This window comes from Procambarus clarkii, chromosome 7 (genome assembly GCF_040958095.1).
Source record: "Procambarus clarkii isolate CNS0578487 chromosome 7, FALCON_Pclarkii_2.0, whole genome shotgun sequence".
NCBI lineage: Eukaryota > Metazoa > Arthropoda > Malacostraca > Decapoda > Cambaridae > Procambarus > Procambarus clarkii.
Genome location: NC_091156.1, coordinates 5,716,091 through 5,778,590, shown reverse-complemented (window position 1 = coordinate 5,778,590; position 62,500 = coordinate 5,716,091). Strand labels below are relative to the sequence as shown.

The 62,500-nt window shown below is 41.1% G+C and overlaps 1 protein-coding gene across 1 annotated transcript; it reads right to left on the bottom strand.

The window, feature by feature from the left end:
- Positions 1–19,627: 19,627 nt before the first annotated feature.
- Positions 19,628–33,794, bottom strand: LOC123761481 (uncharacterized). Its single transcript, XM_069314417.1, has 2 exons — positions 33,729–33,794; positions 19,628–20,281 (listed from the first exon to the last, which is right to left on the bottom strand). The coding sequence occupies exons 1-2, from the start codon at positions 33,792–33,794 to the stop codon at positions 19,628–19,630; spliced, it is 720 nt and encodes a 239-aa protein (XP_069170518.1).
- Positions 33,795–62,500: the final 28,706 nt, after the last annotated feature.

The following is a 62,500-nucleotide window of genomic DNA, read 5'->3' as shown; positions in this document are numbered from 1 at the left end:
CAACATATTTTTGGAGGCGTCACCCCTCCAGTGTAAACACACCTACAAAACACAGAAAACGGTGTCCAGGGAATCATTTTTCGGTACGGGGTTGAATAGCACTTCAACCACCATAGTATCGAATACTCTATATGACCGCCACTTAATTGTCACTACTCTAAACCTTTAGCGGAACACCTGTTCTTAATTGAAGCGCAAATGGCGTTCACCTGCGGAGGGAGGGAGGGAGGGAGGGGGAATTTGTCGAATGAGGAGAGAGCCACACTCCTGTGCCTGTATGGGCGGATGCAGCTTCTCTTCTCACAAAGATCAAGACCATGGCCGTTGATAGTCGTAGGTGGGCCATAGTCACTCGTAGAAGCCGCAGAATTCCGGCTTCGTAGACAAGCCAAGTTTACAAACAGTCTTGCTCACACTAATCACAGTTTTTCTACGAGACTCGTGACGTCACATAACTTACAACCAACATTCTGACACAGACAATCCTGACATCAAAAGTGGCCTAAGACGTGAATAATGTGCGGGATTAACGGTGGTTCATTTTTGTCACGAGATTATAGTTGGTAAATTTTTAAAATTTTGCTAACAAAAAAAAAGTGAGTTTATTTTTTCTGAATGCCCAGCAGGAGACACCCTTAAAGTAATGTGTACGTGCAAAGATCTAGAAGGAAGGTGATGACGTTTATTACGTGAACCCGTGTAAGGTGGACCTTGAAGGTGGACATTGAAGGTGAACCTTGATGGTGGACCGTGAGGGTGGACCATGAAGATGGATCATGAAGGTGGACCTAAAAGGTGGACCATAAACTGGTTCAGTGCACGGGTGTGAGGCGGACCCAGAACTGGTCTAATGACGCCAATGTCCAAAAAATAACACATTAGGTGCCCTACATCCTTGCCCTGTAGCACATGAGCTGGCCACATCCCTGCTCTGTACCGACATGAGCTGCCCGCATCCCTGCTCTGTAACACATTAGGTGGCCAGAACCATCCTCTATAACACATGAGGTACCCACAATGATACAAACCTGCAGAGGGATGTCTGTAGTGATGTCGAATCCTGTCTATAGTGTTCTTCAAAAATGGTGCCAGGACTCCACGTCGCGTAATGAATGAAAATGAATGGGAGATACGTGTCTGTGTTGCGTTGGGGGGGGGGGTTAGACCGTCTCCTAGCAACGGAGAGAAGATGCTGACATTCGCTCCCTGTGGCTGGACAGTGCTTGTTAACGCTGCTTGATCAAACACTGAGCATGCACTTATTTCCTTTAACTTCGTAGCTGCTGACATCACACAGAAAACGATGCACTGTTGACGGCACCTGTAGTTTAAGAACAAATGTTTCCTTCGCGTTCGCGCTGTTGAATGAAACTTGCTGATCTTTCAACCAATGATTGGTGAAGATTAAGCCACCCAAGAGGTGGCACGGGCATGAATAGCCCGTCAACCAATGATGTTTATACGCAGTGGATGTGGACAGACTGACCATAGCTACCTCCTGTGCCGCGAGCTATTGGCGTCGTACCGCAACTGATGCTGCCCTTGCAGGTGCCGCGCTGCTGAAAACACCAGCGAGATAACCGACAGTTTCTGACACTATACTGCTGACGACGCTGGCTGGCGGTGGACAAGGCAGCCCATCGCTGAGCGAGCACTGATGACATTGACCAGCCGTTAGACGCCAAGGGCCAGTTCGCTTATGCATTCATCAAGACGATCTCGCGGGGTCCCTAGTGTGTAATCTCGCAAGGTAAAGACAATGTGGATAACTAATACATCAAATTTATTATCTTTCGGATGAGTTATATGACCAGCAACCTTTTTTTTTTCCCCCGTGGAGTTTTCGGCCCGGCTCCCCCAAAAAAGTAAAATTGTTGATTAGTCTCTCGATTAGGTAACTCCTCGAGTGAGCATTGTTATCACCACGACCCTGGCTTTAACATTGCATCCATTTGGCAATAAATCTGATGACTCGGAAGAATAATACAGTTTGAAATAACATTTTCTTGGGAGCATTGAATGTGTGTGAATGTGTGAATGTGTGTGTGTGTGTGTGTTTACTAGTTGTGTTTTTGCGGGGGTTGAGCTTTGCTCTTTCGGCCCGCCTCTCAACTGTTTACTAACTACTATTTTTTTTTTTTTTTTTTTTCCACACCACACACACACACCCCAGGAAGCAGCCCGTGACAGCTGACTAACTTCCAGGTACCTATTTACTGCTAGGTAACAGGGGCACTTAGGGTGAAAGAAACTTTGCGCATTTGTTTCTGCCTCGTGCGGGAATCGAACCCGCACCACAGAATTACGAGTCCTGCGCGCTATCCACCAGGCTACGAGGCCCCTAGGGCCTCGTAGGGCCACACCCCTGTGTGTGTGTGTGTGTGTGTGTGTGTGTGTGTGTGTGTGTGTGTGTGTGTGTGTGTGTGTGTGTGTGTGTGTGTGTGTGTGTGTGTGTGTGTGTGGTGAGCAACACGCTGGAAGCCACGGCGTTGCGTCCATCCATCAGTACCTTTTCTTGCAGTTTCCCGTACATCATGATCAAGCGATGAATAAGAAGTAGCGAGAAATAAGACAATTAATTAACCGTTAAGGCAAGTGGATCTGGCCGGGAGGGTGGTAAGTAAGGACTTGACTCTTCATTATCGCGCTCCGATCAAATATATAGATCCGAAGGTGTTTCATTAGTTAGTCTCGCCGGGGAAAGATGTTTCGTTAGTGAAGACTTGTTCTGGCAGGTGTTTCGTTAGTGAAGTCTCGTTCTGGCAGGAGTTTCGTTAGTGAAGTCTCGTTCTGGCAGGGGTTTCGTTAGTGAAGTCTCGTTCTGGAAGGTGTTTCGTTAGTCAAGTCTCGTTCTGGAAGGTGTTTCGTTAGTCAAGTCTCGTTCTGGCAGGTGTTTCGTTAGTGAAGTCTCGTTCTGGCAGGGGTTTCGTTAGTGAAGTCTCGTTCTGGAAAGTGTTTCGTTAGTGAAGTCTCGTTCTGGCAGGGGTTTCGTTAGTGAAGTCTCGTTCTGGAAGGTGTTTCGTTAACGAAGTCTCGTTCTAGAAGATGTTTCATTAGTGAAGTCTCGTTCGGGAAAAATGTTTCGTTAGTTAGCTTCTCTATACAGTACAATATAAAAAAACAGGTAAAAACCCTAGCTTGTAGGCCTAACAAGTAAAGTGTACTCAGAGAGGCCACACATCTCACAGCAGTACCCCCCCATCACAGCAAACCAGTCAAGAGTAAAATATGCATATGAAGAAAGGTAGAACATACAGCACTATGTAAGAACACACTCATCTGTATTTTCTACACATCTGTAGCAAATACAGATGTGAACAAAAATACAGAATAAACAATCCGAATCGGTCGGACTGGGCTCATGCACCTTTAGTGTGTCTAGACCCTTGTCAGTGGACCACTGAGCCTTTGACATCAAAGAAAACGAAAGAAAACCCACGTCCCGTTAGGGGAGGCCTATTAAGATGGCAACACAGGCTTATTGGTCGCCTCGCGACCAATAACTAATTTATTTAATGAGATTCACTTGTGAAATGCTTTCTTGAGTTATAAATACTGACCATCAAACTATAAAATAATAATAATAATAATAATAATAATAATAATAATAATAGTAATAATAAAGGTGAAGGAAACACCCGAAATATGTGTAAGTGCATTCATAAACAAATTTTCTGATGTAACTTACATCCATTCTCAAGATGCTCTATACAATGTACATTGTATACATAACCTTGAGAAAGAATGTAAATTACATCCGGATTTATTTTTGGCTAATACATATATTGGGTCTTTCTTTTACCTTCATTCAAGTACTACTCCATTATAGTAAGTGTCTCAATAATAATAATAATAATAACGTTAGATAAAATTTCAGCGTGCAATAATATTAAAATGAGATATGATAATAATATATATATTACTAGTAACAAAACAAACAACAAGGAAAACGATGATTACAATAATTATAATAATATTATGAAAATAATAGTAATTACGATAATCGCAGAAATAATTATTTTTCATTATTATTTATGCATACTGCATATAATTGCAGTCACATAAGTAGGAACCACTTAAATCATACTAATAAACAATGCTTTAATATTACCGAATCAATGACAATTATACGGCAATTGCTTATACCGTCATATCAATGACGGAATAATGACCTGGAAGACATATCTTGGAAAGGAACTTAGTACCACCATTTTGAATGTAACAAGACCATTTTCTATGACACTAATTGATTATTCAGTATTTTTAATAGGCCAATTCAGTTTGAATCCTGTTTTTCTGCATCGTTATCCACACAATGCCTCTTATTGAGGTATTAGATGAGACAGATAACATATACATTTTGTTAAAGAGGTTTATCTGTAAGCCTAGTAAACAAGTAGGCCTACTGGCCATTAGAAAGCGTGGGTGGAAACACATTCACCAATCAGCGTCACGGCAGAGTCATGACTGGTCGACCAATCAGACTTTTCTTTCGTGTAAACACAGTATCAGACCAATGAAAAAAAAAACCTAACCACATAATAAGCGATGTTAAGGATTTATGAAGAACGAAAGTAGAACTATTATTAAAATAAATATAGACATATCTGATACATTGAATTAATAATTTACTTCAAATGTATACATATATTTTACCCATATACACGCGGACAGACAGTGAAGCACACCGACACATACACACACACTACATGTGTGTAAATCACGAAAATTAACACGTAATGAAAAATGTGACAGAGTGAGACCACGAAGGAAAAATTGAAACAGGAATTACCTTAAGTACTTTCGTATTAAACAATACATCTTGAGAAGGATCCTTCTGAAGATCTGTGACACTGCCACACTGTATTATATATACGTATATATATATATATATATATATATATATATATATATATATATATATATATATATATATATATTTATATATATATATATATATATATATATATATATATATATATATATATATATATAAATATATCTATACTGTATATAGATATAGATATATACATTAGATTATGAAAATATTTTCATAATCTAATGTGAAAATATTTCAGTATTTTTCACATATAAAAATATTTAGCCATGAAGGAAAATGAAACTAGTTAATGACATTCGCGATTTCGAGTTAACATTAACTGTCAACACATTAACAGAAGTACTTTTGTTTACTGCGTTGAATTTTCTTATAATTCGTGGAAACAAGCAATTAATATTTTCAGATTTACAAAACGAATTCGTTCAGTCTACAAATTTTTGTATGTCAACATATTATAATTGAATGCAAGGATGCAAGATCATTGACGGAGAACTTAAAATGCTTATATATGTCTGACATCTATATATGTTGTGAGTTATTTTCGCTAATTTGTATAAATTATCGTACTGGGCTCCAGTACGATGACCATAATAATATTGTAATAACTATAATGACGAATCATAGATGTGAGTTTTGGATCTTGTTACGACAGGGTAAATTATCAGGCGAAAGTGCCAAGCCAGTATAACTGCGGAGCACACTGAGAGACTTAAAGATAGTTTTGGAAATGATGACGGAGGGAAGAAAAAAATTAATTAGACCAACCACTTGGACCATCGGAGATCGAACGCAGACTCTTCGAGCAGCGAGGCCGTCGCTGTACCGACCAATCTAAGTGGCGTGGGCATTGATTGACGTTAAGAAAGCGGTCATTCATATGAGTTGTCATGATGATTCACGGTCGGTGAGTTCCTTGGGATGCGACGCAAATGGTTGGTCCATTTTGGAAAAGAAAGAGCTTGATGTGCAGCCGCACGCGGAGATTAAGGATGTTTCTATATATCACGCAATAATATATATATGTCACTGTATACCTCTGATTTACGGGCACTAAAATCCACGCTTTATTTTATTTTATTTCTAGCCAGTAAAATATGGTTTCATAAAAGTGTCCGCTTAAAAAAACAAAACAAAAAACACGGGAATTTACTTACTTAACAGAATACTCTAGGAACAACAGCTTCAATGGAAATATATATATATAAACAAAGTTTAAACACACTTCTTTCCTCTCTAACACAAAAGCAAAGAAAAATAGGAGAAAGTCCAGAAAGTATGCCAGCAGATCGATCCAATACAAAGAATAAATAAAGAAATTAATTTTTTTTATGACAAAAAATATCCATGCAAGTGAAATAGGACAGAAATCGCAATATTAGACAATCCAATCGTACCCACTACCCTCTGAACATCAATGCAAATTTAAGGAGAATTAGGGAAGACATGATTATCACATACAAAATACACTAATAGACCGTGCTAACTGCGATAGGCTATTTGGCAAGAATATGGACCAGAGTACTCAGCAGGAAGTTAAGTCCCCGAATGAAATATAGCTATTATGAGGTTTAGTTTAGGTCGGAGAAGTGAAGAAGTGTAATTCGATAAACAAGTGAATTGGTGGAAGCATAACTTCATATTCAGTCTCAAATATAAATACGACAGAGTCTGAAAATTTTGTGGAAGTGTTCACCAGTAGATTGAAGGTTAAAAACATGGGCCCCCAGAAGCTGAAACTTAACCTCCGCCAGCACAACTAGATGAGTTCATGTTGAGTACGAGCACACACATACAGAGAGGCATACCTTGGTTGCCTTACATTGATTCTGGGGATCAATGTTCCAGCGGCATAGACGAAATGCTGGTCTGTTTCAGTTAACAAGAAGAGGAAGAAGAGGCTATAGGTTGACACTGAAACTGGGTGATAAGGATATAAAGAGTCCTCGCTCAGTGTGCGACATGTCCTTACACTTAAAAAATACGCATACACACCTTGATAGGATAGATAAAGACAGACCATTCAGGACAAGTGGTACTCACACAAGAGTGACACAGGTGGAAACTGAGTACCCAAATGAGCCAAAGAGACGGCTCAAGATGCTATACACCAGTTGAGAGGCGGGACCAAATAACCGAAGCTTAACCTCCACATATATAGTTAAGTGAGTACACACACACACACACACACACACACATACACACACACACACACACACACACACACACACACACACACACACACACACACACACACACACACACACACACACACACCATCCACGTAATTAAGCCCCTTCCCCCAACCCTACAAAAGGTCCCCACCACATCTGCACTAGATATGGCCTAATTCAACAGCACCATCAACATTTGTAACCTCCTCTACACTATTACAACCACAACCAACATCAGCGACGTATCCATCCCTCATAGACTAACATTGACACAAACAACCCTCTCTACACTACAAAAACCATCATCACCACAACAACCAACCACATTACCACCACCACACACAGGCTGCCATAGTCCGAATTGCCCACATAAACATGCTCTCTTAAACGCAATACCAATGGTCTTTTAACAACCATTAGAGACCTGTCAAGCACCTTCGTGCAGGGTGCCGAAGAGTCCTTGAAGAACCGCTAATGGCTTGCTTGTAAAATCTAGCCGCAACCCCCTCCCCCCTTCCCGAAAAAAAAATCCGTCCTGTCTATCATGTGTTTCTGTCCACTTTACAAGAACCTTTTCCCAGGAGACTTACTTCTTAAACTCTGTCTTTTTTATCTTTATCTAATAAGGGATGTTTACAACTTATGAATATTCAAAAAGGAATAGCTTAAATATGAACTACGGCTTCGTTGAACGCTGGGTGCCTGCATGTAAATTGTGATGCATGTCCAGTGAAATTGCTCAAATTACCCCTCGGACCCACAATAAACAAGCCAAGGAGCTTCCATGTGTCTAACCTTCGTCTACGTTCCTGCCGTCCCCCGCCCGCGACCCGTGCTCCTTGTGGTGCTCATTGTCATATTTACTGCTGTGCCTTTCTTCCCTTACTATGCTAGAGTCCATTACTGCATGTCCTTCCGCCTGTCACATGAACCATCGCACTTGCATCGTCACGTTGCCTGTGACGGTGCTTCCCGATACACTGACGTTCAATTTTCGTAATGCTTGTGTATGGCCTTATTAAATGTACTTTGCTCGAGGGAGGAAGAATCATCACAAAACAACAGCTTCAGCAGCTGTGAGATGATAATGAATGCTGTCATTATTGCATGGTTTCCTTGTACTCCTTGAAAACAAGCACCATTTGCCTAGACTCGGGCCTCGTGTTGGACCGCTGTAATTATCTTCTGGCTCCATATGCTCGTGTTCCATGTGGCATGTCCGGTTTTTACTTGCCGTTCTCGTGGCGTTCACAATTTGCTTCTACATCCGGCGTTCAGTCTTCTTTTGTGACTAGGATTATCATGCAGTGTTCTTGAGTTGCTTATTATTAATTATATAATGCATGAGTTTTGTGAAAATTTACCTTCATTTCATGGATTATAATTAGTTATGCTTTTTTTTGCTATGTTAATCATGTAGTCTGCACCACATTAAAATTGTTAGCACTGACAAATGAATATTAACATTGATCAATAATGTAATGATAATGCACCAACAGCAAGGCTCTATGAATGATCACGTAATTTCTTGTCACAACCAGACCATCACCAGAGAATTCCTGACCAACAACACCAAAATAATCGACAGATACAATAATGGTAGGAAATCAGATATATCCGAAGCACTCCATTTCCAAAGCTCACCCAATTTGAATCCACAACATGGACCTAAGAAAGTCTTCCCATTTATAACACCATGATACAACTACCAGTTTGTACCACAATTACTGTCTCAAATGACCAATGAGAATGTAGAGCATAACTACATACTTCCCACGACAGGATAACACCTCGCCTCAAAAGAAACTGAGGAGAGCTTCAGCGACACACCTGCTCCAATGAAACTATAAAATGAACTTTGGACAATTAAATTTTTCAACTTCTTTCCCGAGAGAAGAACATTAAATATATATAGAAGATTCCGGCTACCATCGTTGCTCTAACCCTTTCTGTCATGTTAAAAAATACATGTTTATTAGAACAAATGCTTCCAATAAATAAACAACTTATATAAATATATATGTATATATATGACGTTCCTAACAGCAAGAACCGTATTTCTAGGCTTATAGTATGCCAGAACCGTTTTTGACTAAAAAGCAGAACGTTTTTGTACATTTGAAATATTTCTTACAAAATTAGCTCGCTGTTAATATTATTAACATATACTGGCAACGTGAATTTCTTATTTAGGATTAGTTTTCACCCTCTCTCATATTTATTCAAAGATAAATTAAATACTAATACTGTATTTACATTATATATATATATATATACTATATATATATATATATATATATATATATATATATATATATATATATATATATATATATATATATATATATATATAATAATACCCAAATATCCAAATGAATGAATGTATGTACTCACCTATTTGTGCTTGCGGGGGTTGAGCTCTGGCTCTTTGGTCTCGCCTCTCAACTGTCAATCAACTGGTGTAGAAGTTCCAGAGCCTATTGGACTCAGGACAGCCAATGTATGTATGTATGTATGTGTGTATGTATGTATGTATGTATGTATGTATGTATGTATGTATGTATGTATGTATGTATGTATGTATGTATGTATGTATGTTTGTATACACGAATTAACAATAATAAGGTCGAATGACATGCCTGTCGAATCATACACAATTCTCGTTTGATGCAGTGATTAATATAAAGGATTATATATATTTTCAAATGAAGCACGTTTCACAAGCACACTCTCCATTAACAGGCTATACAATATATTTTAATCCAACCCGTCCTCCTAAACTGTTAATTCTTATAGTAACTATTTGGTCAACTGTACACAAATAGACTGTTGTTCCCAAAAATTTAACGTTTTGTATTATATAATTAGCCAAATTTATTACTAAAAAAAATATACGGTTTCTTAGGCCAAATATAGAACATATATATGCTATAATAGGCGTAAAAAACATTTGTTTGTGTATGTGTGTCGTCTATAAGATTAACAATACAAAAGGTTAAAATTTTTAGCTACAACAGTCCACTATTGAACGTTCGTCAAAATAAATGTTCCAGTTCCTATCATTTTAGGAGAAAGAGCTCTTTACTCACCTGAAACACACATTATTATTTACCGATTATATATTCAGTAAATGTTCGGATGTGCAAATGATCATGAGCTATTTTCAACACAACCCTTTGATACGCCGAGTATTCTCAGGAAAACTTCGAACGTGATAGTTAAGATGGTATTCATTAATTTGTTGTGGAAGAGGTGTGATGTAGAGTTATCGTCAGGCTAGGAGCACAGCTGAATAGTTATCGCGAGACTAGGAACATCGCTGTGGTATCGCGTAGACATAGGAACATCGCTGCGGTATCGCGAGACTAGGAACATCGCTGCGGTATCGCGAGACTAGGAACATCGCTGCGGTATCGCGAGACTAGGAACATCGCTGCGGTATCGCGAGACTAGGAACATCGCTGCGGTATCGCGAGACAAGGAACATCGCTGCGGTATCGCGAGACTAGGAACATCGCTGCGGTATCGCGAGACTAGGAACATCGCTGCGGTATCGCGAGACTAGGAACATCGCTGCGGTATCGCGAGACAAGGAACATCGCTACGGTATCGCGAGACTAGGAACATCGCTACGGTATTGCGAGACTAGGAACATCGCTATGGTATCGCGAGACTAGGAACATCGCTACGGTATCGCGAGACTAGGAACACCATTAACCTGTCTATTCCTAGTGTTGGCGGCGCTAACCTTCCGCTAAGGGTAGGTGAGCATAATAGATCCATTAAGTTAATTGCTTGTCAGGCTTGCGACGAAAACAAGTGGAACAATTAAGGAAAATATAGGAGAAAAAAATTAAAAACTTTTTTTTCCCTCCTCAGCTCGTCTCCCCCCACACACAATCTTTAGTGTATCTTTACTTACTCTTCCCTCCCGTTTCTTGCCCATCTCTTTACAACCAAATATAGGTCAGGCATTGACAAAAAATCATACGAAAGATACAGACAAAAATAGCCTTACATAGCACCATAAAGCACTTCCTTCCAACAGACTCCGTTGAAGCTATTGCCCGGTACTCCAAGGCCAGTTACTATGGCAACGGTGGGGTTGGCCTGTTGGGGGCTGGGGTGGTGGGGGGGTGCTGAGCGTCCACCAATCAGCTGTGAGATTTACGACTGCCCGCGGAGATGGATGACGCTCCTGATGCCATACGGGGACCATCTATTTCTATCCATTATTGTGTATAGACTTTTACGGTTTCGTAGCAAGTTATCTAGCCTTTGGCGGTATATATCCCACACCTAGAAATGTAACACCCTTAAACCCGCAAATTAAAAAGTTAAGCGCTTTTCAGTGACATAAATTTCGCTTATATCTGTAATTCCGAGTACGCTATATGGCAATTCCAGCAAAAGGGAAATGAAAACTATTTCTTGTACACAAGATGGAGGCTCGAGGCTAAGACCGCCGTACGTAGTTTCCACTCGCTATATAAACCTTCCCTTTTATATTATTCCACCACGCTCCGTGTATGGAAATAACACATGCAACGTCAAGCTCGTGGTAATTGTTATTACGAGAAGCTGATCTCCTGTCAATTAGATGGATCATTCAAGCATGAAAATTCTACGGGCAACTGACCTCCGTAACGACGCCCCTCATTTTTTCTGACCAACCATGCATAGCGGCAATTATAATCATGGACATGTGATCAATTGTATCACTGCGTGAGACGGCTTTATGTAGATTCGCCTGATGCCCAATATACATATAAATAGGCTATGATCGCGTTCGCCGCTACGAACTGTAAGCTTATGAAGATGTAGGGAATGCTTCCCCGCCATGCTGAATGCCGGGCTTGTTGCATACCTTATTCCATCGGCTGAAGACTTCCTTATACAGTGATATAAACTTCCATCAATTCCTTAAAGATGATCATGCATACGAAAACAGAAGGTTGAAGACTTTATCTGTCATCGTTACAGAGGGATTAGAATCTCACGAGACCTTTTTCGTTTTAAGGTCAATGCTAATCGAAAAGGGTCGAATCAACTCACTCGTAATTCAGGACTGAAGCGCATAATCAATAAAGGAGGAGAGAAAAAGATTAACTTGTGCTGAGAGGTCCATGTCGTAAATTCTTAAAATAACCTAGCGACCACTGGATACTCACTGTGGAGAAACTTAACAAAAAACTAAAAACAAAATCCACGATTTTGTCGGCCATAAATTATCAATTTGCCGTTTGGAGTAATTAATTCTGGCATATTTGCATAAAACATTCGTCTATACATAATATATAATTTTGTTGTTTGTTTTGCAAAACGAAATAAGAACTTACACTGTGAAAATAACGTGGGAAGAACAGGTGTTTTGGACTCCTTACCTGAAATTGAGAAAACAATAATATGAGTAATATATTAATAATAATAATAATAATAATAATAATAATAATAATAATAACAATAATATTTTCAGCATGAATAATGGAAAGGAATATGCTACAGTGGGTATTTAAAAGTACAGTAATTGTCTGTTATATGTAGCCAGTAATCAAGCTTTGCATATCAGACAAAAAACAGCAACTTGCATATGGAAATTGAAATATCATCTGGGAGATGTATAGGTTTGGCGGTGGTAGTTGTGACGTTATAAACAGTTCTAATAACACGATCAATGATGATAATAATTATATAACTAGAAGTATTTATATAATACTCTAATATTATTGCTCCTATTACTTCTGCAATTACCTTTTTCCAAAATTATAAATGCTGCCTTTTCTAATGCTAAAAAAATTTTACTACCACAATTACAATTACATTTCTATAGTTACTACTAAAATTATTACAACCACAATTGCTATTACTACAAGTTTTTCTGATTTTACGTTTGTTACTATAGTCAATCTGACTACCACTAAAATTTAATTATTAGTTCTATTACAATTGCTGTTGATATTATTTTTTATAATACAATCTCTACTACTACAATTACTACTACCACCACTACAATTATTAACTACTACAATTATTACCACTACAATCACAATTACTGATTATGAGAATACTAATACAGTAATACTACTACAATAATACTAATGCAGTAAAACAAATACAGTAATACTAATGCAGTATTATGAACCCTTTAATACTAATATAGTAACAGTAATAATGCCTTAATATAAATACAGAAATACTTATACAGAAATAATACATTAATACTAATTGTAATAATAATAAAATTCATTACATCTAGACAGTTATTGACAGTTACATATAAACACTGGAATCAGATACAAGGCTGGTGGTTGTATAACAATGAAAACAAGTAATGACCACAACAACAACAAAAATTACAACAAAAACAATGAATTACAAAAAAAACAATGTTGAAAAATTACAACGAAAACAAAATAAGTAATGACAATAACAATATGAATTAATGAAAAAAAGACAAGTAAAAACATTTGCAACAGGTAATGACAACTTTAACAGGTAATAACAAGAAGAAGCAATGACAACACAATTAAAGACAACAACAACAAGCAAAGACAACAGCAACAAGCAAGAGACAACAGCAACAAGTAATGACAACAAAATAACAAATAAAAAAAATGAAAAAATCTTCAATAAATAACAGCTGTTAAGCAGCATTAAAAACAAGAAAAATATAACAATCGCTCTAAAACAAAACAAGAGAATAAACAAGTGTTAGTCATGAAAATCAAAGAAAAGCCAGAGGCTTTAATAATGAAACGACCAAAATCTTAATTTTCTGTGTACGAGCCAATAATATTGAATTTTTTCTTCAATATCCTGCAATATATCACGGCAAATGGAAACCAGAAATTCCCAACATTTTATAACCATTAGCAAGAACTCCTTTAAATCTTCTTAGACACGGCCTAAGATCTATCGCCATGCATTTGAATCATACATTACCGTGCGCTCCTCTGCTATTCGTCTTTATAAATCAATTTAAATTCAAAGTCGAAAAAATAGCTTACACAGGGAGAGGGAAAGTGAGAGAGAGAGAGAGAGAGAGAGAGAGAGAGAGAGAGAGAGAGAGAGAGAGAGAGAGAGAGAGAGAGAGAGAGAGAGAGAGAGAGAGAGAGAGAGAGAGACGGATGAAGCGGGTCTATGGAAACTGCTGGAAAAGTTAAGGTGGGAGAGAAAGAAGGGGGAGATGGGGATTTGAGAAAATTAAGGAAAATGTAAGCTGTGTTTAAAGAGAGGGAGGGGGGGGGGGGGTAGGGGAATATTCCAAGGAAAACAGCTTGAAAGGTTGGGTGCAAGGAACGTTTTGAAATTTAGCAATTACTAGTGTAACTTTGTTGACGTCATTTGCGGCTGGGACACTTTCTCTCATGCTCTACCATACGATAAAATATTAGTTCATTAAAAATTTTAAGTATTACACATCCGTCATATACAGCCACCTAATTACACACACATACAACGAAGGGTCGAATGCATATCTACTGGAATTGTAAAAAAAAAAAAAAATTAACACAGCGTCCTATTTTGAGACTAGTCCACATAACGAAGGAACAGACTGAAGTGAACAGTGGCTAGAAGAATATAGAGCAGATATACTCTTTCTTGGGGAGTGCTACTCGAGGGCTTCCAATCCTATTCATGACTCATGTGATTGACCTCCCAGGCGGGACTGACTGCTTCCTATCAATGCTTGCTGATGTGAAAACACGAGAAGGATTAGACCAGGAATGTTGCAACATATACATATTACAACAATATGTAGACTGAGAGACGAAACCCAAGAACTGAAGCTCAAATATGTGAAAATGAAGTAAGATTTGGAAAAACACAATGATGCAAATATGAAGTATTATATATATATATATATATATATATATATATATATATATATATATATATATATATATATATATATATATATATATATATATATAGCCTCACAGGATCACAGACGTATGACAATCCTCGCGATCAATTAGTCTAAAACCCTCGTAAAGAATTGAAACAAGTGTTGTAATCGGCTGGACAAGAAAACCACACCACGTCCCCGGAGCTGTGGCGTGCGGGCGGCCAGGTCCCGCCAGCGGCCAACATGCTCATAAACCAGACTGGGGACCGACGATTCCTAATGTATGGGAGGGCTGCTACTACATAAACATTTGGACACACACACACCATTGGTAGAAGTAGGTCGCATTGACTCCCCTTGTGTGTATCGGTGTACATGTTGTTGAGATTGTGAGACTACCTATTAATCATTATAAGTATTATTATTATTATTATTATAATTAATATTATTATTATTATTATTATTATTATTATTATTATTATTATTATTATTTTTATTGAAATAATTATCATAATTGAAATATTTGTATTATTAAAATATATTAATAATAATGTAATGAATATATAAAATGACATTTAATATATAATTATCATAAAATTTATTATTATTTCTTTTGTTAATAATATATTTAATTATTAGTGGAAAACATTTATTAATAATCAATTAACTTTCATTTGTTATTTTATGTAAACATTTATATGAATGTTTTACTTATTTACATAATTACAGAAGATTATATACTGTCTATTAGATATCTATTTATTTAGTTTGTTTTGCTTCCATGCAGATTGTAGAACAAGTACCTCATATGATTGAATACCATTTATTGACACTTCTTACATGTTAATTTACAATTCGAAAGTTTATTTCTACAGTCGTTTGATCGTCGCATTCATGAACTTTATTAATTCAGTTTTTATATGCGTAAGTCATTTCAAGTCTTGTATTAAATAAGATCAACACCACGACGGTAAAAGTGTGTGTGTGTGTGTGTGTGTGTGTGTGTGTGTGTGTGTGTGTGTGTGTGTGTGTGTGTGTGTGTGTGTGTGTGTGTGTGTGTATGTGTGTGTGTGTGTGTGTGTGTGTGTGTAGAAACAGGATTAGTCCGTCGCGGAGCTAATATTTACCACACCCACTTCAAGGTCATCCACAAGGAATCCAACCTAGGCTTGCAAAGTGCAAGTTCAGAGCAACATTAAGTACTCCATAACCATATCATATGGTAAATTGATATAATATTATCCTGGCATCCGTGAAGGGCAAGTTTGGACCTGTGTGTGTGTGTGTTGTGTGTGTGTGTGTGTATGTGTGTGTGTGTGTGGTGTGTGTGTGTGTGTGTGTATGTGTGTGTGTGTGTGTGTGTGTGTGTGTGTGTGTGTGTGTGTGTGTGTGTGTGTGTGTGTGTGTGTGTGTGTGTGTGTGTGTGTGTGTGTGTGTGTGTGAGAGTGCGTGTGTAAATTATTATAGACAAAATATTTAAGTTATATGTATTTTTGTTTTTGGAATCTAAGAAAGCTTAAGCAACCAGATATGACGGAAGGTTTTAATATTCCGATGTTGACTCACCGGGTTTTTATCTTGATATTTGGCTCCCTCACCCCCATCTGTATTCATTTAAGGATCAGCAACATCAATTCATCACGTAAATCCCGCTTCCCAATAGGAATTTCTTGATGATTTTCCTGAATCCTGCCGTGACATTATTCTCCATTTCCTTCCCTGCTTGCCAGCTCCCTCATCTGCATATCTGAGATGACATCAGTACACGGCTGTAGCAGCACTATTGTTCTTCTAAATGGTTTTAGTGAAGGTTGATGACTTGCCTACAGTATATTTCAGGAACAATATCAGGCTGAACAAGAAGATCTTCTTTGAGTCGCCGATGCGTCTGACAAAGATGAACAGCAGCCATAAATGACTTTTGTTTGGCTATGATCACGTGTAAACCCCCCACTGAAAGTCTGCTATATCCAAACGTTTCATAATAAAGTTGGATATCACATGCTGGTGGCGTAATTCCCGCTCGACAGCACCGATACTGTTGCCAAGGAAGTCACTGAGAACCTGTACTTGGGATTTCACAATGGCTCTATCAACTACCGCCAGACGTGGTCGCCCCCATCGCCAGACTCAGCCTCACCTACACCACCATCTTGCTAATAGCACCATACACGAATTTAACACGAAGAAGCCAAATAGACACAATTATGCGTGTCTGTTGTAGAGATTAGGTCACAATAACGTAGCTGAATATAAAAACTCGACCGAACTATATTCAAAGTAAGATGACGACGTTTCGGTCTGTGTGTACACACACACACACACACACACACACACACACACACACACACACACACACACACACACACACACATACACACACAAACACACACACACACACACACACACACACACACACACACACACACACACACACACACACACACACACACACACACACACACACACACACACACACATACATTAGGGGTCTCGTGGTTGAGTGAACAGGGCTCGGGGGTCGTAGTTCTAAGGGTCCGAGTTCGATTCCCGGTCAAGGCTGAAACCAATGAGCAGAGTTTCTTTCACCCTGATGCCCATGTTCACTTAGCAGTAAATAGGTACTTATGAGTTAGACAGATGCCACGTAGCTGCGTCCGGGGGATGTGGGTATGTGATAGAAATATATGTAGTAGATATAATAGAGAAAAATTTGATTGATTAGAAAGGCGGGATCAAAGAGCTAATAACTCGACTCTGCAGAAACAAATATTAAATATTAAATACACAATATATATAAATATATATATATATATATATATATATATATATATATATATATATATATATATATATATATATATAATATATATATATATATATATATATATATATATATATATATATATATATATATATATATATATTATATATATATATATATATATATATATATATATATATATATATATATATATATATATATATATATATATATATATAAATGGAAGTTTTCTAACTCAATTATTTCCTGTTTAGTCTTATTGAACACTCTTTACATGGTTACTTCGCCAATTCTAACTTCTTTAACCTGTGTATTGTCACCGTGATTGCGTCAGTAATTGCAATTACATCAGTCAGCACATAGCATCCACATTCTTTAAAACCTCCATTACCGCAACCTGTTACAATCACAATCCTTTCTATCACATCTCCACTCCTCCCGTTCTTCCACAATACTCACAACGATGCCAATCCTCTCCCGATCTCAGACTATCTCTACAAAACATCATTACCGAAATCAGAAGTCCCTACTTGTATGAAACTGGTTCTCAAACCCTAATTTTATCAGCAAAGCCACCACCACAGATAACCTCTACGACTATTTCTGTTCCACGAGCAGTTTTTACTGCCACACAACAGTCCTTCACGGGTCAACCTTATCGCCACTACACACCACACTCACCAACACATCCGCTTAGCCTAAGCTGTTCTTCCACCTAAGCTATACTGCTTCCTGTCCTTTGGACCCTTCACCTCAAGATGGCTCCCAAGCACCCACTGCTCTAAGCAACTGGTGGGGTTGGAGAAAGGGACGTCCTTTTCCTCAAAAGGACTCCCAAGCACCCACTGCTCTAAGCAACTGGTGGGGTTGGAGGAAGGGGCGCCCGTCTCCACAAGATACCTCCTAAACACGTCCCCCCCTTCCTTTAAGCAGCTGGTGGAAAGGGACGCCCTTCTCCACGAGACGCCTCCCAACAGTGGCTGGGGTCCCTAGCGCCGACACGGACCAAATAACTCACGTTCCTCCAACGTTGCGCCAGGGACAGCCAGAGCGCCATGAATCAACGATATGAATTTCATACGACGTCAACCCTCCATGTTTTATGTTTTCCATAATATTTCATTTTTTCCCCATCCTTCGTCTTCCCCCAAAAGTTGTAAATGGGTCTATTGGGAAACATATATTTGATAAGTATATAAAAAAATACCAAGATTTTATATGAATTGAGAAACTATCTTGTAAATTATTAATTTGTGCTCGTTGGACAAATTTGGAAAAATATTAGTGTAGAGGAAGATTTTCGAAAATTTCCTGCATGTAAGTCATTCAGAAATTCACATTTTAAAATATAACAAGAATGCACGACAAAAAAATAATCTTTATCTTCAGTGAAAGTGCACAAAATTATGAAAGAATTAACAACAATAATATAAATACATTAAGAACGTCAGAGAACTCATGATACCCTTATAAGATAAGAATTTTAAGAACGCACAGGCACTATTTTTTGGGGGGCTTCATGAAATTAGAATCGAAATTCTATTTGCATCCAGGCTGCGAAATGCTCATTTAAATGCAAAGTGAATGTTCATAGACATAAATAAACCACTAGAAAAATTGCAAACCACTTGAATTTTTTTGTAACAATTGTAAAATTGATAAATTGCAAAGTTTCTCTCCTTCGCTATGAAGACCGTGTCATCATATTAACGTTCCGAATGGGTATATTCGACATATCTTCCGAGTTCCAGGATCAGAGTGCTCCGGGATTGCCATCAGAGTGCTTTGCGTTCATCATCAGAACCCTTCGGGCCCGCTTTTCAGATTAAAAACTCTTCATCCTTTAGGGGAAAGGCAGTGATAAAGTAAACACCATTCCACTGAAAGATAATCAACGCACTGTCCCACTGAAAGGTCAAGGTACTGAGCATAAAACTTTGTCTTGCTTGGCTAAAATGCAGCAGCATTCCAATGTAATTGTTTTAATTGTGTAACCAGCAAGATTGTGCCACAACGCAAGCATTGTTGGGTATGGTCTCACACTCGTGGTTGGGTATGGTCTCACACTCGTGGTTGGGTATGGTCTCACACTCGTGGTTGGGTATGGTCTCACACTCGTGGATGGGTATGGTCTCACACTCGTGGTTGGGTTTGGTCTCACACTCGTGGTTGGGTATGGTCTCACACTCGTGGTTGGGTTTGGTCTCACACTCGTGGTTGGGTATGGTCTCACACTCGTGGTTGGGTATGGTCTCACACTCGTGGTTGGGTATGGTCTCACACTCGTGGTTGGGTATGGTCTCACACTCGTGGTTGGGTATGGTCTCACACTCGTGGTTGGGTATGGTCTCACACTCGTGGTTGGGTATGGTCTCACACTCATGGTTGGGTATGGTCTCACACTCGTGGTTGGGTGTGGTACCACACTCGTGGTTGGGTATAGTCTCACACTCGTGGTTGGGTCTGGTCTCACACTCGTGGTTGGGTATGGTCTCACACTCGTGGTTGGGTATGGTCTCACACTCATAGTTGGGTATGGTACCACACTCGTGGTTGGGTATGGTCTCACACTCGTGGTTGGGTATGGTCTCACACTCATGGTTGGGTATGGTACCACACTCGTGGTTGGGTATTGTCTCGCACACACATTGTGGTTTAATACACAGGTTGGGAATGGTCCCACACAGATGGCTGGATATGGTCTCACACAGATGGTTAGGTACAGTCCCACACAGATGGTTAGGTATGGTCCCACACAGATGGTTAGGTATGGTCCCACACAGATGGTTAGGTATGGTCCCACACAAATGGTTAGGTACGGTCTCAATCACTACAACATGACCAATCTTCGCCCCCCCCCCAAGTTATTATAAATCACTGAACCTTTTTCTGACTGCTGATCTTACGTTGTGAATATCATCTCTGTTCATTCACGAAATAATCGCCGTTATATAATTCAATCCTTCATAACGAAGAGACAGATGCCTCGTATCTCTGACGTCTTTAAATCACTCATGCAATTATTTTCTCCATGTCAAAAAAGGATGAGGACACATTATTCTCACTATCTTATGTGACGGGTAAGTTGAGACATATGACATTACTGTCATTACCTAATATGAGGATGAGATATATGACATGACAGTCATTACCTAATATGAGGCCAAGATGAGACAGTTGACACATCACTCTCACTACCTGATATATGAGCACGATTTGGGTTAATGAGTAATGGCTTTCAAATAAATACATTAATACACCAAAAATCTACGTTTGCTGCATTAAGCATAGTGTTTAACACATCAATACAATGTTTAGCACCGTATTTAAACATTGTTTTAAACAAACTTTGGTGTTGGACTTATATGTTTATATGACCTATTATTCAAGATGAGTGGTTGACGAATATTGGGAAACACAAGCAGGCACACACAAACACACACACACACACACACACACACACACACACACACACACACACACACACACACACACACACACACACACACACACACACACACACATACACATATTGACACTGGAAGACAGAAGAGTAAAGGGAGACATGATCACTACCTACAAAACTATCAGAGGAATTGAGAGGGTAGGAAATGATAAATTGTTTAACACGGGTGGTACAAGAAAATGGGGATACAAGTGGAGACTGAGTACCCAAATGGGCCAAAGGGACGTAAGAAAGAACTTTTCAGTGTCAGAGTAGTTAGTAAATGGAATGCATTAGGTAGTGATATGGTGAAGGCAGACTCCATACACAGTTTCCAATGTAGATATGATAGAGCCCTGTAGGCTCAAGAATCTGTACATCAGTTGATTGACTGTTGAGAGGCGGGACCAAAGAGCCAGAGCTCAACCACCGCAAGCAGAACTAGGTGAGTACATACACACACACACAACTGTGTCAGGAATCATCCAGAACCTTGTATTCCACATATATCAGTCCAATCCTGAAGTATGCATATCCAGCGTTGAGTCCGTGTCTAGCCAAGCACATGACTAAATTGAAGAAAGTTCGACGGTATACCACCAGACTAGTACCAGAGCTGAGGGGCATGGGCCACAGGGAGAGACTATGTGAACTAAACTTAACGTCGCAGGAAGACAAAAGAGTTAGGGGAGACATGAAGACCACATTAAAGATTCTCAGAGGAATTAAGTGGGTAGATAAAGATAGTTGATTTAACACAGGGGGTACACGCACAAGGGGACAATTGTGAAAATTGTATACCTACATGAGTCACAGAGGCATTATAATTATTTTTTTTAGTGTCAGAGTAGTTAACGAATGGAATACACTAGAAAGTGATGTGGAGGAGGCAGACTCTATTTACAGTTTCATATGTGATATGAGCCCAATAGCCTCAGGAACCTGTACACCAGTTGATTGACAGATGAGAGAAGGGACAGTTTCATATGTGATATGAGCCCTGAATAGCTGATATTGAGCCCAATAGGCTCAGGAACCTGTACACCAGTTGATTGACGTTTGAGAGGCGACAACAAAGTGCCGAAAATCAACCCTCCCCGCAAGCATAATTGAATGAGTACACAAATACACAAACACATAGACAAAATTGGTTGGAAGTCGGTACATTAGACAACCGATGATAGAAAGGTGGGGTCCAGGAGCTAACCGTTCGATCCTGCAGAAACAAGTATGGGAATACAAATGACACCAACTTCCAACATGTACATTGTGTTCCGCCTCTCCAAGAAAAGTCCTGCAGATGGTACATTGCTGCTTCTCATAGTTGCTATGAGAAGCAACTATGAGCAACATATCGTCAACCCAGTAATTGAACGCATCGCTATCTATTATTTTGCTACATTTCATGTTGTGGAATGGAATCCCACCCTAAGTTTTCCACGACACCTTCGGTCTTCAATCCTTCAGGGGTCGTCTGTGAAGCGCCCCAACTAATTTATTTTCCTATTTCCAAGGCTAAATACTTGGATTTGGTAATTTTTGATTTTGCATTAACCTTCTCTTAACATACATTATCTATATGTATATATAAGGTATGTATGTATGCCCTTAAAATACGTGTACAGTTCCAATATTGACAAAAATAATCTGAATTTCCTCCTCTAAACCTGGATATATTTTGCTCATTACCAAGGGCCACATAAATCCCTTGGCTGCTCTTGCCACCTCTCCATCGACAAACACATATAAATCTTCCCCAGATTACCTTCTTTCCCTCTCCAAACACTCTGGCCTTCCCTAAATTCCTCCTTCTCCTCTCTTCTCTGCACCTAAGAGCTTCTCCTTTCTTGTATTTCTATCATTTATTTCTTCAATACCTCTTTATCTTGTCTTTGTCTTGATGTCTCTATTTGTTGCCTTATTTTCATAATTTGTTATATTTATTTCTTCGTGGCCCTTACATTTCTTTATTTTCAATTATATTTTCCTGTTTTTAAGTGCTTTACTACGCATTACTTCTTTTTTAACCAATGGTTCTTTGTATCTGTCTCTAGGCAATCATTAGATTCCTGTCTCCTATGTGTCACTGGGCTCCCGTCTCTGGTCTGTATCTAGGTACCAAATTACAGACTGCCTCTGGTCTATCACTAGGTACCACCTGTCTCAGGTCTGTCACTTGGCACCACCTGTGTTTGGTCTGTCACTAGGCACCTCTGTGTCTCTATGTACCTGTCTCTAAGCCCTATGGCCAGACCAGAGAGCAGGCTGTCCATGGAGTCTGCCTAAAGTTTTACTCAGGAGACGAAACCTCTCTTTCCCTGGGCCATTAAATTTACCTTAATATCTCTACCATGCCAACTTCACCTTCTTTGCTAATTTTCCATTTACTTTAATTACTCCCCCATCTACTTCGAAAACCTCCACCTGACACTATATTTTTCTACATTGCCAATCTCTCTTTGAGTTTGTATGCCATATATCTTGATACCATCTCTCTACCTTGAGATTTTTATCTATCATTACACCCTCCCTTAACCTTGAGACATATTTATCTTTCGTGCAACTTGCACATGGAGACGTTTAAGGGTCTCTATGTGTCTCTCACACATATGCACACACACACACACACACACACACACACACACACACACACACACACACACACACACACACACACACACACAACATATCGATTACATAATGCTCCCCCCACACTGCATCTCCAAGAATCACCCGCGACAACACGACAACCGCTAGCTGGCCTGCACCTCACCGCCTATGACTCATGTCACCAAGAATAAACATTACCCCACAAAATACAATTTCATATCATTAATTTCTTTCACATGCTCAAGGCACGAGCCTGATGTTTGTCACTTAAGTTTCGGTGGACTCGACGTTTTGTTCCCTCTGGGGATAGGGACTCTGAGTTCTTAAAATTAGTGAATATGTTTATATTTGTTGGTGTTCTTGACGAAAATTACATAATTCGTTGAAACTGTGACATTCAGCAATATATACAGCCCAATACTCAGTGTCCAAAACATAGCATCAGTTGCTTGTAATCTAAAAAATGTTCTAAGTATTGTTCTATGTATTTTATATTGTTTTAAGATTTTATATTTATTTATTACACGATCATAGGTTCGAACTTTTTACTCACATTTTACGAAATATGTAATATTTGAACAAACGTTAATGTTCCATTAAAGGAGAGAAAGAGAGAAAGAGAGAGAGAGAGAGAGAGAGAGAGAGAGAGAGAGAGAGAGAGAGAGAGAGAGAGAGAGAGAGAGAGAGAGAGAGAGAGAGAGAGAGAGAGAGAGAGAGAGAGTGCATATGAAGTAACCAGAAATATAACCCAGATATTTGACTGTCGTGTAATAAGCTATTTACTTTGCGGCGTAAGGAAGAGAGGGGACATAAGATGAAGAGAATGAATGGTCAATGAGGGGAGAACATTTGACAAATGAGGAAAGGGGAAAAGCTGACACGAAAGGAATATAGAAGCCCAAGAAGGCATTTATATATATATATATATATATATATATATATATATATATATATATATATATATATATATATATATATATATATATATATATATATATATATATATATATATATATATATATATGTGTGTGTGTGTGTGTGAGTAGGTTTTTAAAAGGTTTGAACTGTATGGAGTCCAAAGACTCCATACACAAATCTCAATTCCTCCAAAACACTCCATACACAACAACTCCCTAAACCTCAAAACATTCTATACACAACTTCCAAAGTCTCCGAAAGCCTCAGAACCCTCCTTACACAACCTTTCCAAAACACTCCCAGCGTATATCTTCCGTACTGAGGATGACATTATGCAGGAACTACTTGTGAAACAGGCCATCATGTCCGCTAAGAAGGTTCCGCCTCTGACCCTGCACGGAGTTATACTATGTTGATCTTTGCCCCCGACACCCCTCCCTCTCCCCTTCATATAAAAGGGGATATATGATAATATTCTGTCTTGCCTCTTCCGACTGAGGATGAGGTCCCTTTGCACCATGGAGAAGGGGGGGGGGGGGGAATACGAGCGGATGCCACACACCCCTTATCACCCCCTTTAGTGCACCTCCTTCTCCCTCTAGCCCCAAGGGGCCTTTCTGGTGACCTAGGTCTCAGCTTGAGTGAGTAATTCCGCGGGTAGACGAAGCATAAGTCAGGCACTGCGCATGAACAACAGAGCAAGACGTGTCTAGCCTCGCCAGTGCCACATTACTGCCTACCACCTACACCGCCACACCACCGCCACCCTCTACACCACCACAACACCGCCACCCCCTATATCACCGCCACCCTCTACACCACCACCAGCACCACAACACCACTGCCACCCTTTACACCGCCATCATCACGGCCACCTACATACTTAACAACAACAATAATAATAATAATAATAATAAAAATAATAATAATAATAATAAAAATAATAATAATAATAATAATATAAATAAAAGTAATTAAAATTTTGGAAAGATGATAAAATGAAAAATGTAAAATTTACAGATAATCACACCATATATATATATATATATATATATATATATATATATATATATATATATATATATATATATATATATATATATATATATATATATATATATATATATGAATAAACCACACAATATATAGAAGCATAATGAAAGAGTAAACCTACGAAAAAGGCGAGAGGAACCTGAAATTTTAAACCTCTTTGGAACAACATTTTTAACCACTTTGGAACAAATATAAATTCATAGGCAAAGAACTGTTACTCATTATTATTGTTGTTGTTGTGTTTGTTGCTTCAGTATTGCTAAGCGAACTGTGTGGAGCTTTTCCACTCCAGACCCTTACTCGCTAATTGAACGCCGTCTACCCTAATCTTCGTACCCTAATCGACCAATCTCCATACGGAATGGACCATATTTCACCGCCAAACGCACCCAATCCCTCGCCGCGTTCTTGGATTGGGTGGATTAGTCGGCTGGCAGAATCGGGTAGCTCATAATCCGGCTCACAATCTGTTCCTCCGAAGTTGCATGTATCTGGCTCAAAATTATGCAACATGCCCTTCTTCCTCTCTCTCTCTCTACCTCTGAGAAATTTATTTAATTTTCTCTCTCTGTCTCACTCTAGTACACTGTCTCTCTCTCTCTCTCTCTCTCTGGTCAGCGTCACTCCAGCAATCTTTCTCGCCATCTTAATTGACCCGGAGCCTTCCTTGCATGCGCTATCACTGACCACCAGTACGCTATCATCGGCCATCGTCACTCTCCTCACTGTCTCTTATTCACTGTCCCTTGGCCTCATATATAAACATTGCTTCTCCTGCTTCCCTGCCCTACTCTCTCTCTCTTTCTCTCTGTCCCTCCTCCTCACTCACTCTCACGCACACATCAGATTTTCTCATCGAGAGCCTAACCAAACCTAACTTAACCACTACGTCACTCCCTTCAATTCTTTCCTTCAATCCGACTACTCATTCGGAATATGGATATAGTCGAATGATGGAATATTTCAAACCCAGGCCTCTCAGAAATTAGTTTATCTCACACACGTTCCCTCCCCACACACACACACACACATACTCACACACAGAGTTTTGTATAACATGATCACTTGTCATTCGCCGGCATTATCAGCAGGAAGATGCCGTGAATGACCAAGTGAGCGGAGTACACAGAAGAGAGGAAGGACACACGGAGAATGGTAAGGAAGTATGCAAAGTATTAAAATATAGTTTCAATTAAATTTTCAATTTGGAATAGGGCTTGAACATACATCTAAAAGTGACAAGAAAATCGACACTCAAAAGAAACTGTCTAAATAGTGTCATTTAAAGACCGATTGACTGATGAAGATTAAGTCACCACAAGAGGTGGCACGAGTATAAGTAGACAGTAGGTGGTAGCTGATTGGAGCGAATGAGGTCTTTGGTTGTGTAACAACATGAAAGAGTCTCTGGGCCCTTGGCGTCATTTAAAAGTGTTTGGAAGCAGCTAGTGGAGTAGATGTAATGGAACCCACAGTCCTAGGCAATATGTCACCCTGGATATCAATGGAGACGACTCACAATATGTAGATCCCTTGTTATATTATTCAACTCTTCGCTAGTAAGTGGGAAAACAACCAGAAGTAGAAAATTCGCTACCGTGATGCCTATATACAAAAGAAAGTTGGAAGACAGAAGACAGTGAACTATAGAGCCGTATCATTTACACAGATATTAGAGACTGATGCACTTAAAATAGTTGAATTTCGTCTCGAAAGATCAATATAGGGTCCGGTGAGAGAATCGTGTTTCACAAATCTAATAAGGGTTTTACAGCAAAACGAATCTGTCAAAGCGGGCATAGCAAACACCATCATCCGTGATTGTCAGAAAGTTTTCAATATTGTTTATACCTAGAGACTCTTACTTAAGCTAGAGCTACAGGCTGACTTAAGGGGGGAGCCTTAAGTTGAGTACAGGGGTATCTCTCAAATGAATGGAGTATGAGGACAAGGTGCTTGGATATATAAAAAAGGTGCCCAAGCCCTTGCTCCATCCGGAATCGAACTAATAATCAGTTCTAGAACTATTATACGCAATCAAACGCCAAATTTAGTACATATATGTACTATACTAGGCCTACAAAAGGAAAAATTCGATTTTGTTCTTTTTCGAACCTTTTACAAAAAAAAAAAAACTGTAGTAAACGTAGAACAAATCCACAAGGGCCGTGACGAGGATTCAAACCTGCATTCGAATCCTCGAATTCATTTGATGCATCACACAATTGTGATTTCTGTGTGGAATGAAGTAAACGTAGATTATTATTTTGAATTCAACAGTTGACATTTTACACATTCCTTCCACAGTCACCGATGGTACTATTATTTTTTTTAGACAGGTAGTAATAATGTTACCTTCAGATAAATGCGACAAGTCATTTCTGATTTATATAACATTTCACAAGAATATTAATGCCATATCTTCATTTTAGAGGTGACGGAACAATCAGTGATTTAATATGCAAGAGAAGTCTGCCAAAAAGTAGGCAAGGGTGAGGGAATCATGTGAGCTAAGTGGACTTGTCTAGTGGGAATTATGTAGAAGATGAACTCTCTTTCTCACCTCTTTCTTTTCTCCGAACCAAGTGATGTTTTTTTTTTTAGGTTTTATGTCCAAAGGGGTGGGAAAGGACGTGGGGAGGTAGAGTATCGTGATGTACCAATGAGAAAACCAGTAGGAGCCATAATGAGAATTGGGAGAGAAATGGTGATTAACGTGATTGCGATGGTGATGGTTGAGTATTGCGGTGGTGATGGTGGACTGTTGTAGAGGTGTTGACGGAGTATTGTGGTGATGATAATGGTTGAGTATTGCTCGGTTGTATTGTGCCGCTGATACTGAATATCACGGGAGTACTGACAGGATCATCTCCAGCAGACGAGCTGGAGATGAAATACCTAAGGTAAAAGGTGGTAGTGATAGATGGTGGTACTCACCTAGTTATAATTGAGGGGGACTGGCGATGGCTCTTGGGTCCCGCCTCTTAACTCTCAATCGACCGGTGTAAAGGTTCCAGAGCCAATTGGGCTCTGAGTATGGACTATGCCTCCACTACTTTACTTCTTAGCGCATTCCATTTTTTAACTACTCTAACACTGAAAAAACTTTGTCTCTGTGGCGCTATTAGTTACTGAGTTTCCATCTGTGTCCCTTTGTTCGCATGTCACCCCCATGCTGAATATTCTGTCCTTGTCTGCTATGAGTAGTTTGTATGTGGGAATCATGTCTCTCCTGTTTCCTCCTCTTCCAGTGACGTGAGGTTTACCACTTGTAGTCGTTTCTTGGAGCTTATCTCTCTCAGCTCTGGGACCAGTTTGGACATGTAGCAGGTGGCGGTCAGTTAGCTGGCACTGACTATTATTACCTATTACCTACTTAATAGTAAGTAGGTCTTACTATTACCTACTTAAATAGCCATGATTGATAATCAACCAGTGGAAATTACACCCTTCGTTATAAAGATTAGAATAGGGTAGTCCTTGTACTAGTAGTAGTGGTAGTTGAGATTACTAATTATAGCGACATATAGCAGAGGCTGTCTGACAGTCTGGTGTGTTGAGAGGGCATGTTCGTTCGTGAGTGTGCGCGTTGAGTGTAAGCATCCACACACACACACAGAGGTCGGTCGAGGGTAGGTGGAGGTGGACAGTGATAAAGAGCCCCTACGTCCCTCATCGCCACCCACACCCTTTCCCCATGCCTCTCCATGTGGGTGTTCAAGTGGCCCATGTTATATTTAAAACAAAACTAGATTGTCACACACCATCCCCACCTCGTCAAGCACTACAAATAAAACACACACACACACACACACTTTACATATATATACACACCCACATATCCATCCACACACACACACTTTACATATATATACACACCCACATATTCATCCGCACACACACACACACACACACACACACACAAACACACACACACATCCACCCACACATTCACCCCTCCCCCTACAACACACACACACAAGGGCAGCCACATACTCTCCCACATGTTACACACAGAGATCACACTAACGTGATGCATCAAATGATTAAGGCAGTGTCGATTAAGGCAGTGTCTGGGTTGCTCCCGGACGCAGGTTCGAATCCTCGTCACGGCCCTTGTGGATTTGTTCTCTCCCACACGTCTTCAGCGCCAGGCACCTCGGACGCGTGTTAAACCACCCTGCCACGTTGTATTCTCTCTCCCTGAATTGGTAATCGCAATTTAGCAAACAGGAAGTGTGATCAGAGAGTATCGCGTCTGCAACTTGAGAAGGCCAGAAAATCTAAGAAACCGGTAGATATTTTATGCTACTGGTGTTGCCCTTTGTCCAGACTATTGATGAATTCCGGAGATTTAGGTGAATTTTAATTCTATCCAGCTGGGTTGGCTTTGCGTAAGAATATCAATTGGCTTAAAAAGCAAAGTCACCCCTAACTGAGACACGTAATAGATGTAATTCACATTCGTAACAACTTTACAGCGTTACAGCTTCTTAATTAAAAATGAACTGAAAAGTAATTACATTCATTGCTATGGTCACGAAGACGAAATAACAAGTTTTGGTTGTCGACAAATTTCTTTAAAAACGTAGAAACGCCTGAATTTTCGTAGCGGAGGTTTGTGAGGGAGATGACACCACCTGTCTGCGTCCAGCTTGACCTCTCAACCAACAGGTCGCATGTTTACGTGACGGTAACCAACGTTACAGAGGCAACTAATATGAAAATCAACGGATCACAAATATCTTCGTTTTCTGTGCATATTAAAAGAACGAGATGCTCTGTTACCCCCCACTTGTCTCGGTCACCCCCGCTTTCCTCTGTCACCTCGCTTTCCTCTGTCACCCCCGCTTTTCTGTTAACCCAGCTTGTCTGTGTCACCTCGTCTATCACGTTTATGTCACCTTGCCAGCCCCTGACACCCTGCTTGCTTCTGTCACCTGGTCTCCTGCTATCCCATCCCATCTAACCTATTATATTTGCTCATCTATCTCACGGAAAGAGAGTTCTCCCATATGACTAATCTGGGATTCCATGTTCTGAATTATATTTCCATTGTTGTTAATTTAAAAGATTTCTCGCCTATCAGCTTTGACAATCCCTCTGAAAATCTTTAACATCTGGATCATGCAACTTTTTCTCCCTTCTTTTGTTTCCAACGTGAAGTTAAGTTTTCTCCGTCTATCTGCCACTGGTCTCACATACGTGGTATATCAGAAATCTGAAGGTCACCTTGTTCAAAAGTTAGTGAAAGCCGCTCCAATGTTCGCTAGCTTTATGTATAATTGTGATTATTCTTCCGACATAAGATTCTTGCTCCTAGACCCAAAGTGAACTTTGATACTTTTGATTTGTCTCGCTTTATGTCCTATTCTTCTCGTATTGGCATCCTGAGAGACATTTAGCACCTTTTGAATATCCCGGGACACAGGCGATGCTACACAGTCTTCCTGGTTTGATGCCGTCTTCTGATAATTACTTACACACGATCTACCTCTTTTTCTTGAAATGGGAAGGTGTTGCTTACTTATGGTGCATCAAGTCGGTCGTTTGCCACCAATTTCATTATTTTTGTACCTGTATCATGTTGAGGTTAAGCAACAGTTTCTCAAGTGATACTCTTAAAGTCGCTCGGACTGCTGGAGATGTCAACTGTCCACCTCTTGACTTTTACGTTACTTCTGCTTACACAAACATTAAGGAAACTCGTCTCACAGTCAGCTCATGTGTGTGTTTTTACCGAGTTATACTTACCTAGTTGTACTTGCGGGGGTTGAGGTTCATCTCTCTGGTCCCGCCTCTCAAAATTCAATCAACTGATGTACTAGTTCACAGGCATATTGGGCTTTGCGGAACAGGGTCCAAAACTTGAGAAAAGTATGAGCCATTGTACGTCATCGCTACTCTTTAAACACACCTAACCTAACCTAAACTAACTTAATCCAACCCAACCTAATACTGAAACTAACCCAACCCAATCTAATCTTTTTCAACCCAACTTAACTTAAATTATAGTAAGTTTTGTGTTACATATGGTGATATGGTTTGTGGTTTGTGGCGACAAAGTGAGACCATAGTGTTCTTTGCCGTCCAGGTCACAGGTCACACTACCAGCGTGTGTGTGTGTGTGTGTGTGTGTGTGTGTGTGTGTGTGTGTGTGTGTGTGTGTGTGTGTGTGTGTGTGTGTGTGTGTGTGTGTGTGTTTCCCTCAGAGTACCCCCTATCTTCTCGCAGCAAAAGAACCCTTCAGGACGCTGGAGGCAACTCAAAGCACGAACAATGGCCACATTATGACTACGCAGACACGTAAAAACGCTCTTACTCAAATTCACGCACGGTAGCTCACGTTTCACGCCCCCTTCCTCCCCTCTGCGTTCTGTTTCACAATCAAGAACTAGAACCTGAAATGATTTTTTCAACGTTAAATAATAACATCAATAATAATGATAATGAAAATAATAACACGAATAATAATAATACGAAAAGTAATAATAACACGAATAATAATAATACGAATAATAACAATAATAAATAAAAATAATAAAAATATAAATAATACAACATTTTATATAAACAATTAGAGATAAAATGTGTTGACGCTTCTTCCTGCCAGGGGCCGTATCCACATCCTTGAAGGAAACGGTTCCGGGGCCCCAGTAGCAGCAGCAGCAGCAGCTGTGGGAATCATGCCCCTCACCCACAAGCTCTCCCACAGGAACTTCGTAAATGCTACGTCATGTGAGAGACGGACATATGTGAGTGATCCTCTGGCAGCATTCTTGAGGGCCAACACCATAACTGTCTTCTGGATGACAGATATATTCATATTCTCTTTCTCTCTCTCTGCGTCTGTCTTTGTCTCCCAGACGCCGCTATATATTGGCGCTGTCATCTGTGAATCAGGTAATATTTCCGGTTGTTAAGGTGTCCACTATGGCCGCCGTGGTGGATGGTGATCAAATTTTATCATGCTTTGTTCCATTTACTTTTTTATTTATATTATTTGCATTACAAAAATGTAAATATCTCAAAAGGTGTGCGTGTGTGTGTGTGTGTGTGTGTGTGTGTGTGTGTGTGTGTGTGTGTGTGTGTGTGTGTGTGTGTGTGTGTGTGTGTGTGTGTGTGTGTGTGTTTTGAAGAGCATGAAATCAAATTCATTTTATAACACTGATTACAGCATTAGCGAAAGAAAAAGATCAATGATCGTTCTTCTCGATCTACCATTGTTTAAAATGTTAATTTCCTTCTTGTCCTCCCCACGTTTCTTCTATTGTCTTCCTTTCTTGGAATTATTCTCGTATCTTTCCTTTAACATTTCCTCAACATTTCGTCTCCTTCTCTTCTAATTTTCTTTATACTATCTCGAAAATGGTCTTTATCGAGGTGTGCATCTCCCTGCACTATCACAACTGCCAATTACACCTTGATGTAACGATCGAAGGTGGACACACCAAATAAGCTTCACTAACTACTCGTTCCGATAATCGGTACTAAATCACTATAAGCGACAGTTAACATAGCGACTTGCAGTGGAAACGCACGTCCTGATAAGGAGAATAATGACTTGGCTTTTATGGTGATAGGGAGTGTGTCAGAGACGCCTAGCCACCCCATTCCCATCACTTATCCCATAGTCTCCCCCTCCCTCTTCCCATTTCTCAACCCGCCTAGCCTCCATCCCCTCCTACCTCCAAAACCTCCTAACCCCCTACCATGATTTCCTCATCCCCACCCTCTATGCTTGCTCATCCTCCTTCTATCCTAGATGCCCCCCCTCCCTCTATCCTCTCCAACTCACCTCATTCCCCTGTCCCCGATCGCTCCCAATTTGTCATCCCCCGGTAATTACTTAGATTAGTTCACTGTGTAGTCCTCCTGAGCGGCTTCTGTGCGTCCACTGCTGCTCCTGGTGCCCTTACGCTGAAGCCACTGCTAATACTGCTACTGTTATTACTCTTGGCAAGGCTGGCCGCTGTAAATGCTATAGTTTTAGCTACTTACGGTATTTTAATTACAGTATTTCAGTACAGTATTCTACTATCTAGTATTTTAGTTACTGCTGATAACTGCTGCTTCTGGTTGTCATTACTACTGCTGCCGATATTGGTGTCACTCCTACTCATGCTACCGTTGCTGCCTCCATAGTTACTGTATTGCGTTTGCTATCGTTAATATCGCTGATGTTATTACTATAGATATCGCTATTATTGTAACTGTTGTAAACAATTATATTGTTTACTCTATTTTGTAACCACCTTGTTGAAGTTTTTGTTTTGCTGTTGTCCTTGACACTCAACCACTTGAGTTCGGTAATGGCAATAATAGAAGAACTGGACACACGTAATCCATTTATTTATACTCCCAAAGTGCTATATTGTCGTAATGGCTTCGAGCTTTCTCCTGATAATTCCCTTCCCTTCTCTCTCGTTCTGTACATTAAATTAAGTTGTAGATAAATATAAGAACAGGTTTATCAATTAGCCTCTACTAATTAACTGGTCATGCAATAATAACTATAAAAAAATATATGATTTAATGTCATCAATCACCATTAGAATGAATGCATATTTCTCGCTATATTAGTTTCTGACACGAGAATAATTTCCGTTTAATATTTTCAGCAGCTTCTGAAGATGAGTTCACGATAGTAATTTTTTAACTACCTGAAGCTACTGTTAATGTCTCATGCTCTCATTCTACCTATGTCCTAGGACCTGACTACTTTACCATGCCCTCAGAGCGCCCGCTACCTTGCGCCCACTTCCGATGCCCAATGATCCTAACTGCGCTCCAATTCAATCCAACTTGGTCCATATTCTTGCTTCTACTCGATGCAGTGTGAGGGTAATTCTTACAAGGTGATCTTAGGTGCAGAGTGTTCACAACTCACGCGTAAGAAACTTGGGAGCAGTATGACCCCTTAACACACGATTTCTTTCGGACCAGTATGGCTCAAAGCCGTGGCTACATTTGCTCAGAAATAAACCCAAATTCAGAGTCAATTTCACTCCACTGTGGTGTAAATTCATGACCAGTGTTTGATCCATGATGGCCCTATTTCGTGACCAGCCATGGACCTATTTTTTTGGCCACCTTGGGTCCAACGTGGCCCTCTCTGTCTCGAATTCTTTTCAGCGGTGCGTCTGGTAAGCGGGACCAAAGCTCGATCACAAGGCGTTTACTTTGGTTCCCCAGAGGAGCCGGCCAGGATGACAGGTACGTGCGCTGACTTCCTATGACCACATCAACCTGGCTCGCTTCGTCTCTCTCTCTCTCTCTCTCTCTCTCTCTCTCTCTCTCTCTCTCTCTCTCTCTCTCTCTCTCTCTCTCTCTCTCTCTCTCTCTCTCTCTCTCTCTCTCTCTTACTGTCTACCTGTACTCTTGTTCTCTCTGTCTCACTCCCTTTTGCCTTTCAATATCACTCATGTTCCTTCTCGCTTCATTTTTTTCTCCTGTTCCTGCAGCGTCTCTCGGGCTGTGAGAGTCCAGCGCAGCGTATATACTCAGGGACGGGGGACGGACTCCACGAGCTCCCTGTGATCGCACGCTCAACAAACAAGGTTCGCGGGCTCACGCTCGATCGATGAACGTATCGATTTCTTCTACACATCGCCCTCCATACCAGCAAACACCGTGAGTCGTGTTCCAGTGTGCATGCTGTGCATTTGCTTGACTCTTGGCTCCGTATCAGTCAGTCTTTTCCTGCTTGCCTCTGCGAGGCACTCTTTTATATGATGGCAACGAAGGTATTAAATATACACAAATATGCAAAACCAGAAACAAGACATAGAAATGTATATGAATAGTAAGACAGCTAAAACAAATTAAGAAAATAGACACATAAGAAAGAACAATAGATAGACTAACAAGGAACAGATATTTAGAAACCACCAAAATTAACGTTATTCTGACATCAATGTCAGGGTAACTTTTCGAAATCGCCATTTTATTTCTCATCGGAAGAAAGTCGAGGGTAATTGGGAGCCGGCAGGAAGAAGTTGGCCATATGGTACTCAAGACGATTCCACACACCTCGTTTTTCAATTTGTTACAACCGTATACATTATTAAGATACGATATTTCAGCTTAGGTTAGTTCCTTTTAAGCTTGACTGAGTTAGATTAACTCACCGAAACCAAGCTAAAGCAAGTTTTTTCGATAATTAAATACATCCCCAAAGGATATATTAGCTTAGGCTATTTTTACCTATACCTAATTCAATAGTTATCAGTGGAGTTAGGTTAAGTTATACCACTTACGGGCTATTCATGCCTGTGCTACCTCTTGGGTGGCTTAATCTTCAACAGTAAAATCAGGTCAAGTTAGCTTGGTTAAAGTTAGATAGATTTTAAAAACCGTTGACGAAACGTCTTGTGCTCTCACCTAATTGAGCTTGCGGGGGATGAACTTCAGCTCCTTGGTCCCGCCTTTTAAGTGGTGGTGTACGAAGTGGCGAAGGAAGATGCGGCGGTAAATCATCAAAGAAGTTAAACTAAAACCCAAGTGGTTTGGGAGGGGGGGGGAGAGTTACCCTACACATCCCAGGGGATTCGCATGCGACTCTCAACTCTATGTCGTTCTGCAAAATTGTTAGTTTTGAGCAACATAGAATGAACGTGGCTTGAAGTTGCGAGTAATAATTATTATTATTTTCATATATGTTATCAAGTGGCTCATCTTGTGGTGTATGCTGCAGGTGATGCAGTGAATTAATTTGATATTTCGTAATTTACCACTAGTACTCATGTTTTGTTTTTATAATAATGTTATCTTTATTTCCATGTACTGTGTACATGTATTACTTCCCGTCTCCGGCATGTTAGAGGCTTCGGCACATGTGCGTGTTTCCTAATAGCGGAGGATGCTGGTTTGTTTGGTAATTGGTGTGTAGCAAACAATGCAACTTTGTACTACAGCACCTAAGGCTCGTAGCTGAATGTGTGTTTTGTGGGCGATGAGTCACAATAACGTGGCTAAAGTAAGTTTTTTGTCGTTTTCTCGTTTTGTCATTTAACTACAACTCGCGTGTCGTGTACGCTCGTTGGTATTGCTCGTTCTTTCGATTATCAATCCGTAAGAAAACGCACCGGTTTTGGGGTATCCAAAATGCGTCGATATTTGTTATGCCTATAGAACGTCAACATTGAGGTGATTTTAATTTCCCTAAACCATTGCAATTTTTACGTTGGAATCGATAGCGTAACAAATAAAGTGCGCTCGGAGAGAGCAGCTGCTTAAACTTGCCAGCCTCACACTTCATACCACCTGCTATCACGTGTCCTGCCTCACACCTCACAACACCTGCTAATTCGTGCCCTGTCTCATACCTCACAACACTTACTAATGCTATATCCAACACCCGTTCCAGCTATACAAGCTCCCGGCTATATCCAACACCTGCCCCAGCTATACAAGCTCCCAGCTATATCCAACACCCGTCCCAGCTCCCAGCTATATCAAACACCCGTCTGAATACAAGTCCCTTTCAGAAAAGCTCAAGAGAATCAGGATCCTTTTAATCCTCCCTCTACGCTGCTTAACTCCCTTATCCCTAGTCTAACACCCTCACCCCTTAGTTGTTCTCCCTTATCACTGACTGACCTCCCTGGTCTTTCCTTAGTCTTCCTGTCCTGGTTTACCCTCCCTTATTGTATGTCCTGGTTTACCAGGACAGACCTATAAGCTTATCGCTCTGCCTATCGCTCTATCTTCTCCTCCCTTGCTCTCTCTATCGCCTTTTTCTTTTTACTAATTCTGTCACCCCGTTTTCTCCCTGGCTCTTCCTATAGCATTGGTTGCTTCTCCCTGGTTCTCCCTGATGCCCGGTGTCCTCCCCTTGCTCTCCCTGTCACCCTGGGCATTCTTCCATTGCAGCTGATAGGGCCGTCTTAAGGCCCTGGTTGAGGAAGCTTTGTCAGAGGCGGCGTGTCAAGCCTTACACCGGAGGACAGTGACAAAGTATCCTCAACCAGCAAGTACACACACCGACACATCTGTAGTGTTGGTTTCCCCTTCCTTGCTCTCTCGCTCCCTTCCCATCTACCTCCTCCTCTCTCTGTCTGTGCCTTCCCTTCGTAACTGAATTAAAGATCTCACTAATACCCTTCGTCTTTCTGATATAAATCTCGTCTTTCAACATACTAACACACTTCGTAGTAATGTGGTTCACACTGCTCGTCCTGCTTCCTATGCTGCTGGTGTTTATTCTATTTCCTCTTCCTCTCCAATACTTTGATGAAACTTAGTGACAAACTAACACCACACAAATTAAGTATTAGGTCTGCAAGCCCAAACAATGCTCTCTTCTGTCATGCTAGGGACTCTAATCATCCTGTAGATTGGTCTTTCTAAAATAATCTTTCCGGCCTCTTCTCTCCACAGACGCCGTCTTGTCGAATCTGCTCATGCGCAAGATGCGCTTAGTCCTGGCTTTGTTGCTGTTGACCCCTAGCCTTTCACAGCATGTAGTGAAATGTTTTAGTCTTCTGACAGACGTAATCTAGCTTAGCCTTAGCAACAGAAAAGAGAGTCTAAAGGAGCTATCTGTTTGGTTTCTAATTCACCTCTTTCTCTTCGCTATTAGGCTTTCTTCTGCTTCATTTATATGCAAAATGCTAAGGTATAATTCGTACCATCCCCTTTTTCACTTCAAATCTTTACCTTATATAATGACTGCCTTCATCTCTATTTACACGACTTGATAATGGTTCAGATGGCCTGAAACGTCGCCACTTAATTTATTTTTTAGAAGTGTGGGTTGTGTCTCTTACTTCCATCACATTATTTCTCCTTTTACTTAACCAAAGTCTCGACTTTCTCTAAGTCCGATTTTTTCCCTTTTTCCGCTTAATTCCCGCCGATTTCTCAATTCCGCTTTTCCTATGTGTGACAAGCCGCCGCCGCAGCGCCTTGGAGGAACTGTGAAGCTTGTTTCCATCATTTCTACAGACATTCGTGAAGGCACACTTAAGGGCGACCCACCAAACACGTGTGAGAGAGAGACGCTTCCAGCTGCTAGACAGATGGCATCTCCCTGAAGGGCATCTATTTATCCCAACACTACGCATAATTAGGAGGTAGATGAATAGCTAGATAAATGACTCCATGCAAGGATACACAATGGAGAGAGAGAGAGAGAGAGAGAGAGAGAGAGAGAGAGAGAGAGAGAGAGAGAGAGAGAGAGAGAGAGAGAGAGAGAGAGAGAGAGAGAGAGAGAGAGAGAGAGAGAGAGAGAGAGAGAGAGAGAGAGAGAGAGAGAGAGAGAGAGAGAGAGAGAGAGAGAGAGAGAGAGAGAGAGAGAGAGAGAGAGAGAGAGAGAGAGAGAGAGAGAGAGAGAGAGAGAGAGAAGAGAGAGAGAGAGAGAGAGAGAGAGAGAGAGAGAGAGAGAGAGAGAGAGAGAGAGAGAGAGAGAGAGAGAGAGAGAGAGAGAGAGAGAGAGAGAGAGAGAGAGAGAGAGAGAGAGAGAGAGTTTGGGATGGGGGGGTTGGAAATAGACAGTAGACTGCAGAGACATATATAGGCAAAGATGCGGAAGACACAGATGAACTATTTATACAGACGATGCTAAAAATGGCAAACAAGTGAGCAAGAGCCAAAGGCAGAACAAGATGTGTAAATGAATCTAGAGAAAGAGAGATGGAGAGATAAGCAGAGTTCCAAGAAGGAGAAGCCAGAGTCCCAGCAGTGCCAGCGCCGAGACAAAGAGAACGGGCAAGAAAACTCTTTCTTCTAGGACGGCGGAACGAGATGAAAACAACGAGTAAACAGATAAGATACAAAATACAAATAGCGAGAGAAGAGACAAAGGGCTGAGGAACCATGAGAGGCCACAGTCGAAACAGCAACACAAACAGCCCCTGGGACAGCTGCCACAGCAGCGATGGAGACAGAGAGAGACAGCGGGACCTAGGCTTGTAACACACATTTAAACTGGGCACATAAATCAGCCGGAACATACCTCAGACCATCTGATTCACTTCTACAATGCACCCATGTTTCTTCTGGACACATGCATCGACTTGGCTTTATTTATACGGCGCACGAATTTAGGAGACAACCTTCGGAGACTCTGCCCTGAGTTTATCAATTTATAAAAAGTTTCTGTGGGTAAGGAAGGCGTGAAGAAGGGTATAGAGTGCGATCTTTCTCCGGAGCCCAAGATGGCGTTGGGAGGAGTATAGAGTTGGACCTCGTTCTCCCCATCTCAGGAGAAAGGAAAGCTCGCGTTCTGACCTATTTGTTATCACTATTTATTAACTCTAGCTCTCGGGTCCTGAATCTCTGCTGTCGGTCACTGAGAAGCGACAACGGAATCACTTATGGTTAGTCATATCTGGTCTGAAACTGTGGCTAGAATTTACCTCCGCTACCTCCTCCAGTTCACTTCACTTGCTCACCCATACCTGGGCTCCTTCCTAGATACTGAGTGCGTTCGCTCATGTGAGGGATAGGGGAAGGGGGTTAGGGGAAGTTGTCCCTCGTAGTGGGGACAACGAGGAACAGAAGAGGGGTGAGTGGAGATCGTCTTGCGTAGAGAGTGCGTCTGTGTTTGAAGGAGGTAGAGGGGTGAGTGGAGGTCGTCTTTCGTAGAGAGTGCGTCTGAGTTTGTGGAGGGTGTGGGTGAGTGGAGGTTGCCACTCGAAGAGAGTGAGTGCGTCTATGTCTGGGAAGGTGGGGGAAGGGAGGGTTGAGAAGATGTTAATGCCCTGCTTCATCTCTTGTTATTAATTGGAGGGGGTTATAGTGTGTATTTTTTTCTTTATTCTGTCTTGTGTTTTTTTAATACCTATATTCAGATTCAGTACACTTCACCCGTTTATAAATATTTCATATGCTTATAATTCTTCAAATATGTCTCTGGTGTTGCACGTCTCTGCTTCCAAGCTCACAAATGTTGTGACGTGTCCTTGACATCAATTTAAGTTTTCATTAAGGTCTGACATGTGTTTAGAAGCAAATAAAATATACGTGAAGTGCCTTGAAAGCATCTGAAGTATATTTCGGTCGAGGTAAGTGTTTAGAAGTGTATAAATTAGTACTAAGTGTGTAGCGTGCGTTCTTAAGTGTTTGAATTTATGTTAAGCGTGTTGCGTCTGTTTAAAATTATGTTAATCCTATATGGACTTGGAAATGTTAAATATCGCATACGATTAAAACAAGCATTATATAAATTTACGTCAATGTTCTAATTTAGTATTTTTATTATAATTTCCAAATTTAATTATAATTTTTACTCACAAATCATGTTGATATTTCATTGTGTGTACTCACCTGTATGTTTCTGTGTGGTCGAACGTCGGCTCTTGAGCTCCACCTTTCATGTGTGTAAGGGTGTGTGTGTTGGAGGGGGGGGGGAGGGGAAGAGGGACATGTGTGTTGACCAAACTACATACTTGAGTAGTTTGAGTAGTAGCGCAAGCCACACTAGTGTGTGGTTTGGTCAACATATTTCAGCCACGTTATTGTGAGTTCTCGGCTGCAGTGACATGTGTATTCATGTGTTCTTTCCTATTTTTGTCTGAGGGTTGTAAACTTCAGCTCCTCAGCCCCAGTTCACAGTTATAGATCAAATGGTGACGCGACACCCACCCATACAACCACCAACACCCTCCCACATATGTACTTGTATGTACTAGGGTAGTACATACCCACCCGCCCAACCGCCCACCCACCCACAGCGGCGCCACTCGCCAACGCTGCCGCCACCGCCGCTCCAACATTTAGAATAAACGAGAAAAAGGGAGTCGTATATCACAAGACTATATGAAGAGTAAGCATTTCATCTCTATTAAATATAGATACGTTGAAGTCTCCTCACGCCCCCAAATATGAATTAGTGTCGGGGGTGGGGTGCCAGGGGGAGGGGCAGTGGGTAGGGAGTACGAGGAAGGGGGGGGGGAATAGGAAACAAAGGAGGAGGAGGGGATAGGAAACGTTGGAGGGGGAGTGGGGGGAGGAAAGGTAGAGAGGACAGAGTTTATTAGGCTTCTATTAATCATACCAAGCATTGCAATTGAATTTTTCTGTTCTCATAACGAAATGACGCTACATTAGTTGCGATGTATTTTTACTCCAATGTGTTTTTTCTCGTATATTTTTCTTGGTAAAGGAAAGAGAATCTTCGTGGATTTATTAATTTTTTGTGTGTGTCTTGATTCACAGCTCAGACCACGGTGACAGACGGCCTTGACTTCAGTATAAGAAGGACATTAAGCAAATCCTGGGAATGATATAGGAGCGAAATTTTGATCTACTGCCACACTATCTGCGTCCCTCTGGCAGAGACGCACTCGGAACCTACACTCGAACCACACACTACACTTGATTCACAGCTCTTGAGTCACTCTCATTCTCAAGTCTAACAAAAAACTTAGATATGCGTTTCTCATTATATTCTGATATAATATTTAGGCTTATGGAGAGCATCTTCTTAAAACTTAATTGGAAAGCTCATGTAAGAAGTTAATGTTTCTTGATAAAGCTATAGAGATGAATGATGTTTACTATATAATAAATTATTATTATTATTATTATTATTATTATTATTATTATTATTAGTAGTAGTAGTGGTAGTAGTAGTATAAATATTAGTAGTATTTATTATTCCAATAGTTTTGTTTATATAGGATAGAAAATACATTAATAAACATTCTTTAGTAAAGAGAGAGTTGCCAAGCAACTGAATGACGGCAAATGTGGTGCAAATATATAAGAAAGGATAAGGACAGGGGGCGACATATCGCAGACCAGTATCACGGACAACCACTCTCTTCCAAGTACATAGTACATACTTCCATAATCATAGTTTACAAGCAAAAGCATCAACAGGTAATTAGGTTCATAAACGCGCACCAGTACGGTATAGGTTAGTTTAGTTCATTTATTATGCACTTTATGCCCATCCCGTGGGCGGTAGTGGAAAGGGTTACAGAGGCACATAAGGGAACCGTAATTGAGTTTTACACACGTGAACTTTAGGTTCATCGGGGAAGGACCACAATACCGGAATAACATCATCGGCGTATGTATTGCCAGGGAACAGTCGTGAAGGATTCAGTAACTAAAATAGGTATCCACAGAATGATCGTCCTATCTAGGAGAGAACTAGGGAGGATCCAGAGGACGAGAGGTCATGAGGGGAGGGAAATATCATGGGAAAACACTAAACATAACGACTATATAGCACTGGGAAGGGATCAGGATAAGGATTTGGGATGGGACGGGGGAAAGGAATGGACGTCCAAGCACTTGGACGTTCGGGGACTGAACGCCGACCTGCATGAAGCACGACCGTCGTTCTACCATCTAGACCTCGAGGTTGGACCGAGAGATCATAAGTGCAAACCAAGCTATCAAGGTCGATGGTTGAGTAACGTCATTATTACTGTTCTTTAATTTGTAATAAAACCCCGCAGTTTTGACATTAAACCGATTCCGATGAAAATAGAAATTTATTAGGTGAGAGGACAGGTTAGAAGTCAGGGTAAGAGAACAGAACAGATTGAATAAGCAAACAGGAAAGGTAACTGAGACTATCTTCATACTAGATACTAGATACATACTAGAGACACACACTAGAAGGTGAAGGGACGACACCGTCCCTTCACTTTCTAGCGTGTGGTCTGGTCAACTTACTTTAGCCACGTTATTGTGACTCATCGCCTGCATATCTCCATATATACCTTGAAGATTAGGTATGATGTGAAACACAGGGATCGAAGGCCACCAACTAAACAGTGGGACCCAGGATTGGATGATCAACCTTCAACTGTTCTCAAACTTAAAGTGGGTGAGATGTTGAGCTTACTCGAAGCTGAAGCTTCAATCTGAAGCTTTCTTACGCTTATTTGAAGCGACTAATCTCAGTATCTTGTGGATTATTTTTGGTAAATCAAACACATATACGCATACACACACAAACACACACACACACACACACACACACACACACACACACACACACACACACACACACACACACACACACACACACACACACACTTTCGATTTCGCAGTCCACGGACCAGGGTTCGATTCTCGGACGAGCCATAAACAAATGGCCAGAATTTCTTTTACTTGATGCTTCTGTTCACTTAGTAGAAATAGGTACCTAGGAGTTAGACAGCTGGTACAGTCAGCATTCTGGAGATGTGTGTGTGTGTGTGTGTGTGTGTGTGTGTGAAAGCGAGATAAATATATGTAGTAGGTATGAAAAGAAAAATACTAATGGAGTCGGTACATTAGACAACCGAAAGATATACCAGCAGAGTCCAAGAGCTATCACCTCGAGCGTGCAGTCACAGATAGCAATTACATACACAAGCAAATACCTTCTTCCCCCCCCCCATTCTCACACACTGAATAAATTCAACAGATCCAAAATTAGAGAGAAATAGAGATTGATTACCAATATTACACACTAAAGTTGATAAATTGGAGCTTCCTGAATGAATTTCAAACAGAACACCTGCCTATGATAAACAAGACATATCGTTATCCACAATCTAGATGAAACATCAATTGACAGTTGAGAAAGAATTAATAAATAGTTTCACAAGGAAAGTAATTAACTCCAGGATGGAATAAAAATGTAAAAAGGAAAATTATTTGTAAATGCGGTAAAGGAACGAAAAGTAGTTATTAGGAAAAACATTAAGAAAGTATGACCATACAGTAGTTAGAGGGGAAATGAGGACAAGAAGTTGTGATATCAGAATAAGGAGTTGGGATATAAGGACCATGAACTGGGATAATATGAAAAAAGAGTTGGGGTATTAAGACAGAGCTGGGATTAGGACAAGGAACTGGTATATTATTACAAAGAGCTGGGATAGAAGGACAGATTGAAGGAAATGTGCCCAACCACTTGGACCTTGGGGATCGAACCCGAGCATTGTCGTCGCTCGGCCGTCCAGTCTAAGTGGAATAACTTAGCACTTAAAATGCTCTAAATAATTGTAAAATAAATAAGAGAAATCTCAAAATAATTATAACAATAATTCCCCAAGATTTTTTTGGACAGAGGTTTAGCACTGAGAATATAGTGTACAATTTTCATATATGATTTATGTAAAATCGATAGAGATATAATAGAACATTTACATATAAATACTCTTTGTAAAACCTGGACGTTAACTACAAAGTTTTCAAAAGTTCAGCTGAATGATTCAAAGCATTTGAATATGAAGTCTGTATTTAAATTTATTGAAAAATAATCTCAAATAAAATTTTTCCATAACTTTAAATAAATCTTCCAATAAAAACTTGGATATCTTAAAATTAAGAAATTTAAACTCTGTATAAATAAAAAATAGATCCAGATATAATTTATGATAAAAATCGAACATTGAACGAAAAATATTAATTTACTTCAGGCTAATTTTAAGGTAATGACTAATCAAGAACATTTAGGCTGTGTTAAACGTATATAATACTAATGAACAGTATATTAGGATAAGGCTTAATACATTATTAATTATTAACTCAATATAATTTTAATTACCAAAAGTGTAAACCGTGAACCAAATTTCTGAATAATTTCATTAACGTGAAATTATTCAGAAATTAACGTGAATAATTTCTGAATCAAACAACATGTTGATTAATTAGACATTACTAATTCTGAAGTCAATGCTCTTATCAATTTTTTTTCGTTTTTGCGCTACAGCTCGCAGGATGAGTATGAGGTATACCATATGAGGTATACGGCAGCAATAACAAATGCATTGCGTTTAAAGAGAAATATCAAATTTATTTATGATATAATAATTTAGAAATTATTAGTACCCCATATATCCTGGATTCAGTGTTTTGAGCCTTGGACAGGTCTTTTAACATGAATGACTATTACTACCACTACTACTGATCCCGATAGTACAATCAGTAGTACTGTACAGTAGTACAGTCGGTTTAAGGTCATAGTAGCACAGTCGGGATCGTTCTCGACACACAATCGAGAATTCCGGGTTCGAATTCCGGGCGGCTTAGAAATGGTTGGCCATATTTCCTTTCACTTAATGTTTCTGTTCACCTAGCGGTAAGTAGCTACTCAGGAGTTAGTCAGCTAGTTGCGGGGTAGCATTCTAGGCGGGGTCAGTAATTCGATTCTGGGGGGGGGGGGGGCTCAATAAAAGCATAACGTGTAGGAATACACTCTGGCTTCCTGACCCTTGACACATTGAATTATTAATTATTTTTACAACAACCACTGTTAATTGAACAACTACTGAAACTACAACTACATTTGCGATTGCTACTACAGCTTATAATACTGTTGTAATCATCAACACAACCTCGCTTGCCATACTAAATACAATACTTGGTATACCTGGTATACCTGGCATATCTGAAATATCTGGTATACCTGGTATAAGCATTACTTCCACTACTAATATTTTACCTCCTACAGAGCCCTCGGCTCTGATATTACTGTCGCTGCCGCTACTCACAAGTTATTGATTCATCCACCATGCTTTGCTAATTATTACTTTATTGAATGATCCCATTGAGAGAGAGAGAGAGAGAGAGAGAGAGAGAGAGAGAGAGAGAGAGAGAGAGAGAGAGAGAGAGAGAGAGAGAGAGAGAGAGAGAGAGAGAGAGAGAGAGAGAGAGAGAGAGAGAGAGAGAGAGAGAGAGAGAGAGAGAGAGAGAGAGAGAGAGAGAGAGAGAGAGAGAGAGAGACTGCTAACTTCACATAACATTCATGCACCAATCGTTTGTGTCATAATAATTACAGCCGTAATAAACACTATTTTTTATCCCTGTCTCGTGTAATTATCTCCAAAACAATTGTTTTGAACAATCCAAAGGGTATCCAGAGTGTATTACTCACGTGTTCGTCAGTACACTGCCAGTAGCACCACAACCCTAAAACTTCACCAGTGTAAACAGTAGTGAACTACCCCAAACATTGGACACAACAATCATCATGATTCATAAAACAAACAGCTCCGACCATCCCACCCCCACCTTCCCTTACCCCCCCTGACCAGCCTTCCCCCCATCCCTCCCCACCACTCACCCATACAAGCCAGCAATGTGTACACTCACAGCACGCACACACCCACAGCATGGACACTCACACAATTAGTTAAGTACACACAGATTATATACATACATTCATACATACGCTGTTCATACATACGCATATCATACGCATAATACATACAATTATCCACATGGTTAGGATGCATTATATGCACGCACACAAAACATATACACACTATACATACACACATATACACCGCATACGCACTATACACACAGAAGCAGCACGGGCGGCGGCCAGAGAATTGGGATGGCCAGGGCAGAGGAGTTCCTGAAATTGTGATGCGAAGGCAAAATGTATATCCCCCCATGCTGATAAATCACCAGAGGAACAGTTGTTAGCCGTGCCAGATGTGGGTGATGGTGGTGGTGAGAGGGGGGTAGGGGGTAGAGGTGGAGGTTGGGATAGTGGTGGTGATGGTGGTTGTGATAGTGGTGATGGGGAGACGTACTTACCTATTACTACTAACCTCGTTCTTTCGATTACCCTTCGGTAATAAAGTGAAGCGGCTTTGTCTAACCAGAAGCGTCAGAGTCCAGACTACCCACCTACCCTACCAGAGTCAATAATCATTAGGTCCATGAACCCGCGGGGACGCTAAGCCCCGAAACCAACACAAGGAAACCCACAGGATAAGGTAACCGTAAAATATTCAGGTGTTTTTAATTTCCCTAGATCACCGCAAATTTTTATGCCGCGATCGGTGGTCTTCCTGTTATTCCAGCCTGCTTCTCCATCTTATACCCCCAACAACATGGGCTGGACGGTAGAGCGACGGTCTCGCTTCATGCAGGTCGGCGTTCAATCTCCCGACCGTCCGAGTGGTTGGGACCCCATTTCTTTCTCCCGTATCATCCCAAATCCTTATCCTGACCCCTTCCAAGTGCTATGTAGTCGTAATGGCTTGGCGTTTTCCCCTGATAATTCCCTCCCTCCATCTTGTACGCCAGCCTTTCATGAGGAACAATGTCAAGCGTTTTTTGACAATCTTAAAAAAATTCAGTCTACCAACCATCTTTTTTTTCCCGTCATGTTTTAATAACCCTGTCGTAGAATTCAATCAGATTTGTCACGCACGATATTCCCTTTCTTCATTTATGCTTCTCTTTAGTGGCAAAGCTGGTCCTCTCCAGCTACCTCATTATTCTCAACGGGATTACTTTCTCCAGCTATTGACACGAAACACTTGTCAACGGCAGCGGTCTGTAATTCGGTGTCCCCCTGTCTATAGCCTTTTTTACATTTTGGGACTACGTTTGCACTTTTTACCGAATTCTGGGAGGTTTCCCTTCATTAAAATTTTTTAATTACGGGTGACAAAGTACTTCTGTAGATCTCTTCGCCAGCTATAGTGAGATTTAATCTGGTGCTTTGGTTTTGTCATATCTAGTTCTTCCAAGCATCTTTTCTTTCTTCTTATAGAGTGAATAATTCTTATGAATAAAAGGCCATAATATGTGTAGTTCACACCTATAGCCTGGGTTCGTATCCTGGCCGGGGAGGATTGACCGGGTACCACTCTTTAACTGTAGCCTCTGTTTACCCAACAGCGAATGAGTTAAACGATTTGTCGGGTAGTATTCCGGGTAAAATTAGTATTAAGGACATGCTCGTGGCTACTAGTGGCTTTACAAGAATGTAACAGCTCTTATATATATAAATAAAAAAAATTATTGTATCTGCCGGCCTTTTCTCATGTAAAACCTTTCATGTTGGTTTTCTTGAAAAAAAATCCTGAAATCTTCAGTGGAGTTCTTCACCTACCTCCTTATCGTTTTCTGTGAGAATTTCCCCGTGTCTTCTCAATTTCAGTACCTGGTCTCATATTGTTGTTTTCCCCTTATATGGCTATAGAACACCTATGGTTATCTCTTCACCTTTCCTGCGATATCTTTAAATTATCTCTCAGCTTCTCTCTTGACTCAGTTGCATTAATTTCTGGTTTTTGTTTGTGACTATTCTCCTTTTTTCTAGTTCTATTTACTTCTTCTAGGCATCTTTTTCTTTAGCTTCTATTATCTTCTATTAGAACCAGGGTTTTACACTGCGTTTCTCATCCACTTCCTTGAGAGCTGTTCTGTTGCATCGCCATATTTCTGAGCAACGAATTCTACTAACCCATTTGCTGCCTTCCCTACCAGTTCCCTCCCCCATTGAATTTCCCACTGAGACGCCCGTCATTTGACTGTAGTGCCAGAGTTCGGTAGTGGGGGAAGATGACTGATTGATGAAGATTAAGCCATCCAAGAGGTGGCACAGGCATGAATTGCCCGTAAAGGTAGATTGGTGGTGATGGGAGAAATGTAGAGGCGAAGGTAATGAGGAGGGTAGTTATGGCGGCTAGTGGTTGTGGCTGGTGGTGGTTGGGGTGGTGGTAGTTGTGGCGGCTGATGGTTGTGGTGGTGGTAGAAGTATTGCCGGTGGGTGGTTGTGGTAGTGGTAGTAGTGGCGATGTGTGGTTGTGGTGGTGGTAGTACTGGCGGTGTGTGGTTGTGGTGGTAGTAGTTGTAGCGGTGGGTGGTTGTGGTGGTGGTAGTTGTGGCGGTGGGTGGTTGTGGTGGTGGTATTTGTGGCGGTGGGTGGTTGTGGTGGTGGTAGTTATGGCGGTGGGTGGTTGTGGTGGTGGTAGTTGTGGCGATGTTTGGTTGTGGTGGTGGTAGTTGTGGCGGTGGGTGGTTGTGGTGGTGATAGTTGTAGCGGTGGGTGGTTGTGGTGGTGGTAGTTGTGGCGGTGGGTGGTTGTGGTGGTGGTAGTGGTGGCGGCGGGTGGTTCTGGAGGCGATAGTTGTGACGGCGGGTTGTGTGGCATTGCAATTACACTGTCACACCTGCTTAAAGACTCACTGTTAGACCAGGCCTAGTACATAAAAGTAGATCTGGCTGGATAATAACTGAGAGATCAGACTTACCAAACACCTAATAGATGTGACGCTGCATAATACTTACGTCTCCAGCCAACAACGCAACACCAATTAGAGCTCATTATCTTTAATAATTACAATAATATAAATAAATAGGTACTTGGATCAGTGTTCAGGAAGTAATATTAATAAAATAAAATATGAAATGAATTAGGAAGGAAGGTTAATGAGGCAAATTATTGGGATATAAACGACAATTATACAAATTTTCCCTCATTCCTTTCCCCTCAATATGTTTCCCTCCTCCTCTCCGTCCCTCTCCTTCTATCCATAAACAAAGCTCTAATTTACCTGACTAATAAACACATCTACCGACTAACATTTACCTCTTAATACAAACCGTTACTACCATTATTTGCCAGCAGTAAAATCCCTCCCATAACAAAACACGTTCAGGAGTATATTTCAATTTGCTTCCCGTTAACAAGAGAGGAGGGGCGGGCTGGGAGGGAAGAAGGAAGGGGAGGAGGGAAGGGGAGGAGGGAGAGAGGAAAGGGGTGGGGGGATGCTTTATTGAATACCAGGACGGGCAGTGTGGCTAAGGTTGCAGACGACGTGTTTATTGGGTAATAAATGTCGGGGCGATCTTACTGCCCTTAAGTTTGGACTTACACAGGTGAAAAGCCACGTGAAAATCTGGAGGAGACGGGACTTGTTGAGTGGATATGGAGGGGTAGGGGAAGGAGAAGGAAAGTGTGTGGTAAAAAAAGAAGAGAAGAATAAGAAAGAGAGAGATAAAAAAAAAGTAGAGGAGCTGCGCTGTCTCTTACGCTGTTACCCCTGTCACTGGCTGTTGGCTTCACAAGCTTTATGAGACGCACAGAAATTATATGATAATATAATTCTCCTGTTGCTGAGCAGCATTAAATGCTGAATGTTCTGTTGCATTCTAAAACAAAAGTGTGTTTCGACTGCAGCTCTTGTATGACTATATACAATTATCAAGTGTTTTGTAAGAGCCACTTAAATATAAAGTATTCAGAATCTTTTTATATGCCCTTTCACCCCAAGGGCTTCAAGGCAGTCATCCACTCTCCCAGGATATACTAGTTTGACCTTCTATAGTCTGACTTTTCCTGTCTCTTCCAGAAACATCATATCCCAGAACAGCCCCTGCCTTAGGCTCCTTTGACGCCCGATTTCACTTCCAGACAACCCATTACAACCCAAACTGCCTGTCAACTCCCCTCAAAACTCCCCCGCCTTCCCTACCTACCTCAACTACTAAAACCACAATAACGCACCACGCACACCCGATCAACAGATTGCAAGGACAGCGGTACTCGTAAACTTCAGAACACGCCCCCCCCCCGGCCACTTCTCTTCCCCTTCCAAACAAGAAAATCTTCAACACAGCAAGAAGCTCCTCCTCGTATTCCTCCTCCTCCAACCCGTCCCCCACGCCATGGCCAGGGGTGTCCCGAGCCCTCCCGGCCCGCCGACCTACAGGTGTCTCTTTATCTCCTCATACTCTACAGCCAAAATCACACTCTCTGCATTCAGCCGGACAGGAATGGGCCGTAAAAGTGAGAGTTTCGCCGATAAACCCTAGTTGGGGAACTCCCACTCTCTTTCTCTCTCTCTCTCTCTCTCTCTCTCTCTCTCCTAGCGCGTGTGAGATGGAGAAGTGGGTCCCGTGTAGATACGACGGGAAGGGGGGAGGAGAGGCGGGGGTGTGAGAGAAAGAGAGAGAGAGAGAGAGAGAGAGAGAGAGAGAGAGAGAGAGAAGGGGAGGGGGGAGAATATAGGGATAAGAGTAGTGAATATGTTTGCGTGCTTCTTTATCTGTGAGGGTCCTCGTTTGTCTCATAATTCTGTGGTGTTTACGAGCCTAGTGAGCACCTCCCGCGGCTCCCAGGTGCTGATGGAGGCGGTAATTAGTGTCGATAAATGTCAGTTAGAATCACACACACACACACACACACACACACACACACACACACACACACACACACACACACACACACACACACACACACACACACACACAAAGCCGGGCTTCCCCCGAACCTGACCCGGTTCGAGTTTAAGTGAGCAATTCATGGTCGTAAAGACGCTCGTTGGAGTAACATGATGGTCTCTTTTACAACTGCCGGGGAGAGGTTGGCACTGCTCGCTGGAATTTTAGCGGATAGCTGCTGGTTCATTGAGGAGAAAGTGGTTTCATGAATGAACGTGGGGATGAGTAGTGGGGGTTGGGGGGGCAGAGTAATGGGGGAGGGAACGGAACTAGAGGAAGAGGTGGAGTGATTGTAGTAAATTGGGGAGATAAAGTAAAAGATGAGGGGAGGGGGGAAGAGAGGGAGAGAGTAGTAGTGTTTTAGTATAATTATGGTTGCTGTAGTGGTTGTTTATGATTGGGAATTGTGGTAGAAGTTTATTTAGAGGTTAATAGCTGCAGGAGCATTAAATACTGAATGTTTTTGTTTCGTTCTAAAATAAAACTGTGTTTTGAGTGAATCTACTGTTTGAATATATACAAATATAAGTGTGTGTTTGTGTGCATATGTATCTACTCAGAATATATGAGAGTCACATATGAGAGCGCTTTCGTAAATTGTCACATTTTATATGAGAATGCTTTAGTTATCAGATAACACAAGGGTATGGTTATATAACACATAAATGGCACGAAATGATCACTGACCGCTGATATATATATATATATATATATATATATATATATATATATATATATATATATATATATATATATATATATATATATATAGAATGCCAGCAAAGACACGCGAGACAATAACAGATAAGGAACACAGAGAGAGAGAGAGAGAGAGAGAGAGAGAGAGAGAGAGAGAGAGAGAGAGAGAGAGAGAGAGAGAGAGAGAGAGAGAGAGAGAGAGAGAATACCAGCCTTTCATTGGCGGCCATTTTGGGTAGTTTATGGAGGCCAGAGTGAGCGTAATATTGCCAGGGAGGAGGAGGAGGAGGATGGTCGACGGTGGTGGTGGTGGCGGCAGCGGCCGGCGGATGGATTGAGTTCCCCGTCGGTCTGTGTATCTCTTTCGTTCTTTACAGTCTGGAGCCCTGTTGCTCCTTGGGTCGGGAAGTGACGATTTAGGTGACCGCTGCTGCCAGGAGGTCGGCGAGGAAGCGACGAGCACGTGCCGCAGCAACCACCACAGGTACACCAAGACTTTTACACATAAGAGTCACGCCACAATATGCGACCCATAGTGTGGGGACCGTGAAAAACAGCGGGCCGTGAGAGAGAGAGAGAGAGAGAGAGAGAGAGAGAGAGAGAGAGAGAGAGAGAGAGAGAGAGAGAGAGAGAGAGAGAGAGAGAGAGAGAGAGAGAGAGAGAGAGAGAGTAAAAACGGTTGGGACAGGAAGGTGTTTGTCGCGGACCGATCGTAACTTTCGCTCCTCAACGAGCAGGTGAGAAGCAGCGCGGCGTTACTCTACCTTGTAGTAAAGTGTGAGCAGTTGATTTGGGGAAGGAAGGGGGGGGGGGGGTGATGTGTTGTTTATCGTGCTATTGGTAAAATATGAAGCCAGAGGTTCAGGAGGCGGAGGAGGAGGAGGAAGGGCCAAGGAAACAATTATGAAGGCTGGGGCCGCTGGAGCAGAATAATATGAGGATTCGATTTCTTCGTATTCAAATACTGTTTCCTTTGAGGAGAATAAAAGATTGAGGGCATCTTGACTTGTGATTGCGTCATATGATGAATATAAGGTAGCGTCCTATGATTGATTAAATGCAGACCTAAGCGTCCTATGATCTTCGAGAGTTGAGTTTTAAAGAGCAACTATGAAAAGAAGCTAAATCCTGCTGTGCAATAAAATACACAGCTCGGGGCTTTTGTATATCAAAAGTGTTCGTGCTTCAAACTTTTGATTCTTCAAGAAATAGTTTTTATATTGCACAATTTTTTATAATGCGAATTCTAGATTGATGATATGTCCAGGAAGACACTGAGAGCCGCTGGAGGCTTTCGAGACGGGAGAGGAATGAGAGAAACGACCGGTCTGATATGCTCGTTGAACCCACTTTTAGTAGGCCTCATATTTTTCTTATTTTAGAGGCCCTTGATTCACTAGCTAAGTCTCGTTATCATAGACTCATTTTACTAGCTGCTAGTCAACCTAGACTCATTTTCATATGCTCTCCTCATTCTCGAAGACTCATTTTTCTTTACACGTTCTTGTGTCCATATATCTCTGCATTCCATTTTTATTAACGAAGCATGTCCTTCCGCTCTCTACATCCACCTGAACTTGTCGGTTTAGCAAAGGCCTCGCTTACTCACTGGTTCAGCGTTCGATCCATGATATTCCATGTGGCTGAGCGCTAGTTCCTTCCCTCCGTCCTCATAAGCTCTCTCTCTCTCTCTCTCTCCCCTTCGTCACCCCCATGCCCTGTGCACCCTAAGATTAATCAGTCGTATGGGAAGACAGTGCCTCGTTGGCCTTAGGTCCCCGGAGTGTGATCTAGGCGGAGGTGCTGCGGTCCTCCGTCGCAAACAGAGATTAATAATTAATCGCTGTTGCCTAGGTGGCGGCTGTGGCGAGGTGACACGTTATTGTGTTTTGTTCTTGGAATATTCTCAAAGGGGAATCGTATTTATATAGTATAAATAAGCTCAAACCTATACATGCCTAGATAAACGCAAGTATGCGAATATACATTCAGATTCATATTATATATATATATATGTATATATATATGTATATATATTTATATATATATATATATATATATATATATATATATATATATATATATATATATATATATATTATTTGTTGAAAGTATAAAGCTGCGTAATGCCCCCAAATAAAATGCTGTAAGGTATAATTATATGCAAGAATGTATGCTTGTATGAGAAAAGTGTATTATTTACTGTTATTATTGTGACGGCCATGTAGAGATGAGACCTTTGTACTGATATGATGTAGGCTTCATCGCACGAGTGAGAGACTAATGCAGCCTATCCCCGCATGGAGCACTAAATATAACATATACACCATTTTCTCTTTCAAAGATTAAACTCCAGGAGTTATGGATTAGATATTAAATATAGATGAAAGTTTTTTTTCGCTTACTTTGCATTGTTAAAAGATGGGGTGATCTGGTGCAATAAATGTTGATTTGAGCGTTAATGTGGAAAGGAGAATGGTTGTAAATGTTGTGAATTTCCAGTGCTTAGCAAGTTATTGGTTTGTGTGTGTGTGTGTGTGTGTGTGTGTGTGTGTGTGTGTGTGTGTGTGTGTGTGTGTGTGTGTGTGTGTGTGTGTGTGTGTGTGTGTGTGTGTGTGTGTGTGTGTGCGTATTTTCACTCAGGATTCTAGGTCGGGAATCTGCTCTAAGTGCCGCCTCTTGACTATCTGTAGTTAACAAAAATTGACAACTTTTCTTTACCAAATACTTTCCAGTTATTTGGTACTCTAACGATGAAAAAAAATCTGTCCTCTCTGTGATTTATGTCTCCAGTCTGAAGATTTATTCTGACATTTTTGTGACACACATGTGTCTCCTGTCTCTGTTAATGTCTCCCTCGATCTGCTGCTTTTTATTTCTCTCTTCTGCTTCTCCTATGTCCATTTGGTTAGTTCCCCTGAGATGTCATCATTACATCATTATAGAAATGATAATAATGATAATAATCATTATGATTCTGCTGTCCCAGGTAGAAGTAAGCGCTATCGCTCTGCTATTTGGATGCTTAGGGGTACATTCTTGCCATGCCCAGTGGCAAAGGGGATTGGTGCCCTGAAGCTACATAAACACCCTATACCCCCCTGAAGTGGCAAGAGGAGCTAGGGGACAACAATAACCAATATATCCAAGCCGAGAAACGCCTCAAAATATACATATACGACCTGAAAACAGCCTAAAAATACGTACATACACACATTATATACGTAACGTTTCTAAGTGGTGTGTTAAATAATAACTACCTAATACAACCTATTTAATTCAAGCCAAAGCAAACATAACCTAGCCAAACATACATAAACTAGAAAAATGTATAGCCAAATTTTATGCTTTATCAGAGTAAAAAAAAAAGACACAGAAAACATTTTCAATTAAAGAAGCACCACGAAACTATCGTCGATTTGAGAAATTATTCACTCAGATATAGTAACAATAATACTAACAATAAAAACTACAATAACAACATCAATAACGGGAATGATAATAATAATACTAAGAAGAAGAAGACGAAGAATTGCTAGCCTCTTTAATTATTATTTTGCATATCACATAAGTCCCTTTTGTCAGGGGCTTGCGGTAGTACCTGTCTCTGTCTCCGTATTTTAACACCCGTGTTTCATTATAATCCAAGTTAGTAATACCCTGTATCTCTAAGCTTCGCACGGATTGTTCTTATATTTACAAACAACTTCCACGCAAACCTTGTCAACTTGCCTCCTTTCTCCTGACCCAGACCAGGCTCCTGACCCCCGCTGTACCCATCCTGAGAAACCTCCTCCTTCCGAGTCCCCAGAGCCGTAGAATTCGTGGATCACAAGGTCCTCCTCCGCGGATCCCTAGGCTTTTGGGAGAGGGAGCGAGGTTGAAGCAAGGAATAGACGGTAAGGAAAGTAGGGGTTAGCAAGGGCAAAGAGAGAAGGGAGAGAGAAGCAAGCGATGGGCGACAAGTAAAAGGGGAAATATGGGATGGAATATATGGGAGAGGGACTTAGTTGTAAATAGGTTCCTGGGAGTTTGACAGATGCTACGGGTTGCATCCAGGGGATGTTTGTGTGTGTGTGTGTGTGTGTGTGTGTGTGTGTGTGTGTGTGTGTGTGTGTGTGTGTGTGTGTGTGTGTGTGTGTGTGTGTGTGTGGTTGAGAGAGTTATATATGTAATAGATATATATAGATATAAAAGAGGGAAAAATTGGTTGGGAGTAAGTATATTTGACAACTGACGGCTACAGAGGCGAGGACGAAGATCCCACAGCTCGATTCTGCACACACACACACACACACACACACACACACACACACACACACACACACACACACACACACACACACACACACACAGTAGCATTCCTGAGCCCAGTAGGCTCAGTAATCTGCTCACCAGTTGAGTGACGGTTGAGAGGCTGGACCAAAGAGCCAGAGCTAAACCCCCCGCAAGCACAACTAGGTGAGATTAGGTGAATACACACATTCCTCTTAACATACCCTAAAACTTAAATCAAACACTTTTCCTAGATTAAATCCCTCCTACCCTGTTTCCCTCCCACCTTTCCATTAGCTTTCACCCTCCCTCCCTCTGCTCCCTCCCACCCCAGCTCCCTCACCCTCCCTCTGCCCCCTGTGCCTCCCGACACACCAAAGACACTCTCCAGAGCCGCACTTGGACTAGTAATCGCAACTAAACAAGTCATCGAGGACACAATATTAATCATCAGTGAACCATCAGAAGGTTTTAATTCCCCTAGCGACTTCTCTCCTCCCGCCATCGGCCGAGGTATTCTCTCCCTTGGGAACCCCGGCAGCAAGACTCGAAGTCCCTTCCCCCTTCAGCTTCGGGGCTGGTAAGAAGATCGGAGAGTTGCGCGCGCATCCTGGCTTGTTCATCATGAGCTACACATGGGTCTCATTCATCATGGTGAGTGCCTCTGGTTTAATTATCATCAGGTGTACACGACCGTTCATCATCACTTGGATGTAACTTTTATTCATCGTAACCGTCTCCGTTATAGTGCGCCACCACATTACCCACAGTGAATAGCCAAACTTATTCACTGGACCCTATCATCTCTATACACCGTGAGTACACCAGAATGCATCATACGTAGGTGCAAGACATTCATTGTGGGGTAGGGGCACGGTCTTACTCAGCATGTGTATTGATCATTCCTTGATTCATCTTGGAACTCATGAGGTAAATCATTAGGATGGTAATCGGAGAGTTATGAATGAGTAGCACTGTTTACAGATTAATCACCGGAGATAACCAGTGATGCTGCGTGGGTCTTTCCTCCACGGCTTCTAAATCAATTTCGGCTGCAGCGAAGGGGTAGCAACAGCTTCTTAGGCAACCCATTTTCTCACCTAAGAGGTCGTATTTTATGCGGAATCGTCCAATCCGCTAAACAAAAAATGTAACGTATTAGCACAAACTAAAGGCACGTAATATTAACGTTTCCATAAGCATAGTCCGTGATTGGGTTGGTGGATTGCATAAAATCAAACGTTTCTGGTAAGGCAAAACAGTTGTATTTATTTACGGAGTGATACATCTCGTAATGTGGCTTCATAACACACCATAATAACAGTAGTAGGTTGTGACTTTACATTAACAACCTTTAATTGGATATCATTTAAAGACTCTCATAACAACTCCAACTAACTGTGTGGTTGTCGAGATACACAACTTGCCGACTCTGTTAAAATAAAATGTAAAAATTCAATAACCACACACACACACACACACACACACACACACACACACACACACACACACACACACACACACACACACACACACACACACACACACACACACACAGATAAACAAGAAAAAGCAGGAAAAAGTTCAGAGCTATGCCACTAGGCTAGTCCCAGAACTAAGAGACATGAGTTACGAGGAAAGGCTACGTGAAATGCACCTCACGACACTGGAAGACAGAAGAGTAACGGGGAGACATGATCACTACCAACAAAATTCTCTGAGGAATTGACAGGGTAGATAAGAATAAGTTGTTTAACACGGGGGGTACGCGAACAAGGGGACACAGGTGGAGACCGAGTACCCAAATGAGCCACAGGGACGTTAGAAAGAACTTTTCCATTGTCAGAGTAGTTAACAGATGGAATGCATTAGGCAGTGATGTGGTGGAGGTTGACTCCATACACAGTTTCAAATGTAGAAATGATAGAACCCAGTAGGCTCAGGAATCTGTACACCAGTTGATTGACGGTTGAAGGCGGGGCCAAAGAGCCAGAGCTCAACCCCCGCAAGCACAACTAGAAGAGTATATACCCACACGTCCATAGGATGACCGTCCCTATGGCCAGAAGGCCATCGCAACTAACCCAAGGGAGCTAGTAGCAGAGAATCAGAGATTACCAGATCATAAGAGAGGGAATAAAATAGAGAAGTGGATGTCGTAAACAGACAACCCTGGACATTATTCAAGGAACGTCATAAAAAGCTCAGGGGATAATAACCAAGCCCCTATAAATGGAATGACAGATTTGGAATCGTGGAACCCCCCGTGGAAGATCTGAGTCCTGAAACAGTATGTTCAAAATGTGATATCGAGGCCCAAGGGCTGACAATCAGTTCTACTGGAACAAATATGTGAGTACACACGTACACACAGATACGATCTTGAAGAATCAGAAACAGGAGCAAGAAGACATGAAAAGCAGTATAAAATAATCGGGGGAGGGAAGCTTCCTGCATCAGAAATGGAGAAACAATTAAGATCAGTGACATCAGCAGAATAATGCCAGCACGCACCTGCCTAACTGGCCAAGGTTTTAATAGCCTTCAAGAACTTCGACATAAGATCCTTGAGCTTTATTTACAACTCATGTGAGACCCACACTTTAAGTTCACTACTTCCACCTGGAATCCACACCTATAAATAAAATATAATAAAGTAAAGTCCGAAGATATGCAAGAAGGCAGGTTCGTGAGTTGAGGGGACTGGGTTATAAAGAAAATCTGAAGGAACGGGACCTCGAGATAGGGTAGGAAAGAGGAAACAAGAGAGTGATGGTGAAGACATTAAAGATTCTATATGGAATTATACCATGCAGACGAAAAATTATGAGTTTTAAATTTAAGAATTAACTAAAGGGCATTTGATTGAAACTAGAGACATAAATAAACCAAAAAATATATCAGAAAGAACTTCTTCAGAGCAATACTTGAATTGGTCTAGATGAAGACGTGGTCGAAGCTGACTCACTACATCATTTATATATAAGTATTATAGAAAAACGGCAGAATACTTATTATATTCAGTTACTAATAGTTAAAAAAGCTGATTCTCAGTCCTGCAAACATATATAGTTAAGCACACACACACACGCGCACGCACACACACTCACGCGTGCGTGCACACACACACACACACACACACACACACACACACACACACACACACACACACACACACACACACACACACACACACACACGACACTGACCCTCGCCTCACATCACCCAAGGGACACATACACAATTAGGCTCTTGCCATTTACCGCTTGGATGCCACTTCTCTAGTTTCTTATCAGTTTTTCTTTCTTAACTCTCACACTTTGTGCTCATGCCCATTGTAAAAGATAACTCCATTAATCAACCATTCCCAGATTTGTTCCTTTTTAATTTCGGTTACCACAATTCGTGTGAATGTATGAAGATTCTCCGTTGACAATATCTTGAAGGAGACTGCGACCATCCGTATACATCGTCCAAGTCTCTTGCTCGTGGTGTGTTTATTATCAGCACGCAAACCTCAGCATCGACACCATCACAGTTACCCAAAATCTCGTTCATTTGGGCTTCCTTACTTGAACTGCTGGATACACTCTCTCAATACCACAGGCCTTTCACACCTATCTTCGTCTTCTAGCTCCTCCCTTCCCTCTACTCAACCGCCTCAACTCTCGTCCTAAACCTCTAAACCATTTACTACAGCATCTTCCCATACTGCCGTTGCTGTATGTTCCGAAGCACAATATCATTTACCATTACAAAGGGTTTTAGACCCAGCCCTTTTTCCAAGACACGGTCCTCTTACCAACTGTATTTAACTCTGATCTTCTTCTCTATCCATCCCTTTGCTCCACGGGACGCCCTTTGGGAGGGGGCCCTTGAGCAAGCCCACACCCCCACCAGGGTGTGTAGCACGTCAGGTCCCCCCTGACTTGACTAGCCCTGAGTAACGACGCCGTCATTGGCTTGGCATGTGATATCGATAACTAAGCAAAGGCTAGAGATGTGTCGCGCTGCAGAAATTATAGGTACATGTATTTTTTTCTCCCTCAATCTTTTGCCTGTCCTCTCTCTTCTCTCTCTCAAATATAAATATATATATATATATAAATAAATATATATATATATATATATATATATATATATATATATATATATATATATATATATATATATATAAACAACCTTATTTGTGGTTGGGGGGTCTGGCTGAGTGAATTTGACTTGGGGGCTGTGTTTGTTCTGTTTATCTCAATGACTTGTGATGCACGAGTGGCTGCATTGAGTTGGAGGGGTGTGTTGTTCAACCACACATTGCCTCGTGATGCATGCAACATTGACTCCGTGAATAGACCTCATGTCAAGCATTACCAAGGCCAAAAGACTATAGGCTAAAAGACTCAAGGCGAAAGAATTCAAGTGCTAGTTATAACCACTGGTAATGATTTGCCTTTTGGCTTCTTATAAGATGACTAAAACGGGTAATAAGAACAAAAAGATCAAAGGGTTTTACAGTAAGACATATTGAACATTGCACTGAAGCTCTGTAAGCCCATGCTAGGTAGCCCTGTTGGCCAATGCGAGGTAGTTCTTTAGGCACATGCTAGGTAGCCCTGTAGGCCCATGCTAGGTAGCCTTGTTGATCTATGCTAGGTAGCCATGTTGGCCAATGCGAGGTAGTCCTGTAGGCATATGCAAGGTGGCCCATGTTAAGTAGACCTTTTATCTCATGCTAGGTAGCCTTGTTGCTCCATGCAAGGGAGCCCTGTAGGTCCATGCTAGGTAGTCCTGTTGGTCTATGCTAGGTAACCCTGTTGGTCTATGCTAGGTAGCCATGTAGACCTATGCTAGGTAGCCCTGTAGGCGCACGCTAGGTAGCCCATGCTAGGTAGCCCTGTTGGTTCATGCGTGGGAGTCCTGTTGGTTCATGCTAGGTAGCCCTATTGGTCCATGCTAGGTAGCTTTGTTGGTCCATACTAGGCAGCCCTGCTGGCTCATGCTAGGTAGCCCTGTTGGTCCATGATAGGTAGCCTTGTTGGTCGATGCTAGGTAGCCTTGTTGGTCCATGCTAGGTAGCCTTGTTGGTCCATGCTAGGTAGCCTTGTTGGTCCATGCTAGGTAGCCTTGTTGGTCCATGCTAGATAGCTGTTATTTAAATCCACCCAAACCAATCTGAACTAATGTAATGATGCCCCTCTTTAAGGTAAAGTTTCGTTTACTGATGTTAACTGATGTTAATGTCGTTAACTGGCCGGCGACCCGGTTTTCCCGGCTGCCACTATAGCAGCGAAGAGATGCCATGAAACTATCATGCAGTAGTCATAGATTTATACACCTCACAGCCTGCATTTACCACGCTCAAGAGGATTTTATACACAAGGAATTTACAAATAATCGGGATGAAGGAATGTGTGATCTGAGGAGCTCAAGGACGCTGGTTCGATTCCATCGAATGATTACAATATTTGTTATTAAAATTAAGGGTTTTATATTTCGATCATTTCTTAATTGTAGTATATAACTCAGTCTCTTTTACCCACAGTTCGACACTATAGCTAACTCTGGCAGTATATAACAGTGAACTCAGACACCATTATCAATACTAACATTTGGCACCGTAACACAATAGAGAACAAGATTACACTTACGTGTTAACACTTAACAATTACAAGGAAGTTAAAGCAAACCAAGTTCATACTAATATACGATTAGCTCTAAAGTTCTATTTGAAAATGCCTTTTAGTGCTATTACTAAGAATATTTCCAGGAAACAAGGCATAGGTCGTTGACTTGCGATACCATAGATAACAATAAGTGGTGAAGATGAAGGGTCACAATGCCTCCAAACATCAAATCAATTCCACATTATTCAAAAAACTTGACTATACTCAGGCGCTATAGTTGACGCCTGACCCGAGTTGTCTTTCTATAT

What these genes read in the sequence shown, in the direction of transcription:
- LOC123761481 (XM_069314417.1), bottom strand. Translation starts at nt 33,794, where the DNA reads ATGAGTAGGAGTGACACCAATATCGGCAGCAGTAGTAATGACAACCAG. An exon ending in AGAAGCAGCAGTTATCAGCA is followed by an intron (nt 20,282 to 33,728) that starts GTAACTAAAATA and finishes TGTGTGTGCGAG; the next exon opens with ACAATACCCAACCACGAGTG.